The following is a 72,089-nucleotide window of genomic DNA, read 5'->3' as shown; positions in this document are numbered from 1 at the left end:
AGAGTGAAGCTAGCTGTTACCTAGAGAAATTGGGGCTAAAACTATTTGCTTTGGACAAAGACAAAACCTGTGGGGACCTTGATGTAAGCAAAAAAAAGTTTGTCTCCTATCCAGACAAATACACAAAATCTCAAGCAATGGCTGATTTAACAACTCAAAAGATTAGAGGAACTCTGAAACTGAGGGGAAACAGTGACAGAGGCTTTTAGATGCCAGAAAAGTGAAATGGAAATTAGCTTCTCTCACCAGCAGGCAGAACCATCAGAAGCAATATGAATTTCACAAAAAGTCCTAACACTGACAAGGCAATGCATTTCTACCAGCTGAACTGTATTGTCTCTGATTGTCCAGCTCAGGTATGATTTTACCATTACAGGTAAGATTTCAAATATTCTTTGCCTCACCTGGGGAAAAAAATAAGGTTATACATGTGCTACAGAGAAGGCAGTCTGTATACAACAGAGCTATTTCTATGCCCATCAATGTCAAAAATCACCTGTAAAATCTTTATAACCAAAAGGAATTTCTAAGAAAGAATGAATATCATATTTGGTTTCTCACAATCCAGACTGGATTTTTAAGAACTGAAGAAAAAAAACCATCCAATCTAAATAAATAAATTCAGAAATCAGTACATCTAAGAAAAAAACATGGCAACACAGTTCTCCATAATCCAGACAATGAAAACACAAAAAGCTGCTCCAATAATTAATTTTATAAAAATCAATTAATAAAAATTTTTTTCAATGGATTATGATCTTCCTTTTATTTCCAGATTTATTTGCAGTCCACAAATGCTTGTCAACAAGAGTACATAGAGACAAGCTAGGACTGGGCAGAGAAAAGAGGTGGCAGCTCTTGTTTAGATTCATGAAGGTAATGCTCATATGCTGAATCCCATTTGGAAGCCATTCACAAGAATTAAGGTAGAGGATAGATATGCCATATATATATATATTTATAGAACAGCAAGATATAGACATAAAATACATAACAAAAAGGCTGACATCAGGACAGATGGCTGGTTCTTACATTTTTGCCAGGATATGCATCCTCTCTTCAATTACGACTAGATTTGTCAGGTTCTGATTATATATTGACATAAAATTGTTACATCCAATCACATAATCAAAACTGTGCTACTAATAAGAAAAATTACATTAAAATAATTATAAAATATTCTTGCTAAAAATCTTTATGCATTTCTATGTGTGTCTTCTGAAATTTAAACGCAAGTCGGAAGAGCAGGGTGGGAATCTGTATTTCTATATGTGCACAATCTATGCAACAGACACTCAGGTTGATTTTGAAAGAGTCAAATTATGATAGAAAGAAAATACACTCTAAGTGAAATAAAAATACATTGTAAGTAAAAAAGAATATAAAATTATTCCAAAGACGAAATGTAAACAATACGCACCACATAGTTCCAGCAATAAATTGGAAATTACATAACATGAAAAATACCATAATTCCTTGGTCTGCCACTAATTCCACACTGATATTATCTTTATCTAGTGATTATATAGAAGCCTACATAGCAAATACTATTTTCTTTTCTTCATGTTATATAAGAGTAGCAACTAAAGAAGCCCTGAAAAGGGACTTCACCCTCCTCTCAGTTAAATTTTGTATATTCTCAGAAACATATTTAGGGAATAATAAGGCAGTTTTGAAAAATCTGCAAAGAAACACATAATTGGAGCACATTAAACTACTTTGGCGGAGGGGATACCACAGGAGAACTCAAAGGTGGATGTTTTTCTGAAGCTAAGTCACAAAAATGACTAGAAGGCACAAGTATAGTTAACATTAACTCTTTCCAAGTGAATTTTGTCCTATATTGTATCAGGAAAGCAAATGATAGCATTTTTAAATTCTGTGTTATACTGCCCTTCTGTAAGCATTCTTCCTATTCGATTGCACCATCTGGTTGGCAATTTGCCTATGTGTCCTTCCTGCTTTCTTGGAAACTAAGTGTGGATGTGCTTAGGAAAGAAATGGGAAACATTGCTTCTCAAAGAGTTGCCTGCCTGCACCATTTTAATTCTGCTCCCATTCTTGCCCCTTTTCTTCCATGTCCTCACCACGTTCCGTTCTTGATTCCTCTGGCCATGGACTGGGTTACTTCCAGTAGCGGTGATACCAAATGTTTAAATTTCAAATAGCTTTCTAAAGAAATGTTTCCATGTATTCCCTCCACAAATAAAGGCATTTTGGGGTTGGTTTATGTGGCTGTATTTAAGGTGCACAGCACCACTCTATTTTAATATGCCTTGGTGTATCTGGACACATGGTTCTTCCCATCCTCTTTCTCTCCATTTTTGAACAATTTATATTTTGTAACCAGGAACTAATTTTCCACACATTTTTCATTTTTATTTTATCTATAAGGTCTTGTATCAAAATGCTAGCCACTCAATATAAGGACACAATAATGGTAAAGCCCCATAAAAAGCACCTTTTAAAATATTTTTTTTATATCATGAAGCAGTGTCAGCAAATATGTGGCCCCACTTCCTCTACAGCACTCCCTCTAACCATGAGACAGTTGTGCTGGAGGGCTTTGTACTACCAAGGACCTCATACTAGGACTCCACGAAGTGAATGCAGCTCACAGTTCATTGCCCTCTCTCTAACAAACCTTGGAAGAACCCAGTACTGTTTTTTCTTGTCTTAGGCTTGCCATATTAGAGGCAATAACATTATCCAAGTAGAATACAGATAAATGAGAAATATCCAGTACTTGGAGCCTTTTGGAGAGTAAACATAATTGGGAGTGTGAAAGGTATGTTGTGCACGTACCTGTTGCCATCTGCATGGGTCATAAATGGGCCATATATGGGCAAATAAACCTTTCTTCCAGCAGAGGTTAAGAGCTCTAGAAGACTTTGGTCTCAGAAACTACAGATATTAGAGAACTGATTTGATGAGTGCATTAGTGAGGATTCAGATGCAGAGATATTACTGAAATATCTGTGTTTTCTTACCCAGGAATTAACTGCAGATCTGGAAAGAGTTCTGCAGAGTAGCAAGAAGTTGTTTAAAGGCTCAAGGTTAAACCCATAAGCCATTAGAAGTCTTAGATAGGAGACAAGCACTAATACAGAATTCAAATCCTTCCGAATCTCAGCTCAATTAGCACTTAATCCCACAGTTAATGGACCATGGCTGCCAACGTCACAGCCATCAATGGTTCTCTATGGAGAGCTCCTTATGTACCTGAGGTTTACACTTGGGCAAGAACCGGAAGCACTCTCTCTTCTCAGTGTTGATAAATTCAATGCTCTGGTCAGACCTTAATCCCCACTGGATTCATAAGTATTCCTCTGCCTTCAGTGGATGTTCATCACATGTCTAATTAGGTTCCTTACAAAATATGGAGTTGGAAGATCATGGGATGGTAGCACACCTTTGTGTTTTGAACACCTACAAACACCTGTGACATCCCCACCTCAGTGACTAATGAGTGCCAACTGCTCATTCTGTATGCATTGATCAGCATACCATCCTTCTCCCTGTGCCTCCTCTTTCTTCCCACCTTCACTTCAAGTATTACAATAAAAATTGCAATCCACAGTCATACCTAGAACCTACCCATTCCATTTAGAGCACTGGAAGAATTTGGTGCCCTGTGAGGAGAGCAATTTGTGATGCTGACTTTAGTATGAGTAAGGAAATCCCTGGGATTATCCAGTTAATCAGAGCAAGATTTTTCCCCATTCCTCCCAAATGTCATCTTTGACCCTAAACTTTACATATGATACTTTTACATCTCTGTGTGTCTTGAATCTCTGCAGAACAAACTCTAACTGCTCCCTGCCTCAGCAGCAGTCTCTTCTCTTTCCTGAGCTATTTATGACTTAATTTGGTGCCACAATGTTTGCTGACTACTTCTTTAACTGTCTCCTTGATACCTTGACATAAAATAATCATGCAAATTGGAATTTTTTTAATGGGAAATTCCCCTGGATTTCCATTAAAGTGTTTTTGGTTATGCCAAAGCAATGCAATTGGCCAAAACCAATAAGTTGAACATTGTTTTGTTGCAGTTCTGCCTGTGAAAACTCTTAATACTGAAGGCATGTCAGTATTTTAAACCAGATGTAACATCTATATTTACATATACAATAGTCCTTAAAAATCTTCTGAGCACAAACAAGTTTTCAGCATCAAAAACAAGTATTTATCATAGTTAAGATACCCACAGTGTCTTAAATAGAACCATTATTCTGCATTCCAACTACTGAGACATACTTCAGTACCCAATGTGCCAGAGCACTGCAACAGTTAGTAAACAATGACTTTTTAATGGGAAACCTGTACATGTTAAAAAATGATACAGTTCCCAATTTTATGTAACTAAAGATATCTTACACAGATTATGAAGTTTTAGAAACCTCTGAAAAACAGATGTGCCAAGCAATCCACTTAAAGAAAGCATATATTGAATTTATTTATTAATTTATACAGTGCCCATCTCAAAGCAGAGTCTGGAATCTTGTACAAAATAAACAAAAATTAAACCAAACTGGGCTCAGAGCCAAGAGAAATCAACTGTATGAATAAAATGGGGAGGGTGAAAGAAAACTATTGCAAAAAGATATATACATGTCTCCAGATACTGGGCTGTCTTGTGGACATGTCATAATATCAATACTGGAAGTAACAGAAATACAATTTACAGCAAGGATAGAAATATTCAAGAAACAAAAGAGAGCAATTATGACAGAGTTAATTTACAGCTATTGAAAGCCCCAGCACAGAGGCAATTACATCAGAGGAAATACAAACTGTGTAAATTTTGAATGAAGATTGAGTACAAATACTGTCACACAACATCTATAGGATTTCAGCTCCAACTATTGATCATATTGCATTTCATTCTTTGATTGAAATATTTAAACAGTAAGAAAACATTGCAACTGCTGTGGGAGAGCTTTTGAGTGGGTATTCCCTCAAATATATGAACTCCTATTCTATTACTGTCCTCCTTCCCATATTTTATTTATAACACATCAGGGTTTTTAGTCCTTTTTTACAATTTTGATGACTTAGATGAATAATGATGAGGTAGCTGCCTAAATGCAGATCTGCTATGAAGAAATGCCTCTGAGATCTAGGGAGAAAAGAGAAGGAAGCAGCACATTTTATGTTCAAAAGGCACAAGGACCAGGCCACACAATTAAATTGGCTTTTGGCTGTGTATGCTCTCCTGATCACAGAATGGGTCATGTTGGAAGGGACCACACCAGGTCATTTGGTCTGACCTTCCTGCTCAAGCAGGACCAGCCCCAAGCACAAAGCACAGGGCTGTGTCCAGGTGGGGTTTGAATATCTCCAGTGAGGGAGACCACACAAGGTCTCTGAGCAATTTGCTCCTGTCACCCTGAAAGTGAAGTTTTTCCTGATACTCAGGTGGAAGGGATATCCTGTGTTTTAGTTTCTGCCCATTGTGTCTTGTCCTGTTCCTGGGCCCCACAGAGCAGACCTTGGTCCATCTTCTGATGGACACAGATAAGATCCCCTTGAGTCTCCTCCAGGTTAAACAGGCCCAGCTCCCTCAGCCCAGAACTGGACATGGGACTGAGCAGAGGATCAGGTTCCCTCCCCTGACCCGCCATCAGTGCCCTTCCACGAGCACCCCAGGATCCCCTGGCCTTGTCCCCCAGGACACGCTGCTGGCCAGGGGCACTGGGCTGTCCACCCTCCCTGACAGAGCTACTTTCCAGCCTGGACAGTGATGAATTCCCGCTGGAATTCCCTGTTTGCTCCAGCACGGACACCTTGTGGCCTGGATACCCATGCTGAGATCCATTTGGTGGCAAGAAGTCCCCTCAGGCCCAGAGGGCCAGGCCCAGCATTGGCAGGAACACGGAGGCCGCGTGAGGGGAAGAGCCACCACCAGCACCTGCTGGTTTTGACTCTCTTTTCATTATTATGTTATTTTGCCCATACTGGGAGCTCTACAACCATTTTTTTCTGACAGCCCATCTCCTAAGACAGCCCAGCATCAGCCATGCTGGTGACACACAGAATTTCACAAATTTATACACTGAAGACATTTTCAGTGACTCCTGTTCTCTCCAACTCACTTTTTCAGAGTTTCTGTCTAAACAATCCTCTCCTTATAAAACCAATGAAACTTTAGCAACAGGTTCAGATTCCTTTATCAAGGGACAGGATTTCAAAGAGATTCAACAACCAAACCCCAGTCAGAGAAAAAATAGAGTTTTTCTTCTTCACTTAGTGGTTTTGAGTATTTATAACTAGGCAAAGTTTAACTGGAGGTGAGTGGTACAGTAATACATTTGAAAATATCAATGATGCTAAAACCCTGAGAAAATGTAAACATATTTGAGACATGGAAAAAAGTATATCTATAAATAGTTGTAAGGACGGACAGTAATCAATAATGTGTGGCCCTAGCTCAATTAATTCATCTTGTATTGCACATAATACCAATATACTGAGAAACATTATTCTGGAAAAAACAAAATGGCTTAAAATTTTTTTTCAAATATTTTCAATTTCAAAGCCTTTGCACTTCATTTAGCATTTTGAAAATTGTGAACTAAATTATGTAGCAGTAAGACAAAATAATCTCTTACAAATATTACATAAAGAAATGTGACATGTTAATGTTCTTAAAATTCTTATAAAAGTATATTTAAAAATAGTAGATTAAACCAAAATCTTTGACTGTATTACATAAAGCCCTCACAATTAACTTCATCTCCCATTTTAAATATTTCCATCTTTTTCTATATATTTATTTCAAACACTGAGTTTGCTTCCTTAATTGTGTGTTATATTTTCAGGGGAGTGAGCTTCCCCTCATGCATCTCCAAGCAGACACCTGCATATCCATGAGCAAGTGAAGCATTCAAACACCTGGTATGAGAACCTTTTTTCCAGGGAAAGTTTAGCAGAGAATCTCTTTAACACCTATGATTAAAAAACATTTTACCAGGAATCTCTTATTGATTCAGATTCTAGCTGAAGCCCCCAATCAGCTTTATCAGAAATGAAGCTCTTCAGACTTCTAATTATAACACAATTTTCATTTGCCCTTTAAGGAATTACAATACATCAGGATACAATTTTCTCTCCTGAGTGCTTGCCTCCAGATTAGTAATACTTTCTCAAAGTTGCAGCCAAAACAGCTCATTTCAAAAATGCAACAAAGATGCTTTGCCAGGGTTAGCAAAATCTGGCAACTCATTCCTTTAAATGCTTTTGCACTCTCAAACTTGAGGGCAAAGGTATAAGAAACAGGCTCAGGGAGGGGAAGCTGAAATTGTAAAAGAAGGAAAATAATGAAAGAAAGAACCTGAGAGACAGCTCTCTCCAATAAATCAAATTAGCCAAGTCCAAAACTGGAGGGGAAAAAAAAAAGAAAACAAATTCTTTAATACTTAATAACAACTTACAAAGCTATAGCAGAGAGCCCCAGCAATGCGGTCACAGAGCTGTGGCATCACTCAGGTTGGAAGGGACCTTGGTTGGACCTACATTGTTGCTCAAAGCAGGGTCAGTCCAGAACTCAGATCAGATTTCTCACAGCTTTGTCCATTTGGGTCTTGAAAAGCTATATAAACTGGAGAGTGCACAACTCTGGAGGTCCAGAGCTGAATTACCCTCTTAGCAAATTTAGTTTTCCTTGTATCCAGGTAGATCCTCCCCAGTTCCAGTTTGAGCATTACCTTTTTCCTGCCACTGTGAATCTTAGTACGTTCTGAGCCTCCTCCTCTTTTGTCTTCCAAGTTTCAGAAATAAAGCCAAGATCAGGCAAGCTGCTGTGGAGAAAAAGAAAAAAGAAAGGACATTAAAACTGGATTACTATAGAGACTGGGTGAAGGAATTACATGAAATAAAATGCAGCAACACCAATCCAATAAACAGCTAAGGTGAGAACAGAGTAAATAAGCATGAGAACTGGGAGTCCAATTCTATAGCCTGGTGTCTCCAACACAAAACATGGTGCAGCACCGTAAGTACAGACAAAGGAGATGAAGTAAGGCTACTAACTTAATTTTTATCTTAATTAGGTATTACTAACTTTCCAGCTGCAAGGTTTTCTTTTAATGCAGTTTTCTGTAATGATGAACCATATACCTATTTAACTGATTTTGATGTAAGAGAACTGATAAATTAGAAGTACAGTCATGAAAAGCCCATGACATGCATGTTGTGATGACTGCTGTGGCATCTGCTATAGTTTTCAGGTCTGAATTGCTCTTTAGTAACAATAATTTCCCAATGTGAGACCATATTTTCAGGTACTTTCTGAGATTGGCCATTGTATAAGTAGCTAAAACCTTTTTCATGCAGACCCTTTTCAAAATCTCATTACTGAAAATAGGAACAGTTCAACTGATGTGGATTGAAATCCTTGGACTTTACAAGTATATCATATTTCTGAATGCATAAAGCTACAACTCAGCAGGTACTTAGGTATGTGTATACTAATTGCATTCTAATAGTACTTTTGATATCAGTGGAATTGACAATGTTTTTGAAATGAATCATCCACATGCCCATAATGCCAAGTAGGAGATCAGACTAAACTCAGAGGAAAAAGGGACACGAAAGGCCAGAAGTATGATAAGGACATTAACATCTTACAGGCATTACAAACAGAAGTAAGGAGACAGAATGATATTAGTAAGTGGTCACAAAAACACTTCAAAAACACATAATCTAGATGTACATAAAGCTTATAGAAAGCTTTTCATTCTCTTTTTCCCCAAAGATTCAGCAAGAACTTATGTGCTTCTTGAACTGGTAGCTTAGTGGCACATGGGGATCTTGCCTTCAAAACAATTAATTAATTAATTAGAGAACAATTCAGTATCAGATCACGCTCCTGAATGAAGTTGAAAGCAGTGGAAGAGAGGATCTGAGTTCTGCCTGTAAGGAAGAATAGTGCAGGGTTTAACCCATGTTCCTTACTGGATGATCTCATGGGAAAGGGAGTTCCAGTTCACACAGCAAAACCACAGCTGAAATCATTCTGACCAATGATGGAACAAATGCATCAATATAATCCATTACATAAATGTTAGGACTAAGCTGGCTAAACCTCATTCATGTGAATAATCCCATCAATACAGAGTCTAGATTAAAGGATACACATCAAACCCCAGCAGAGGTAAGGTTTTAAGCTTACCATTTTAGACAGAGATAATGTTCATATAAACATCCAAACTTCTGGAACATTCATTAGAATCAAAGTGCAAAGCTCTCAGGGTCTGACCATTAATATGATGGTACACAGCAATCTCTGTGATGCAATCAAGCTCTTTTTCAGAATTATATGATCATCCCTACATATATGCCACTTCTTAAATTTTTCAAAAGCTTTCTTGCTTTTGATTTACTGCTTTTCTTCTGGGGTTTATCAACTGCTTTTAGCTTCCTGGCACACTCCCAGACTCATCTGAGTAGTAGCATGAACCCAGTGATCTTGGCATCTAGAATTCTATCTTTAAAAAACTAAATACCTTTGTTAATGTCACAGTGGGTTCAAGCTTTCAATACAAACTTGCTCTCTCCTGTAGAGCACACACACAGAGGAATAACCACACTCCCAGTGCAGAGCACACACTGGTGACCCAATTGCTTTGTTTGCTGTTCCACACTTAACCTCACTGTTTTAAACCTGTGTTTCCTATATACAATGGTAATTGCAAATGGCCTTCAACAGCATCTCAAGAACACAATTATATTATATAATGATATCTGAGAATTAGCAAGACACCATACCACCCTGTTTATCCATAAGTAACAGGGTATGATGAATGAGTAAACCTGGTCCTAGCTAATGCTTTTCTGACCACCAAAATTCACTAAATGGATGATTCTAATTGCTTCCCAGTGTTTCTAAAATACCACATTTACAAAACTCTCCTTTTATAATCTATATAGATAGTGCTATTTAAAATAAAATCTACCTGTGTATGCTTCAGGCCTTACTTTAATGAAAGTCTACCCTTATTGTAGATATGGCCACACAGAAACCATGGAAGTGACATTACAGACCACAATGTTCACATATGGAAAATGCTATTTTAACGAAAAACCGACATTTTTCTAAAGTAATCAACCTTGAACTTATCAACAGGTAAAACACTAATCCCTCCTTGCCAAACCCTGGGGATTGCACAACTGTGTAATTTTGTCTAAGTTTTCATTGAACTATTTTTTAGATAAGACATTTACAAGCCTTATTTAAAACAGGACACATCTGTACCGTTTCACCTTTCTCTGCTAGATTTTATTTAGGATCCCCCAAAAACCCCAAAAATTAATGCTTTCCCATCCCAAAATCATAGAATGCTTTGTGTTGGAAGAGACTTCAAAGACTATCCAGGTCCAACCCCTGCTATGGGCAGGGACAACTTCCACCACCCCAGGGTGCTCCAAGCCCCCTCCAACCTGACTTTGGACACTTGCAGGGAGAGGGTAACCACAGCTTCTCTGGGAAACCTGTGCCAGTTCCCTCACAGGGAAGAATTTCTTCCAATATCTAATCTAAACCTTCTCTCTTCTCAGTATGCAAATACAACTTGTACCCAAGATCCATGTGAAAAGGCACTATAAACTTGAATTTTTTAATTCCTTTAACTGATAGAGAAACCGAATATCTTGAGGTTTTCCCAGCTCTGATGAGCTCTCCTGTGCCCAGCATTCAGTTCCCAAAAAAACCTCCCCAAAATAGCAGTTGGCACTACTATAGTGGTGCACAGACACAGAAGCATCAGTTTTCATGAAGATCAGCTGTGTTAGTAAATCCACTGCCCCAGTCATTTTGCTATTTAACCTGTTTTTCCTTGCAAGGGTAAAGTCTGCTCCTCCCTGCTGCCTTGAGGACACATGGATCTACAACTCTGCTGCATAATGAACGTGCCTGTTGCTGCCAAGGTTTGGGCACAGGTGTCAGTTCCTTGTCAGCCTTCAGGGCCAATAAACAGAGTCTCTGCAACGTAAAATTAGACAATACATTCACAAAGTCATCATGTTTTCCCAGAACATGTGAAGCTCCAAAACAAATGCATTTCAAACATTATAACACTCCCATATTCAAAAGGTTCATGACTGTTTTTAATTTTGCTTGCTGCTTATTTACTGGTTACTCTCTTGCTTTACTGCCCTGGTGAAATTGCAGTTAATTGATACCCCAAATGGAAAGAGAAAAGGAAAAAAAAGGAACACAATTCCAGAAATGCTTGGTCCCTAACTAATCCTGCCATAGACTTGCTACTGCCAAGATGGCACCGTATAAAAAGGTTAAAAGAACGTCTTGCAAAATTTCTGTATCCTCTCTAATCTCTCTTGTCAATCTTTTAAAGTGGCTTTTTGGCAGTGAAAGACGCCCTCTCCATTCTGTGACAAAACACTTTCAACAGAAGATGACCTTACAAGCAGATGTCTCTCTGATGACTGCAGCTGTCTTAGCAGGATTTTCACAGAAAGAAACTCCCTCTGAAGAATGAGAAATAATACAACATTTCCCTACAAGAAGATTTTATACCCCTCAAAAAGATAGGATTCCCAGCAGACTCTCACACTTTCAGCTGTTCAGGGTGCCCTTCCCACAACAATAATTTTTGAATAGCATTCCCCAGGGACACAGAGCTCACACGGAGCACAGGCACTTCGTTTGGTTTTGTTCTGGTTAATGAATTGTATTCTACTTAGGTGGGAAAATCTGTCTTGTCCCTTGAAAATCCCCCTGACTGTCCCTCAAGCTGCTTGCCTACCCCAGTGCCACCTGTATCTGCCTCCACTGATAATGGTGCCACCTTACATCTAACCAGCTACACAGATGCCAGTTTGCTCTTCAACAAACCCAGTCTGTTCCATGCATAATTTCATGAGGCTGAATGCCTATATCTTATGATGGCTTAAAAACTGCTTATCTAGGCAAATTTATCTGCAAATTCTCAAAGGCTTCTGTGCATCCTGCATTGTGAACATTAAATGTTTGCACTCATTTTAGTTCAGACTCATTCCACTGCACAATATTTGCAAAAACCCCTCTCTGGTAAAATTGTGCAGTAAAACAAGTACAATCAGCTGATAACAATAAAGAATGGTACACGGTTGTTCATTTCCTTAGCAAGAAAACAATCAATTTAGCAAAGCAACAAAATCAATTAAATATCAGCTATTCCCCAAGCTACTGCTTGCTTTGTCCAATCTGAACTTTGGAGCCTTTCTTTCTGTGATGGCATAAATGACAAGAGGAAGATTGGAAACGATGGTCATGGTGCTCCTTCACCTTTCTCTCAGGAGCAAAGCCAGCAGAAAGGATTTCCAGGGGAAATGTCATACAAAAAGCACTCTTGTGTCTGAGGGAAATTTACATTTGAACCTTATTGATGATAAGGAGGAATGATTAATTTCTTCTGTAAATAGCACACAATAGCTTGGGGTTTGGTGCTGCATTTATCCACAGACAGGTGGGAAAAACCTACCACAGTGTGCTCTACCAGGCAGCAATCTGAAACCATCAGAGGAACTCACAACACTTCCTGTTGCAAATGAAACAATAACTGACTGCTGAGTTGTGAGAGCATTTTTAGCTCTATGATTAAAGACAAGAAGTACTAAATTGCAAAACTGGACTTTCTTTTGCCTATCAGGAAAAATGCTCCATGAAGCCCCTAACAGATATTGATTAAAAAGGCATGTGTGAGTACTCACACACAGTCCAGGTGTGTGATGAAATCTACATGCCTACTTCATCTTTCCCACAAACATCCTGCTAGGTTGGGTCTTAAAAGAGAGATACATCTATTGGCAGGTAGCACAAACCATTTATCTGAGATGCAGCAGGATTTTTACACCATGAAACTCCTCAGCTATTTTTCAGTCTGCACTATAATCATACCAAAATTATAAATTGTTATTTTTATTGCTAATTACAGTTACGAATATAGTTGAATACAAAAGTAATTTATACCAACAGCAAATAAATGGAATTTAATCTATTTATCTTTTTCTTAAAATTTTCCTGTTGATGTAAGTTATGATTAAGTCAGTACTTTTTTTTAAGTACACCACTGATATCACTTGTAAATCTTATTTTTGCAGTTCTTTTATAATAATTTTTCTATCCAAAAAAAAAGATGGGAATCTTTTACTAATAATCACCACCAGCTAACAACATTTTGTGAATGCCTTATTTCTAAGTATCGATATTGCATTAATTTTTTTCAATTGGCTTTTAATTCTGCAGTTTTAAGTAAAAGATTTTTCAGGTTAGTTGACAAAAATAGCAACCTTTTACAAGATTAACCCATTTCTTCGGAATGCTTAGATTAGTGAGATTTGTTGTTGAGAAATAAAATGCAAAGCCTTTTACATGAAGAAGACTTGCTATGCAAACTGATTTTTCACAGGGCTCAATCCTCCTCCATTAAAGCTCACAGAAATTATTCCTCAGCTGCAAAGTAACTGTGATATTGGAGCATTTAGAGCAGCTTTCTAAAACATTTTTTTATAAAAAGATTTGAGCATGAAACTTTAAAAAATCCACATCAATGCTTTCTATGAGTCCTTTCAGATTGGCAAAAATCACACACTATGCTGTTAAGAACAGCCTGAACAGCCTGAGAGTGTGAGGCAGCGAATGCAATGCTTTTTAACAACACATTTTCAGTTATTACTATAAAATTGTAATTAGATAGTAAATTACAATGTTAATATTCACTTTGAACAAATAAGTGTTTGTAGTTGTAGAACTGGGCATTATTATGGTAGCACTGGGACCTATTCACAAAGTAAGACATAGAATTTCTTCATAAAAGTTATTCTATTCTGTAGTTTTTCCTTATGAACTTGCATGAAATGCTGGCTTTTTATGTGCACTATTTGCTGAAGTCATCTTTGCCAACATCAAAATCTATATTTCTCTTTGGGGAAGTGCCAAAACAAGCATTTCTCTCATCTGGTTCCACTACTATCCAAAAAATATAAAGACATGAAGGAATCATTCCTCCCTGCACAGAGAAAAATATTATGTAAATGAGTTGAAAAACTCAAATTCTAACCAGTTTTACAGGAACTGTAACATTGCTCTCTCCAGTGTGAGAAAAAAAGTTACTCTTAAAATGTTTGCATGATAATGAAATATCTAAAAACATACATAATATATGAAATTACACACAATGCATAAACAATTATGATACAAATTATAACAATAACATACTATATTATACTTTAATAGATGTGAATATATATAATGTGTAATATATCTGGAATATCAATAATAGTTAAAAATAGAAAATTCCTGCTGTGTTTTAATTATTTTTACTTCATTTTCCCCTTACCTTTTTCTCTTTCAATAGTTTTTTTTTTACAGTTGAGGAAGTTGTTTTGAACATGTACAAAGTTTTTTTTCCCAATTTGCATACAAAGAGAGATTGAAAAAACCCTTTATTTATTATGTCAAATCATTTGCAATATGTTTTGTATAACCACTCACTACAAGTTGAAATTTGGTTTTAGAAAAGTGTTTCTGAAAGCATGTTAGAGCACTGCTCCGTGATAAACTTTTGCAAATTATGTCATAGGCATGTAAAACACAATTTAAACTGTGATCCAGAAGGTTTCATTACATACAGAACTAGCTAGCTCCAGAGAAGGCACACACAGAGATGTCTCATTCCATGTGTACAATAAGTATCTTGCAGGAAAAGTGTGAGAAAGCAAAGTCTGTATTCCTCCTTTGGGAGGTGAGGAACCACCACGTTCCACAGCCAAAAAGCCATTGAGCATACAATGACCACAGAACTGCATGGAAATGTGGCAGGAGTGACACTGGACAAGGCAAATCTCCACCTGGCAAAAAGGGGACAAAGCATTTCCAGGAGAATTTGATTTTAAAATTTCAGTGATTTATTGACTCTGCTCATAGGTTTCTCCATAAGTCCCAGGAGAGATGGATGAGCGAGCAGAGAGGAGGTAAAGCTGCCAAAAGGTGCATGATAAGTACATTTATCACGTGGGTCTGCAATTCATCTTATACGTCTCAAATTTTTCATATAGCCCCCATTTGTAATCACCATGTGAAAAATTAGGGAGGCATGTGATAAATGAAGTTGTGAATTGTGATTTCTAATAAGTTAATCATTTATCCATGCAATTTAAATTTAACTTCTAATCACATCTAGTCTTTCAGGACACAAAAGACCAAACAGAGGAAAACACACAAGAAAGACCAAAATGAGACAAAGACAAAAAATGTACCATCAATGTAAATGCATTTTCATAACCTAGTTTCTGATCCATTATTTCTGAAAACAATAATTTCAGCTTGTCAACTGAAAGGATTACAGAATCTCAGACCACAGGAGGAATTTTGTGACCAAAAGTGAAGTATCTCTTAAACCAAACTGCCTTTAGGTAGTAGTATCACATTACTGGCCCATTAATCCATTTCCTCAGGACTTAACACACTCCAAAATGTCTTAGCCATTTCATTTTAAGATGCCATTCAACAAAAAGTTTCTTTTTTCTTTTATTAACCAAGAGCTATCCTGCAATCATTAAGAATGTATTTATCTATCTCAATTCATCTTGTTCTTAAACTTACACACTGGTACTAATTGCACACTAGCAACCCAGTATTTAGCTGAAAGTACTGTATAAAAAAAAAAATCTGTGTTTAACTAGTTTGGATAAAATCCATTATTTTCATTAATGGATCTCATTTTTATTTTATTGGGGTTTTTTACTATCAGATTAAAAGCACATTTTTTATTGTTTTTCCTAATGCAATTCTGTGTGATGTGCTCAGAATGAATGGAATAGTTATTGGTTTATTTTTTTTTCTCCTTTCTTTTTTATCCTGGTCCTATTCCTATTATTTAATAGTTTTCACATTAGTTTGATACCATTTACTGTGTACACAAATGCACATACACTGAGTATGCATATGTATAAACACATTTACACACACACACACACGCAAATATACAAATTATTTTAGAAATCTCTAGTAACTTACATAATTTCTTTTGTTGGAAAGAGCTAGAATTGCTCTAAACAATAAACTGTTACCAAACTGTGATACAAGCTTCTGCAGTATTTACAAATTTTAAACTATCTTTCCTAACCCTAAATTATTGAGCCAATTTCCAAAATGAAATTAGATAAATTCATATTCCAAATATCAATAAGAATTTGAACTCCATCCGATACTTAAGACTGTAAAATATTACAACCACTTGTTTAAATATTTGAGCCATGTAAAGTCCAGGAGACTTAAGTGTAGAGTTTCCAACATAAATAGTCATGACTGTCATTCTTGTAGGTGAAAGTAAAGTGTGGGATGACAGAGAAAAAAATCCTTAGAGCCAGGGACTGCTGCTCTTGATTCCAAAGTAATTTTTATGTGAGTTTTGCCATTCATTTCTGTGGAAAGATTCAAACATAAGATCTATAAGGTGCAATGGATATTAACATAATTCTTTGCTTAATCAAGTAGTTGTTTGCAGAATATGAGAGTTTCCTATAATCCTTCTCTGCTGCATCTCCAAAAAAGAGTGAGTTTTGTCCCTGAGCCTGATACCCAGGTACAGTTGTGAGTTGCACAGACAAACAGTAGTACATGGAGAAAAAACATCTGTAGGGGAAAATAAAAATCTCAAATTACTGTCTACAAGGGCAAAATCTAAGCTTCAGGAAGGTGGCTGTAATTGCATACAAATTATGGAGCAGGGCCAGTCTATGCCAATTAAACATTTGGTCTGAGTTGCTTACAGTAACTTTCCCATGACTACAGTTTATACTTCTCTCATCATCATAACTAATTGAGAACAATACTTTGCATTCCTCAGAGGTTAAAAAAAAACCCACCTCTTAATGAAAGTAAAAGTTATTATTCACAGCTAATAGAATACTCAGTATCACTAAAGATTAATTACTGCTATTTTGAGGCCTTCTGTAAGACCAAGAAAATTATATGCGCTGGGCACATAGAAGGAAAACCAAGAATTAAAGAGAGAATCAGCATATTTACAGGTATTGTGACTCTTCCAATGAAATATACAAATAATCTCAATTACACCATTGTTTTCTACACAATAGAGTCATAACAATGTTTTTCAGAGTTTAACTCTTGTGTATTGCTGATAGATCTTTACTTACAGTGTGCAAGGAATAAAGGAGCAGGAAAAAGCAAATTGTTAATTGCACTTACAGACTGACCACTTGGATAACATGGTGAATGTACTGTTACTTAAGCAATCAGAAGGTTTTGCCTTTCCCCACACTTTCAGCCTGTATCAGACTGCACACAGCTTCATCACAACATATCATGATTTGACTTCCAGTATCTGAGCTGCCAAAAGAGATGAACTGTGGAGCTGTCTGAACAGTAGCCCTCACCCTGCTAGTTTTGTCACCTCCAGGCACCACTTTTTAAAAAGAGCATGGCTCTGTTTCTCTTAGAGAGAGAAGCCAGGCTAGAAACTGAACCCACCACTTGGCTGGCCACAAGGTATTATCTGGAATTCCTTTCTGAGCTTGATAGCAGGCAACTCGACCTCCAAAGCTGAACAGTTCTACTTACAGGTTCAGCTTACTGCTCATGAAGTTTGATTTATTTTTACCACATCCCAACCTACCAAAACATAGATTGTTTATTTGACAGAAAGAATAAGGCACTTGCTGTCTGTTCCTGTGCTTCTTAGAAGTTGCAAGCAGCACCATCTGGAGCAGACTATTAGCTGGAAGGTTTCCAAAAGGTACTCCATTCGTTTTCTAGGGAAAGAGGTCTTGAGTCAAGCACAAGATGTTTTGGTTGTATGGCAACCAATGAAATAAGATCTTATGAAGCCATGAAGTACTAAAATAAATGACAGTAGGATTAAAAAAAAAAAAAAGTAAAAAAATGCATTATTTACCTCTTTGTCCACTAAAGACAAGGAGACTTTTATGACTGACACTATTTTGGCTAATATTATGTGCATCTTGAAAATCTCACCCAAAAGACTTTATTGTACACTGTTGACAAAACTTAGAATAGAAACAATATTTTGAAGCTCAATCACATTTTCCCTGCTAAAAACTGGCAATGGAAACAGGTTTCTTAATATGCTCTGGCAGTAGGAAATCATGATCAGATTTCAACCCATAAAAGTGGTTTAAGGGAAAAAGGTTTTAAAAGAGGAGAAATCCTAAATCAGCATCATGCTTCTGTGAAAATAGATGCTATAGGAAATGCACAGGTTAAGATGTAGATTCAAGGTTTTCTTGCTAAATGAAAAGAGAAATCATTCTTTCCCCCTAATTTTGGAGATGAAATACAAACACCATGTGGTTTAACCCTTACCTAAAACCCCATGTTTTCTTTAGGGACTATTTGTCTCTCTTTGGAAATCTCATTTCAGACTCTTTGGCAACTTTGGGAGCTGTTTTTTGATAGGATTATACTACACACATAGAGTCAATCCAGACTTACCTACAGAGCTGTCCCACAAAACTCTCCAATTCCAAGGAATGACTCCCCTCAAGCAGCACTGCTTTCCATAGCAGGAGACAAAATACCAGTAACTCTTGGGTTGAAAGTTAACAATTACAGAAATATGAGTTTCTTTATCACTTTTCATGCACCCTTTGAGATGCCATGGAAAATGTTCATCTCTGACAAAGCTGAGAGCTGAGGGAGGTGTGTCACTCTGGCCATGCCTATAAAATGCCAGATATGTATTTTTTTTTCTTGCCTTTGAATCTGGCAGGGGGAAAAAAGGTTCAATGAGAGCTGTTATGTTTCTTTTTACCATTGTCTATGGAGAAAATAAAGGAAACAATTTCCTCAGTCTTTGTAAGAATTAATGACAGAAGAAAACCAATTTGCTTTCTCTTATGAGAAAAGCATAAGTATTATAAATCAGAAGATAGTTTTGCAGATTTATGCAGAAAAAAATGTTATATGAAACAATCCTGGTGAAGGTATGGGTGCTGTAGAAATGCCTGAATATTCTTGCTATGGACTGATCCTCAGTTATGGACTGCCAGATGATTCAAGCCTGGCAGAAGTTTCATCAATTTCCTTGAAAAAAGAAACCAAAATCACCATGTCTGGTGCTTGGCGTGTTGGTCTTCTAGCTTTAGGAACCAGTGGCACCAATCAATTTTACCTCAGTACGTAACTCAGTCAAAATCCCAAATATGAATGATGGCAACATTTTCATTAAAAACCAAAAACTACCATGATGAAAAAAACCAAACCAAAACAAATCCTGAATTCATAGTAAGATAATACTAATGTGGAAAATCCAAATCTTTAGAAGTCAGGAGATACCAGAATTTAGCTTGCATGTCATCTTGCTTCAGTTTGGTGTGTTTGGATACAGCCTTTCATTTTGTGACCTCCTGCTACTCTTCAAATCTGTAGAGTGTCCAGGAGGTTGGTTTTATAGCAAGTTTGTTATGTGCAATGTACACATATTGCATCTTCATGTTCTACATATTTAATAGCAGTTCTCATCTTCTAAGACATACTCATGGCTGAGTTGTTCATTAAGCAATTTTTAAAGAGTTTTATGGTCCTGTGAACAATAATTTTTTGTGGAAGCAGACTAAATTGTATGCTGTGATAATTACACCAAACTAATTGTAGGCAAAATTAGCGAGGGGTCGGACCAATTCAGTTTCACAAGAAAATATATGCTTTGCTTACACCTTAAATGATCTTTAGAAAATTAATCACGTAAAACTGAATCTCCTTAAATCAACATATATAATTTTCTGTACCTTTGCTGTGGAACAGGAAGTTTTAACATTGCTTTGAAAAATGCAACTTGCTAAATGTTTTTTTGATTATCATTTTTGTTTAAATTACCAATTAACTTTACCCTAGAGAATCAAACATGAGTCTTTTATGCTGTACTGGTACATTAAAACCATACCCAAACACAGTGTGTAAAGAAGACACATCAATAATACAAGTGTGTTTTTTAAATCTCTTTTACTGCCAGCTATAACATCAGCCCAATAACTGTCTCTACTATCATGATACTCACATATAATTTCTTTAAATTTCCTGTCTCCAGACCATGAAAAGTCCATTGTGGAGCTCCTGCACAGAAGCCTTTGATGTTTCAAGAGTGTCATTCAGGTGGTGCTGGAGAGTTGTTGCTACCATTGCAGTGGTAGAGCCTGGCTCCCAGGCTCTCCTCCAGAGGCTCAGTTAATCTGTGAGATTCTGACACTGACCTCACATCCAAGCAGGTGGACTGTACTCTCAATGGGCAAATTTCACACATAATGAGCAATATGCTCCTCATTTTCCTTGTTTGAGGCTGTTTCTGGTACTAGCCTTACTGATACACATTTGTACTAATTTGAAAGTTTTATCATGTATAAATGGCATTTTATGACTTTACAGAATAACACTTTGTGCAGTCACCTAATTTATATTAGTGGTTGCTAAAGAGCTGGAAAACTACTCAATAACTGACTATTCAATTATTTCAATAGAAAAAAAGGAACTGCAATTCTTACAAAACAATTTTTTATTTCCTAGTAAAATATTATCCCACAAAAAAAATCATAAAGATATTATTTCTTCAGCAAACTTATTCTGATGCAAATAGGTTTAGATTTTGTAGAATATGAAATATTGAGTAGCACATGTAATACTAGCACTCTCTAATTGCAATACTTAGAATGTGCTGGAATGACTTGAAACAACTTTGCCAAAACAAACTGGTCACAGCCAATCATTATGATGCAGTGTTCCAGCAATGTGTTAACTGAATCTAAGTTTTTCCCTTAACAAAACTATACATTTGAATTTTTCAGTACGGAAATTATTCTGTAAGGTGCTTTTGATCAGCTACAGCAAACACCAGATTTCCCCTAAATTATTTGAAAGGTACTTCCTTTTTACCTCAAGGACTTAAAAGATTAATATAGCAGAGTTGGTATTTTTTTGCTGGCCATAAAGTATTTTTTGCATCTACAGACTGTTTTAACACTGTCTCCAAGTAAAAGTACCAAAAATATTGTATTTACAGTGACCTTGCTGAGCATTAAACGGTTCTTGTCTTTTTCATCACTTTTCAGTGATTTTGGAGCTAAACCTTTTTTACCATTCATAGAGAAGCTGGGTTTTTTCTGCAAAATGTAGCAAAGCCAATCCAATTTACACTGTCTTTCACTGTTTTATGGATGCTTGCATGCCAATTTATAAAGATTCCTGATGAAGAAAATAGCTGGTGTGTAGGATGCTGGAGTAGCAGGCAAGAAAATTTACATGACCTTGAGTCCACTGCCTGCTGAGTGAGTTTTCCTTCCCCATATCCCAAGAAGCCAAAGAATCTCTTAAATTAATAACTGGGAGGTGCTATTTAACATTTGTGACTGTCAATGAGGTGCACTAGAAGCTCAGAACAGCTCTGTCAACAGAACTGTCCTGGTGGAGAAGTCACACAGGTGTGAGACAGCAGAACCCTCAGCACAGCCCCCTCTTACCTGCTGTGACAGAGGAGAAATGGGTGGAATTATTTTGCATTGTGGAAAAAAGCAGGTGCCTCCTCCCTGGAAAGATCTGAGCCCTGAAAAGGATGAAAACTATTTAACACTCCTGCTTATTAAGGTCCACACACTCATAATATGGATAATGCATTACATCAGCTTGAAATAAAAATGAATCACGGGCAAGGAATGTATAGAGACAGATCCTGCACATCAAAACATGCCACTTAAAGTTGAAGGAGCAAAGATGATGCCACAAAGACACAAAGCATTTATAAAATCTTTAAACATTAGCTTCAGCAAAGTAGCTACAAGAAATGCCCTCAGAGATAGAATATCTAAGAAAAATAGTACTGGCATCTAATTACAGCAGTGGAGTTTGCTGCTTTTATCTGTAATTGGACTGTATAGTCTTTCATTCTAATTTACTTTACATCCAAACTGTGATAATCAAGACAAGCAGAACAGAATGGCTTGTAACTGGCTATACCACCGACACCAGTTAATGCCTAATTATAACAACTAAATTAAAGAGGGGACTGTAAGGAGGTTGAGTATCAGTTTGAAGCATTTAATTCTGTGGAAAGAAATAGAGATTTTAAATCCTAAGTAAAAAAATCAATATTATGGCTCATTATATTGGTATTGCTAAACAGATTAATGAAATTAAGTATTTTGTTTTTTAAAGAAAAGTTTTATCATGATGTAAAGATAGCTTTTAATGAAAGACCACACTAGAGAAGGAAATTCACATTCCAGACCAATTTATAAACTAATCTAATCTGGAAAAAAAACAGCAGGTAGAATTGACTTTCCTAGGATATCTCTAAGAGGTGCAGGACATGTTACATGCTGGTGGAATAACTGCAGCATTCTGAAAAAGTGTACACACAGTACAAAAGAGCAAGAAAACCCAGGATCCCAGGAAACCTTTTTACATAAATGTAATTTTTAATTTTTTTTAAATGCTCTAAATACAAATTAATTATCTTTTAACGACAGCTTAACCAAAATTAATATTATTTCCTTCCAGAATCCATGCAAGTAAAGAAAAGGAAACAGAATGCTCAGTACATTGAGCCATAGCTAGCATAAATTCTAAACACACTGTTTTAGGAATTACAACATAAATTGGTCATCTACATGTTGAACTGACTGCATAAGAATTCATCTTCTGGGATTTGAAATAGGAGCAAGGGGAATAAAAATGGTTGCTGTTAACGATCTTGCTAAATTGACCTATAATATTCCAGTGGTAGGTGGACAAAGAACTAGTTGGCATTCATGGGGCATGTAGCATAATTTGGTCCATTCAGTATCTTCGATAGAAAGCAGTAGAAAATATTGAGAAAAATTAAAATATTCACATTGTTAAGCTTATAAACTCAATGGAAGTAGAATCTGCTTTCACATGACACTCCTAATTATCCTGAGTCTTCATCATCTGTAAGTGAACCCAAAGCTGGTGATTCTAAAGTTCTAAAAGACTAAAAGACACTTAAAGACTAAATATGTTCATCAGTTGGTTCATCTGTCCCTTCTCTCTGGCAGAATCCATGGTGAGGAGGGGGTGCAGTGATCACTTTTTTATCAGACGTAAAATAAGAATAATGGAAACTTCTTTCTAAAGTTTTAGAAATATTTCACTACTTCCTAAACTCACCAAGGCAGAAAACTCCCTCCTTAAAAAAGCCAGGCTTCTGCAACTACCTCTGCCCATCTTTGACATGCCACTGACCACTGCCCCTTTTGGCCTCTTCCAACCAAATCTGTAAAGTGGTAGAAGCCCTTTTCACTTCAGCTCCCACAGAGACGAAATTCAGCACGTTTTAAGAGGAAAGTGACTTCTCTGGGTGTCCTCATGTATCTGAGATAATTTTAGCTGGCAAATCAGCCCACATGTCAGACAACAACTTGTGAGCCATTCCAGATTGCTCCCAGCATTGTCTCCTGGAGGTTCCCACAGGGCTGATTGCCAGGACAGGCACAACACACAAATTGTGAACAGGCAGGATACCAGGGGCTCCCATGGCCACTTCTTGGCACAGAGGTGCTATCTGACTGGAGAAGGATATGCACCCCTGAAATAAAATGCTTTATAAAGTAAACAATTTCACAGGCCAGAAAATGAAATGTTCTTCATGTTGTAATTTCTGCTAGGTAGGGAACTGAAGAAAAGTAAGGTGTATGACCTCCAGCTTGCTGAATCTTGCTTTAAACAGAGGAGCAAAAGATGAGGCTTAGATTTCTATTATTTTGATTACTAACAGGCAGATGAGGTCTTTCCATTATCTCCTTTTTTGTTGGATTGTACACAAATCACAGAAGTGAGGCAGAATTCACAGAATTGTACATACTTATGAAATATAAATCACAAAAGCGATGGATACTCTAAAACTGCACATCCCAGTTCTGAACCATGGCCTGTGCTTTCAAGTTTGGAATGATCTCTGTTGCATTTATTTATTATCAACAGAGGAAAAAGAACATTCACATTTGATAAGAACCTGTTGAATGCCTAGTTTTGGTGCTGCAGTAGGAAAAGTGAACATTCAAAGTTATATGTCAGTATGTTAAAAACTAAAGGAAAAAGCCTTCTGCTATGAAGGTAGACATTCTTTTTTCATCCTCTTCCCACCCAATTTCACCTTTGACTGCACCTGCAGAATTCTGTATCAAGCACAGATGAAAAGACTGAATGGAATTCTATCGAAATTTATTAATGAAGATTGTTCCCAGGTGAATGGTAATATTATCCATCTTTTATAGGCAGGCAGATACAACAGTTTAAATTACTCAGAAAGAGTAGTTTAAAGACTCTTCTGGATTAAAGGTTTATTAGATTATGACATGGACCTGGATATAAGTGCCAACCATTTCACACACCTGAAAAAGCACATGTTTAAGTACTTCCATAAATTTGGTAAGCAACTTTCTTTCCTTTGTGTTCAAACAAAACAAAAAGGATTCACCACTGAATTCTGAAGACCCAAGACATTTGCACCAACACTTTCACACTTTAAAGAGCTCATAAACACACCCTCCATTACACTCTTTGAACATAAAGATTTCCTTGAGAGGAACGGAAGCAGACTGAAATAGAGAATTCCTTCCAAATGTCCAGAAATTTATTTGAAACTTAAATAACCCAGAGACAAAAGTGTTTCTAGCAGAAGGTGAAATATCAATGACATTTCCTGAATCATCACACCTGTTCTCCTGCTGTAAGACTGAAACTCCAAATGTCTGAACCTCACAAATCCTCTGCTCATTTTAACCCAGAGACCTAATCCAGAATATTAATGGAAGGGAATAGCTTCTTTTCAGTTGAAAACAAAGTAAAAAATGGCTACATGATCAGCTTTGAAGATTCAACCCTTTAAAATCTACAATGTTGAGAAAGCACATGCTCCACAGCAGAGGAGTGTGGTGGTCAGTGGGCATCCCTTCAAGCATGTGAAAAGGGCTGAAGTCCTGCAAAGGCAGACTTTAAATTAAGAACAATCTGCCTCTTCAGTACCCAAGATAATGAAACATCTAAGGAATTCATACAATTATTACAGAAGGAAAAAAACAGTCAGTCATTTGCTTTCTCATTACTGCTTCAGCATGGAGCAGAAAAGTGTGGAAAGAACAAAGTCACATCACCATTTTTCTCCTCACATGTTGTGAATAAATCTATGTCATTTGGCCCAAATGTTAACACTACCCAAACCCTATTATCAGCCAGATGGTAACTATTCATTTAATACCACTAACAAGTGAAAAAATACAGGTTGAAAGCACTAAAAACTTCATTTGTTTTCAGTTAAACTTCTGACAAACCAATATTTGCTGCTTCAGACTATTTTCCCACACCAGGCACTATGAGGATGAATTGAGATACTCTTGTTATGAGCTTAACAGACCAGTTTGGGACAGTCTGCCACCCAGCTCCTTTGTGACAAGAAAGAGATGGAAACATGCCCTGGAAGTTTTATACAGTGCCTGTCTTGTGTCACTGAGCAATGCACAGACCTTCCAGCACTCAGAAGCTGTGTGACTGCATGTAATGTGTGCAAGCAACAGAAACTATATAAACCAATGCAAATTGTCTGCTGGCATAAATAAAAACTTCCTATTTTCCAGCAGCATTTTACCACAGGCTCTGTTATCTATATACTATCCTTAAAATAATTCATCATCAGATAAACTTTAGAATTAACAGAAATTGATAAATAAACTATTAACTATTTTCAGACCATCATACTTTATTGTTGTGGGCAAGCAGTCCCCAGTTAAACAGAACTGAGCTGCTGTGGGCAGTAAAGCACAAGACCTAATGAAGAAGAAAAATATTTGCTATGTTATATTGCAAAGGATATACCTGCAAACTCAAATGTTAGGTAAAACACACATATATACACAGAGTGTTCTACAAGGAGTCACTTTTTGAGGTATTTTTGCAGATACATTGGTATCCCAAGTGCCAGAGTGATCCTGTTCAGCCCTAGGACTGTCCTGCTCAGCAACCCATCAGCTGAGGCTTTGTTCCTCAGTGGGGAGCACTGTCTAGCCAGGGATGAGAAATACATGGTGCTGGTGGATCTCAACACCTTCCACACAGACACCTGCTATGGCAACATTTAAGGACCAAAGCCTCTGCAAGACCCAGTAATCTCTGCCTATTTCTGCACATGCAGCTCTGAGAGGGGCACTGCTACAGCCAGCTCTGTTTGGGTTCTCCCAGGCTTCCAACAGGCTCCTCAGATCATGTCAGGGCCAGCACAGTCCAACCCCTGAGCCTCTCTGGCTCCTGAAGGAGTCCAAAGCCCACCCTCCCGAGGGCTGGACACAGCTGAACTGGGAGAGATCCCATTCAGGGTTAGAGGTTTCTGCTTCTATTGTAACCTGCAGAGCAATTTCACACTTGGGTGAACATTTAAGGCTACACCAGATATTTCAGCAAGGGTCCCAGATACAAGAGCCAGGGCAGTTTGAAGATACAGCAGCAGGGCACTGCACCTCTGGAACAGCTGGAAAAGGGAACTCTGCTGCGAGGGTGCTTCAGGGCAGCTGCTGCATGTGGAAGAGGCAATATTGGTACAACATGAGTGGACTTTGTAAAGGTGCTTCTGGCACTCACAACACCACAGAGCAGCAAGAGGCTGCAGAAAGAACCTTCCAGAATGCTCACAACTTCACTCACCTTCATCCAGTGCAGAAATTTTTCTGTAGCTGACGAAACACAAATCCACCTGTCTGACATGCCAGACAATGCCACTGTCCAATACCTTTCCCAAGAGTTTTTTTTTATATCAGATGTACCTGTAAAAAGATTTCCCAAGAAGATGCCAGTCTGGATTAACTTTATATTGCAGAGGAAATTCCAGATACTTCTAGGTGTCAGCTTTTTTCTTTTTTGACTTTATTTTCTTTTTCCCCCTTTTTTCACATGTTTGAAGAAAACGAATTGTAATATCTCAGTTTATTAATCAAATGCAGTTGCCAAGATCTTTTGCTATGTCTTTTGAGGTCCTTAGTTCAAATTGAACAACAGGAATGTCAGTACTTTCAAATTTCATGAACCATGCAGCAACTTTTGGGAAAACTACGTCAGTGAAAGTAATGCCAGTAATTTAAACCTGCAATGTCCAAATGGTGGGCTGGAAGTCACTGTATTAGAACCTACCACATCTAACTCTGCTTGCCAAAACACGTCTGGTTTTGACAACCACAAAACTCTGGCTTCTTGGAAATCAGCTGACATTATCATCATCATTTCACTTACCTTCAGCAGGGAAATGTCTTTACTTGAACTGTTGTGATTTCTTCTGTATTCACTAGCAACAAGTAAATATTAAATTGTTGCTCAGACTGACATAATTTCCTGCTATGTATATTTTTATTCACTAAAATTTCTCACACAATCTACTGTACATCAAAAACTCACCAGGAATTTTTGTGTGAAAACACAAAGTAAATTAAATAAATCTAATTGGTTTCAAGAACACACCATTCACATTCCAATAAAATACTTCATTGACTCTAAGTGGGCTCAAAACATCAGCACAGGTTTTAGCAAAGATTCCAACACTTTTTGTGTGTTTCATTTGACCAAACCAGGAATTTTCTGAGATCTTGAGAAATAAAATAATTCTAGGGATTGGTAGCTTGCTAGCTCTTAACAAAAGCAAAACAAAATGTGTCCTATTAGCTTGAAAGGCTTTTTTTTTATTAGAGACTGCCTCTCATTACAGAACTGTAAAGCTGATCAAAATGGGATTTTGTCCCAGTTTTCTGCACGAAAAACAATTTTGCATATGCGTTAAATAGAACTAAGGTGTGGCAGCAGAGGTTGACACTGCTACATAATCCAACCCTAAACCACAGGCTAAGTAAAAAATAAACAAAAACCTTGACAGCTGGCAAGAAAACTTTAAAATCCAGCACAATACAGATCTACACATTCACAGCTAGATAAATTGAACTATATTGTGCCAGATATTTTTGCAAGAAACAACATGTCTTTTGTGTGTATGTTATGTAAAACATGCACAGGTACTATAGAAGAATATAAACCAGTACATACATAAAAGTCACTCACGTAGCTCTAAACTAGGACATTTCAGTTGAGGCAAAAAATCATCAGATTGCAAAGGAGGGGAAAGCCAATGTGAGAAAGAATAAATCACATTTTACTTTCCTACGTAGGTACAATGTTCATACAAAACACACACAGTTCCCTTTGACACTATGGATTGCCACAAGCAAACTGCCTGGCAAACAACAAGCTGTTAACTCCTGTGAAATAACAACACAATCCTCCTGACTGCAAAATTTGCATCAAAAATAATTATAAAAAGGCAGCATACATGTAATCCACTTAAAAGTGTTAAGGTATAGCAGAGTCTTAGTTGTATTTCCAAACCCTGTTTTTAAATGTAACCAGAACATAACAGTAAAAATTAACCTAAAGCTTAACGGCTTATGTAAGAATGCTTTAATAAAAAAATGCTACTGAGGTTATTGAACTGTACAATTAAACCCCTCCCACTAAATACTTTTCAGTGCAATTTCCATCTAAAGCTTACTCAGCAAACCAAAATGCCAATGCATTTCTTCAATTTCCACTTCTTTGAACCTGTTAATGTATGAATAAAAAAAGATTTATTCGTGTTATTTGCCACATATAACCTTCTTGTCTAAAAAGTAGCTTTAAATACAAAATTTCTGAGATACACATGAAACTAAAAAAATATCTAAAGGATCATTTTGATTTTTTTCTGCAAGCTATGTTTGATTTACATCAATTAGATCTTTCACATAAGGTATCATATAACAGGAAGGCTAATAACCCAGAAATAACCTCATTAAAAAAGACAGCATATCGGTCTAAGCAGAATGAACTCTAAGCAGAAAAATTAGTGACCTGGAAAGTAGCAGGAAGAGGTAATAGCAATACAGAGAAAAAATACATTCCCATTAGCTAGTCAAAAGTAGAAATCACCAGCAATAAAGTAAAAATACAATAGGAGCATAAGGAGAACACTTAAAAATATTTTTATCTTTTGAAAATCTGCAACAGAAAACATATTTTCCCAAACTAAGATGCTGTCTAAAATTATTTTATTACTATGAATTAGTCTGTGCTTTCTTTTTTTTTTTCCACATGCTTAAAACAGTCCTTGGCAGAATATTATTAGCAAGTCTAATACATTTATATTAAATTATCAGTGTATGATTCCAGTGTCTGTGGATTCATCTATTTTAAGATAAATGGTTAATAATGGAAACTCAAGTTGGATTTACATAGCCCTTGTCTAATGTTAGCTGCTTAGATTCAAAGTCTAACCAAACCTTTTACAATAATTCTTATTAGTGTATTGACAAAATTTTCAAAAGCAATTTTTTAGTTTTGATAAAATGACACTTTCTTTAATTTTTGTGAAATGTTTGATTAAATATGCAGGTCCTCCTACCTAATCCAGATCAAATTAGCCAGTATAAATGAGAACAAAAACTATTTAAATTACCATTAGATTGCAAAGTTTCTCTTGAATTCATTTGAAAAACCACCTATGGTTTACTTTCATTTCCAAAACAAATTAATTCAAATAAAACTATTGGGTACTGCACATATACAGATTTACATAGATTTCTTTGCTTTTCAGTTTAATAGGTTTAAAGTCTGATGAGAGGAGGAAAAAAAAATCTCAACATACATGAAGAAATTTTAATTATAGGCAAACCTCCATTGTTTATTTTCCTTTACTTCACAATTTTTAATCCAGGAAAATAAACCCTTTTTTAGACACTCATCTCTGGATCAACAATTCAGCTGCACAAAGACTTAATTAAACCATTTGGAATATTTTACTCCCTAAGTCTGTAGATTGTTTTAGGCCATGATTGCTCATTTTTAGCTCATTGCCTACAGAACTACAGCAATTTTATTTCTACTGTGGCCACGTTTCCAGCAGCTGCTGCCATCACCAAGGGTAAAGGATTCAGCTCATGTTGGGGGAGTCATGAAAAACCTGAAACCTCTGAGATTGCAGAGCTGGGTTTGAGCATGAGGGAATCTGGCCTGGTGATTTTCCATCCTTCCTCTGCAACAGAATGACACAAAATACACCAGGAGACAGTGATGTAAACAGACATGGGAATGTGGGGCAGAAAATTCAGCAGTGGAGGAGAGGAACAAAACATTCATGATTTTTATAGGTTTTTTTTGCTTTATTTCCTAAAGCAACCAGATAACTCCCCCGAACATTTATAACTGGGATGGCCTTTCCAGTTTTAGACACCTGGGAGAAACCAGGTGATTAATTAATGACTTAGGTTGACATCACTTTTTGCCATTACACAGGGTCCCATCTTCTACTGTAGACTTGCCCAAAACTCTTCCCCCTCTCTTTTTGACAACACTGCTGGCTCCACTACAAACCAGGTAAGAAACTGGGAATTCATGGCATGCAAGAAACACTCCAAGCACCACCCTACCCAGACCTTTCCTTTTCCCAAGGCTGATTTCTCCACCTCACTCTGGCAGGAGAGGCTGGGCCATGGAATATGTAGCTAAATGTGAAAACACACCAGGAAGCAATAATAGCTGTATCATGATCTAAAGCAAGCATATTTACAGTCAAAGCAAATAAAATCACTAATTTGGGGGCAATGGATATTTCTTCAAAGGCACACCAGACAAGCAGAAAGGTTCCTCTCTCTACAGCCACCTCCAAGGGCAAAGCCAGCACTGGGAAAGGGAAAGTGCCCACAGGTTTTGAATGCCAACATGAAAAAACACCACAGTGTCAGGCATGGGCACATCACCAAATAAAGATCCTCTCTGAGACAAAAAGCAGAGTGTAACAGAGAAAAATTCTTGCTCCTAAAATCAAAATACACTCTCAACTACCAGTTTTGTGAGAAATCTTCTGGCAGACTTTCTCAGGCATCATCAAAAGTTAATAGGAGCTGGGCACTTAATTCCCCTTTATGACTTTCAAAAAAGATGTGGCCAGCTACTTTTAATTTATTAGGGAGCAGATTTGTAAAGACTTTTATTACAGAAGCAGTAAGGGGAGCTATTTTTCCATAAAATATATGTAAATATGATTTATGAAAGACACAAATATTACTGAAATGAGGGATAAATTGTTTCAAAACTTCATGTTCATAAAAACTAGGTAAAGGATATATTTCTTCAACATTTTTTCCCTCATACACATTTGGTATCTCTCCCAGGTAACTCAAAGGTGTGTTCTCAGTATTCTGCTCACCTTACACTTGTAAGTACATCTTTATTGAAGGCACCTGCTATGAAATTACAAAAGGAAACGAGGCTGAAGCACATACTATTGCACAGTTACTGATCAGGCTGCTGCTTCAAGATTAAAAGAAAAAAAATTACCAGTGGAAATAAGACTTGCAAACCTTAAAGAAGAACTTACTCCAGAAACCACCAAATTGGCGTACAACTATCATATGTGACTTCTGAAAGATTTATTAATTTGCTAAATAAAATGCTTCCTAGGAATAGCATTGCAGAAATAAATGTAATTTGGGATCTGTTAAGTGTAAAACAATTTACTTGAAATAGTCCTTTTCCAGTTCTTTCCTTTTTTTCCTCTAGACTGACATGACAGGAAACAGATGAAATTTTACTATTAAGATCAAAGAGTCTGCACAAAGAGAAGTTTGAAAAAGGGACGAATGTCTTTCTGTCCCTGCACATTATGGTCAAAATGCCCTCTGGCAAAATGCTCTCTGGCAGCTCCTGGTATCACCAAAATCCAGCAAGAGACAAGACTGAGCATCTCAGCTCAGATATTCCAAGAGATTTCAGGCAAGTACTGAATCCCTTTGAATGTCTCCATTTAATAGCTTGGTCAAAGATTATCATGAAATCCCCTTGAACGCCTCCCAGGTTCCTTCAGTTGAATCCAACATTTACACTTTTAATTACACTGATTAGGAAGAAGGCAGATAAATCTCTGAGATGGTTCATGCCTACTGGGCTTTGTTCTATGGTTCCTATAGTACAAGATCCAAGAAACAACCAAGCCAGTTCATATGAATTCGAACTCAACACCCATTTTATCTCAAAAAGGCTCTGCTAAACTGCACTGGTCTTGGGAGTCAGATTTTGACTTGAGAGTTTAATACATACTGTCCACCCTTGGGCCCTTACATTCACTCTGTACAAACTCTGAAATAATTAAATTGTGATGAACCCTTTTGAAAAGCCACTTGAAAATTCACAGTAGAACGTTTTCAATTGTCCAGTAAAGCAAACAAGAACATGGCCATTACTTTTGCAGCCAGCACTTTGCTTTCAGGAGGATTTATTTTGCAGAAGACTGTGAGAGACTGTTCTCTGCACTTGCCATGCAGACGAGCTGCTGGATGTTTACACAGAAGGAATGGGGTCTCTCTAATAAAAAGCACTATGTGCTGCAGTAGCTCCATTAATCTCCCATCACAGCCTCCATAAAGCTGTAAAATCTGAGTCCTAACAGTGCTCAGTGGAGGCAGAGCCTTTCCTCCTCCCAGGGAGCTCAGCCTGGGAGGGACCAAGCTGAGCCTGCCTGGGCACTGGGATTGGGCAGAGGCTGCAGGACTGGGGGCACAGGGATGGACAACTCCCCTGGCTGAGAGGCTGTGCACACAGATCTGAGGGCAGCACCTGAGCTGCTGTCCCCAGAGTACTTTCCACATCTATTCTCTTGTGCAAAACAAGGCTTGATCACCAGCCTGAGGTGTTCACGTCTGCAGTTTTTGCAGCAAAGCAGTTCCCTCAAACACAAGCAGAGTTGTATTAATAAAAAGGCAAAAGAAAATAAAAGGCTTTGGTGACTGATGACAGCAGAAGATGGAGCACTTTCTAGCTATGACCTGGTACGTCTAAAGAAGATTTAAGAATATTTTTTCTCACAATTGCTCAATGAGATATTTGGAACAGAGAGGAGGGGAAGGAGAAGGGGTGAAATGGCAACTGTCTAACATGTCAGACATGACAGTCAAATGTTACCAGAACTCAATCCTGGAGAAATATGGACTTCACAGTAAAGGTTGCTTAAAACAAAAGCCCATTTATCTGAATACTGAAGACATTTAATCAATTTACATGACGGATTTCAAAATTAGTCAGACTGTAATGAACTATGAAATACTGATTAATGAATTTTTGCAATGTTTGATTAGAAACTTAACATGTATGCTAGCACATTTTGCCATCACTGCATTTATAAGATAATATTTGTTTCTTGAAATTACCAGAGTATAAACAGTCCCTGATTTGTGGGCCTGAGCATGTTTACTATTTACCAGGCTTTTTATTTCCAAAGTTATTTGTGAGAATTTTTAACTTCCTAAAATCTCTTCCTAAATTCAATAAATAACAAAAGTGTACTTTTGTATTTGCCTCTCCTTTCTCTTTCTTGTGCTATACTGTTTACTACAACCTCTCAGATCTTCCTGATAGCACTTTAAGCAATCTCTCATCAGCCATTTAGGATCCCTTTCCTCATCTCCTACTCAGAGTGAGCAAAAGGTCAAATTATATTTAATAAATAACACTAAATATAATTTTTACAGAGTATATCTAATACTTGTATGAAGCATATAGTGTCTAAAGTTCTGCAGAAATTGAGGCCATTGGCCAGAAATCTTACTGCCTATAAAGCAACCAAGGAAAAATGGGCCAGTGTCTAGTGCCACAGTCAGTGGGAATTGTACTACTGATTTCATAGAGAATCAAGAACAACCAAGAAGTAACAAAATTAATGTACCTCGGGACCATTCAATTCTATGGCCAAACAGAGCTTCAAGAGGGTATTATTAAAACACCCCGCTTTCATATCTGCAGTGACAAGGCTCACAAATGTAGGAATCATGTTTAGACGCTTATAAGTGCATATGAAGAAATTAGTTGTATGCAAAACAGCCCCTTGTATGAAAATTAAAAAGTTGCTTCTGCATATTTGTCTTTACCATTGTCATTATCTCTTGTCTGATACCAATTAATGAGTTAGGCTGACATCACTTTTTGCCATCACACAGCAAGTCCCCATTAAGGAGGAGACCCAGAGTCCCTGCCTCACTGTCATTTTTTGGCTAATTAGCCAAAGTGGTCAGCTCTGGGACTCCTAAATGCTAACAAGTGAGACATTGGAGTAAGTTCTACATATTGTCTCAGCCCCTATTTTTTTAAACCACAGATACTTCTGAAGACATCAATCACTCACTCCCCAGTTGTTATTTTTTGAAGGACATTTTTATATCACATTAAATTTTACTCTCAAAATACATTTCTTTTACTTGAATCACACGTACTAGCCACCAGGTAAATTATGTTCTGAGTCCTTCTTAATATTATTTTTTCTTATACTTTCTTAGAATAGCCATAATCTCATTAATTAGAGTCTCATAATCTGAGCAAGATAACAAAAAAGAAAAAAGCCTTCCTTTCCTGACAATATTATTCTAACTAAAAATTATAATTGGTAACAAAGTTAACAAACCTAGAATTAGATCATATACATCAGGAGGTCATCAAGTGTAACAGAATGCCAGTGAATGATTTTTAAAAAGTATTAGTATAACAATCTGGTTTCATAATTGGTGAGCTGTAGCTTCTTTTTATTACATGTAAAATGAAGAGATTCCTTCATCCACAGTGAAAAATGGAAAATCATTCAGTTTGGGGTTTTTGGTTGCTAGTAGCAACAAATACTGGAATATTGCCATCTGGCCTCTTGTTTTAAATGAGATTTGAATAATCAATTTAATAATGGATAGAGTACATACTTAAAGAAATAATCACTTGTCATATCTTAAGAAAACTTTGGTATAAAAAAAATCCATTGTATGAATTAATGCAGAGCACATAACAATCAAAAGAGATGAGGTAATTTTTATTTTCCTTACTGTTGCCTCAAAACCTCAAGCTTACAAGGTTCTAAGTCATCCCATCAAACATCTAATAATGAGGGGAAACAACCAACAGCCATTGGTTTGTTACAGGCACTCAAACCAGCAACCATCAGAGGGATTAAACCATATAGAATGGCATTTTGAACTCACTTGGAAGTCCTCTGGTGTCCACAATAAAAGGAACAAAATTAAACACAGCAGAGAAAAAAAGACTAAATAAGTAGAATATTCATCTTACTATTGCTGCTTCAGACATGATGAAATAAGAGTTCAGAACATGAGAGCACTGAAGTTACAAGTGTTTTCTTCATTTAAAGGATGTTTATATAGCTGGGAAAGTGTTCCCACACACTGCGCTGAGACCAGGAACAGGCTCTGGGTGTTGATCCTGTGCTGGAAATCCTGGACCCACAAAGATACTTCTTTCTGAATTTGCATATCAAACTGCCATCACAGGAGAAATAAATAGGATTCAGATGCCTGACCATAGCAAATTAGGAAAAGATACCACTCTGGAATAAATAAGATAAACCTTAATCACAGATTTAACCAATGTTGATTTTGACTGGAAATCAAAGTACCTGTTTTCAACTAACTTTGTATGAGTTAAGCTCATCCCTTTAATGAGAAATTATTCTCTTGGAAAGCCTCACCCTTGAACTGTGCCTTTATTGTAATAACTGCAATTTGTACCTAGAATCACTTCTTAAACAGAGACTGGCTCCATTTATGCCTCTTTAGGAGAGAAAGTGCCTCAAGCCAGACTGGCATCGCTTTCCCTTCCCAAGTACCACAGACTTCCAGGTACCAACACAAAAAATGCCTGGTATGATGTTCAGTCTGGGATTTGGTCAATTTTATAGAGTTTGGGACTTATAATGAAACAGGCTTTGCATGACACAATGGTGGCACCAAGATCACCACTGCAGCTCTGCCCTCCCTGGTGACCTGCCAGCACTGCCACTCCAGGGACAGTGACAGCCAGCAGGGCTCCACTGACTGGAGGGGGCATTTACCACTTCCATGACCTGGGCACTGATTGTGACTTTCTCCCACAAATGGAGAGTACATGTTGATAATGAGTGATGCCAACATTATAATGTATAAATGCATTGGTATCATCTGAACCACTGTCCAGTGACAGATATTTTTAATTAGTGAGAATATAGAAGTGTGAGCTGGTCAGAAAATAATACAAACTCTACAGATCAGCTCTTTAGCCTGGTCAGGTAGGTCCACAAGTTGCAGTTTCACAGGGAGTGAATCTGGGAAAGGGGAAAACTGGGAGAAATTTTTAAGCCTTTATTTCAACACTTATTACTGTTTACAGCAGTTCCTTGTGACCATTTATCTCTGACATTTATGAAACACTAATCACCATGGAAATGCCTAGTATATATCCCCATCAAGAAAGACAGAAAGTCACTGTCTCCTTTATTGTATCTTTTACCAGAGAACTAATATCTGTAGGTGGCTTTTCCATGCAATATTCTATTTTAATATAAACTTCTTCCAGGAGCTAAACATATTTTAAAACCCTTTAAATATGGAAAAGGACAGACTGTTAATTAACTTCCCCTAACTCGCTTTTAAATCATGGGAGGAAAAAAAGAGCTGATAATGGTCCTTCAACAATCAAAAGGAGAAGGAATTTTCAACCAGGAAACATAGGAGAAACCACTCTGCCAAGGAACTTGACCACAAAGCCTTACTCACCCAGAGAAGTTTACAACATATAAATCCATAAGCTCCTAAGGAAAAGAGACACTAAATTTCAAACTTAACACATCTCATACTACTGAACTGAATAAAATTTTCCAACAGAGGGAAATACAGTGTCTTGACAATTCTCAAAAATCTTGACAAGAATAACACAGTTTATTAAAGAAAGAAAAATTAGAAGGTATCCAAGAAAAGAGCATATGATTTCTGTGTTCTATCTGGGCTAGGAATTGAATGAAAGCTCACAAAGTGGGCTGCTGCAGAGCCAGAGATCCAGGACTACCTCACTCCAAGGTTTATCATCCCTCAGCCAGCTGGGTCTTGCTCTCCAGGCCTGTAACCCTGCCATACAGATTGTCTTGTGCTCCAAGAGAAGGCACATCACAGGAAGGAATTCTCTAGAAGACCAGGTAGCATTTTCCCCTCATCAGATGGGACAGATATCAATCAGGATAACACCAAACACTACAGATAAACCCTCAAAGAATAAGAAAGATCTCTGTCTGTGTGACTGCAGTGCTGTAAGCCAGGCTGGGTGCAGCAGAGAGCACGGGGTTCTGGGCTGAGCTTTGCCAGGCACAGCAGCTGCTCCAGCTGCTGATCATTGCCAAGCCTTCTTTTGAAAAATGCCACCCTCAATCTCCATTAGAGAAAAGCATTCAAATAAAATTAAATGCTATCCATTTCTTAAGAAAATAGATTTTATTCCTATTGCTGAAGTTTGTATCTTTGGGTTACTAGCATTTTAGAAGGTACTCATAAATAATTTCTATAAGGGCATATCCTCATACAGCCCTTTTGTAGACAAAGTACGTCAAAGAAAATACTTTTTTTTTCTTTTTCTTCATTTTAGCAAGACAAGAGGCGTAACATTACAATCAGAGAGAAAAGCTGTCCTTATTCTCTGACAATCACAACATTAGCAAGCCAGATGTTGCTTTCACCTGCACCTAGAGCAATATCTTTCTTCGTCATTTAATAAAACCACAATTGGAATTGTGGCTCAAAAAGTGCTGGGAAAATGCAAAAATACAAAACAGATGTGCAAGGACAGTTACAGGTATATGGACACTGTAAAACTCTTGATTTCATAAGTCTTCTTGTGATCTGTAAGCTTATCATGCTATTTAAAGCCATGCACCATTCTCAATAATGTTTTGTTCCCAAAATTCATACACACAGAGTCCACCAGAAACATATTCTTACTAAGTGTTCTGAAATTCTTTCTCTAAAGTTAACAAAATTAATTCTTTTTCACTAGAGAGAACTTCACTGAAATCTTCAGAGAATTAATGGAACATGAGATTATCAACACTGAAATCATCATTCATGGGAAAGTATTTGCATGGTAAACTGTAGTAAGGAGAGAAGAGTCAAAAAAAAGTAAACCTCAGGATATTTCTTGCAATATAACTCCTCAAAGATGAGGGCCTGAGGGCTGACCCTGCATGCCTGAACAACACCAGTGATGCCTCTGCATAGAAATTCAAAAGAAAAGGAAAGTGCATAGAAAGAAAGGGATCCTCAAAACTCATCCTGCATAATGGAGAGATGCTCAACACAGCAAATACAAAGCATTGCAGAAAAGTTGTAGTGATACCAAAATTCTGACCAATTAGGAATGCTCTGAAACTCTCCACTAGCTTGATTTCATTTGTCACTCTTTCAAAGGAGCAGGTTTATGAAACACTCAAATCACCAGTGCTGGTCCACACGATGCCATCACACAGGGCAGGGCTGGGCATGTTCCATGAAGCAAAAATGCAAGGCTGCTTTCCAAAGTGGGTACAAACACAGACCTTACTTTTACAACTTCTTTTTCTTTTGGCACCCTTATCACTTTGTTAACTTGAATGACAAACCTTACTAAAAATTTGCTATTCAATCTAGTAATTTGCTCAGCATGTTTCCTGGTGCACATTCAAATGGTCCAGAGACGTTGTTACAGAGTAAAGGACTCTGCATGGTGAACGCTGAGTGACTCAGATTTTTAAAAAGGAACCTGGAAAACATCCCATACAATGCATCTGCTCATCTACCATAAAATTCTGAGGCTAAGGTTTCCTAAGTAGGAGGGAAATATGATTATGTACTTGGCATCAATATGAACTATACCACATTCAATTTCTTCTGTGGAAAAACAGAGGGAGATGTGACCCTTCTGATTCTCCCACATAACTCTATAAACTACAAAATATATGGCTTGTTCTAACAGGACAAGATCTGTAAAACTCCATGTGAGCTGTTGCTGATCCAGAGGCCATGCTGCCTGTGTCTGAAACATGGGACATAAGTACATGGAATAAAAATTCATGGGAAACAGGCCTGAACAAATGGTATGCAAGAAGGAATGCAGAGTGTGAGTGCAAGCAGAGAACACAGGCTGCAAGCTGAAGGGAAGGTGGAGTGGGAGTTTCAAAAAAAATAAAACAGGCAAGGAAGGCCCCCCTTTTTTTCTGAAGTTCCATCTTTGGATTAATCATTGACAAGTCTGTGGAAGTCTGAGGTGTTTCCAGATGTTTTCATTATGGCTTTTTGTAACAGCCCCATGGGCTTATCTTGGCACACCTTGATAGCACATGTTCTAAGTCTGCAGAAAAACAGAAATGTACCCTCATGGACTTCTCCCAGCAAGCATGCTCCATAACTTCTTTCTGGAATATAAGGAGGAAACCTCCAGGAAGCATTTTTACTCTCTTCAGTGAAGATTTTGGACAAAATTTTGGGCCATGAAGGCCATTTTCTCACGTTCTCATTTGTTCAACATTCTCCCGCATTACATTACTTAAAATATTAAATTTTAATGTTATTAACCTCCTGTGCCCTCTTTTTGAGACACAAGGCAGACCAAGATGCTGTACCCTTCCTGAAAGTTGACAGTTTGTGACAAAGGGAAGGATCTGATGTGTTTCCTCTCAGTTTACCATCCAAGGACTGCAAACAGCTGGTTTGGGATGTTCTGTGGGTGGGTAGCAAAGGAAAGCTGTGTGATTGCCCTGTTCCAAAGCTTTATGTGCTCAGACTGTGCAGAAGCAGGACAGGAAGCTTGTCCTGCCCTTGGAGAGCTGAGCTCCAGCCCTGCCAGCCCCAGGAGTGACAGCCACAGCAGGACACTGGGGACAGATTACAGCAGAAGCCAGACTGGAAATTTCCAGAAAAAAAGGAAGTGTCTGGCAACATCATGGATCCAACCTGATGACCTGAGTAAAAAAAGAAATTTTCTAGAAATCAGAGAGACTCTGAAGTTTGGTTTACTCCAGAAGCCACTAAGCCAATGGACTGAAAAGCAATATAGGAGGACCATCTCTTCACCAGCCTCTGGCAGGCAGGAGTAATTAATTTTAATCCCATTTTGTGGAGGATTTCCCTCATTCAGCAATTCTGTTTGTGCCTTGTTATAGAGTTACTTTGCTTTACATTGTTATTAGTGTATTTTGATTAATATATCTTTAAAAACGGGAAGCATTTTGGCTTGCAGATTTTAAAGGAAAGAGCAGGGGCAGATCCACCTCTGGTAGTCCCATATTCCAGCTCACACTGGTTCTGCTGATAAAACCCAGTGATAAATACAGCAGCTGGGTCAAACAGAACTGCTGAATGAGGGAAATATATACTATATATACTACAGTAACAGTGGAAGTATAGATTCAACACCTGACAGGAAGGAGCAGTGTTTAAAGTCTGTCATGAACCAAAGTGCACAAAACAGGTCCTGAATTTTCCATAACCAAAAATACTGTTTGGGACCTCAGAACAGAAGCATAAATTCAGAAGCACTGAGACAGAACTGTACATGCCCAGATAATCCCTGGTCCATGCCAGCAGTCTTTTCTTGAGTTATGTTTTCATAGAAATAGCAATGTATGTTTGGGAAGCACTAATAAGCTAACAAAATAGCCTTTCTTCCAATTATTTACTCATTAAATGTGTCAGTCAGCAAACAGGACACAAGATGATGAAAGAAAATCCACTACACTGCAGGTGCAAGTCTTTTTTAGGATAATAGAATAACTAGAAGTCTCTGGCAAACTAATACTGTCTCTCTACAATAGTCACTATCCAAAATGATGGATTATGATTTCCAAGAAACAGCAAACATTAGGGCTTAATTCCTTTAGAAGCAGCAGAAGTTGAGGGCACATGAGAGATGGCTGAATTTGAGTAGTGAGGGTCAGGCAGTCTATTAATAAAGAGTAGAAGTAGGAGAAGCTTTAATGTTTCATGTGTGCACATATGTGCTTCTAGAGACAGGACAGGTCGATACACTCACAGGAGCCACAATGGGGAAATGAGGAATAGACTGCAGATAGAATTAGTACCTATTTGTATCCTAAATGCAATATGCAGAATACTTTTATAAGAAAAGTATAATGACACAGTAATTTGGCCAATAGAAGGTAATTGACTTAAGGTATTCTGATAAAGATCGATTGCTGGGGTTTGGAGTTATGACACCAACAAAGTTACAATGACATTAGCACAAAGAGAGAGACACAAATCCATTATAAAGATACAATCAAATATTCAAAAAAGCCTGGCATGCTCATTACTTATTCATGCTAATACAAGTATATTAAGAAATCTAAACAGTGTTAGCATTCAATCACTCACAAACCAAATGAGGTTTTGCATTTATCAGCCACCAGTCATCAAGAATGTAACATTAGCTGTACAAAGGTGGTAATATGACATAACTGGAGATATTTATATCAGCCTACACAGACTGAGAGATACAGTAGGATTTATTAAAGTGAGTAATGCCTTCACATTCAGCACAGCAATAAAAGAAATAGCTGTGCAGAAGTAATTTCCCCAGACAATAAGATTTACCTTTGCAATCACTTAAAGAAGTTGTATATGCTTTCAAGGGTCTGAAACAATCTTCTCACCATTAATAAACAATTTGGAGCTTAAGTTTGCAAATACAGAACTGAGTGCTGAAATTTTTAGAACATACCCCAAAAACCAAGTGAGCAGTCAGGGTGTCTGTCCAGCTGGGGTTTAGCAGTTTTTCTCCTTAGGCTGGTTGAAAGAACACCAAGGTTAATTTGTGCTCAAATATATGTATAGGTTTAATAAAACTCCCTCCACTTTGCACTTGAATGTCAAATGGTTTCATCACCTGCTGGCCCCAACACCTACAACTTTTCCAGTTGTCTATTTCAACACATTCCACTGCATATTTCTACACATTGCATCAAATGCCTTTGCTTTCCTCATCAAGAGTTCAACCATTAACATTTTTAGGTTGGCTGAGAAGGAGAAATCAAACTCTGATCACCAACACAACATCCAAGCAATTCCAGAGCTAAGCAAAAAGCTAAAGGTTGCAATGTGGTGCATGACACAGCTCCTAGTGTGAGGACACAGTGCATGTGCAGGGGATGTTTACACTTGCTTTACAGCAGCACTCGAGCAAGGCATTGCTCTGGTTTGATGCTGATGACATGCCATTTATAAACTGTGACTGATAAACCTAATGCCTCTGAAATCAGATAAAACTTTGATAAATGACTTCTTAGTGAGCAGGCTGCAATAGCCACTTCTGTCCACGTCCAGCCACCCTGCTGCAATCAGCACCATTTTGTTTAATCAAGGGTTCAGACAACAACACATTTGAAAGCTATCACACTATTAAGGGATGTGGAGATACTCTTTTCCTGAAGGATACATTAAGACAGAAAACTACAAAAACTAAACTCTTTCTGTAACAGTTTTATAGCACAAGTACTTGCTAGGAAAACCCACCGAATTTAAAGAAGACTTTTATTAGGAGGGCTTTTCCCACATTCTGTGGTGACAAGACTTGAGAGAGACCCTGCAACAGAATCCAAAATGGTAACATTTTCTTCTTCACAGGTAAATAAAAAGACCACTGATGCTTTAACAAAAAGAACATATTATGTGAGAGTGCCTTAAATACCAAAATGATAAAAGGAGCCCCAGAACTACAGCAGTGTAGGAAAAAAATATAATATTATAGTCAATGCAAAATAAAATTGTGCCAAGGCTGCCAAAGCTGTGCCACTTCTTTACTACAGCTTCCATAAAAATACAATATGAATTTATGGTGATGTCAAATAGCACGAGGTGCAGAGGATCAAGTGGAGACTGATCTGTTTATACCCTGAGCACATCAGCCTGCTCAGCAGAATAAGCTAACAATTCATAGATCCTAAACACTGTCTATTTACACCTTCCCTCTGGATTGTGTACACAGGGCACGTGTGGCTGAGTGCAGAAGGATAATATTGTTCATATGATCTTCACCCAGTGGGACCAAATTTCCAGATTAGCATGTGATTTTTGAAATAGAAGGGTAGCATTGTGTTGGTTACTTTCTGTAGCTGGTGAGCAGCCATGTGAGGTAAAGTATTTCATTTTAAGCAGAAAGATTATTCATATGTCAGGTTTTTTAATTCAACTCTGATCCTGAATGAGAAAGCAGAACAGAGTTACAAGGCTTCCAGAGCTGACAAAGGCAGAAGACAAATCAACAATTAGGAAGGGGGTGGGTCAGCAGTTAGTTATCAAACATATAGCTCTCAATTATTTGAGGAAACCAGTTTATATCTCCAAGCACAGAGCAGATGTATGCTCACCACATTTTGGAAGGAAATAGCTTGACCATCCCCAGTGAAGGAGGAGGCTGCTAAGCTAAGAAGTAGCAGTATCCAGTAGCACTATGAATGAAATAACCTAGGGCAGGCACTGCTTTAGTAGTGATTTTCTTACAACCAGGAGACTTAAGGGAAAGAATGTTTTTAAAGAAGCTGAAGGATAGAAGAAGGATTTTAATGAATGGCGACAAAATCCCATTTTTCAACCCTTAACATCCTCTGTGAGAAGAGGGCAGAAGGACTAACAGTGAACTGTGAAGCAACTGGACTGTGCAGCAAATAGCCACAATTAAAATCAAAATCATGATAATCAGAGCTCCCAAGTAAGGCAAGTTAATGAAGCCAACATCTACACACCCCTACCCTGGCTTTCTCTTCACCTATGGTAAAAACCAGAATAATGCAAAATCACCAGGTACAACTAATATCATCCTCAAAGACAACCTCTGCTTTGTCTTTGGAAATTAAATAGGAAGCAGAATTATACAGATAAAGAAGATTGGGTTCCAAGATCTAAATGAGCAACTTTCACCTCGTCACACCAAATGATAAATTGAAAACTTCTCCAAAATGCAGGTATATAACTAAACCCTGCTATTGAGTGAAATAATTGGGACCAAGGTAACACATGCACCATCACTCCAATCACTGCCTCCCTGCCTGGTGACCATTAATCTTTCTTTGCCCAGTTTCCACTTTCTCTTGGAAAGAGAACAAAATGATAAAGAGATAAATCTACCCAGTACAGCACATAAAATAATACACTGTTTCCTAATTTAACCCTTCACTTATTGTTTTATGCTTTTCAGTATTTCCAGAGTACTGCCAATATAAATGGTTAAGATATTAAGTGATTCAACAGCTGGTTCAGAGTGGTAACTCTAAGCAGGCATTTCACCTTATTCTGATATTTACTCTCAGAGAGCCATTAAGATCTACCCTGAAAACACTGGGACAGCCCCATCACTATCTCCACAGATGCAGTGATAATGATTTGACATTAGGGCTCCATGAGTTTCTGAGGAAAGAGTTCAGGCTACTACCTCCCAGCAAGAGCTTTGCTTACTGAGTGGCTATGTACATGAGAATTTGGCAACTGAGCCAGACATGCTTGAGTTGCTCCTAAAACTCAGTCTGACTTTTGTTTCACACTTGTCAAAGAAAGAATAGGAAAGAGTAGAAGGCAATGGAAGCAATAAAATCAGCTAGAGAGCAATATTTAATGCCAATTTTTTTCCCCTAAGAAACTGTAGAGTGAAATATGAGATTTCTTCTCTCCTAAAGACTTTCTGACCTAAGATTTCAGCCTCAGCTAAACAGATCTGCTTTAGTACAGCACACATTGTCCTGGATGTACATCCAAGGGAAGCATTTTGCACAGCAAAGTGTGAGCCAGCAGTGCTGGGAGCAAAGAGAGAGGAGCCATGAGCTACTGTTCTGTCTGGTTCAAGAAATCCAGGCCTGAATCACCCTGGTAAGGGAAGTCAGGGACAGGATAAACTCTCCTCCAGCTTTGACTTCATTATGTGATCGCTTATAAAAGAGTGGTTTAACTTGAAACTTTTTGAATTCTCCAGACATATTCAGGATGGAAGGGAGGGTAGGTGGGGATGGGGGATGCTAAAGTTCTGCTTTGTATCAGAGCTCCATAAACCTTTCTGGTTTGGATTCATGAGGCATCTCAATATTGACAGCCGCAAGTCATCACAGCTTTGCTTTGAATTCTGAAAAACTCTATAAATCATGGGAAAGCCATGATCTCCACCCAAAGAAATTCATCTTTCTTATCTTTCTATCTGCTTTTTCTCTGTAATCTGCAAACTTCCCTTTTAAAATTCTCCTCCTCTATTCATCTCTCTCATGAATCCTACCTGACACCTCTCTTTCTCAAGTCTGCTTATAAAAGGACAGTTCTCCTTCATGCAGTTGCTCTGATGACCTTATACTAGTACTTAAAACTTAGTAGTTCTTATTTCAACACAAAATAAACTTCTGGTTGGACTCTTTCATCCCAAATGAGTATTTCTCACCAGAATCTGTAGGCTTAATGCAACATGATCAGGAGAATAAAGTCACTAAAACTAATGTGTTTTCTATGCAAAGAAAATACTATTAAAAGGAAATAAAGGTATTAAAAGGCAACTGGATATTTCTGAGTATTTTCTTTGCTTTTATCCTATCTCCTGACAGTACAGAAAATTTGGGTAAACTATCCAGATTTATTATAAATCAACTCATCAAGAAGCCAGAGTGCAAAAGGTCTGTTCTGTGCAGAACTGGCTTTTCCTGGAGAGGAAAGACAAGATGAAACTGGCAAAAGTTTAACATGATATATTCTGTCAACTGTTTATTTGATTTCATAATTCAAAAGGGGATTAAGCCCTTTTTAAAGGCACAGGACCATTTTAGCCAAATGTCAGATGTGCTCCATCTAGAGTTACAGAAAAGATGCCCATCAGTGCTAGTGATACTGTGATACTCCAAGGTGCATTCTGGCTGTCCATGGCAGCTGAGAAAACTGGGAGCAATACAATATTGCTTGGTAATACAAGCAGCATAGAGGAGCACACAAATTCAGAAACATGCTAATATTCCAACTAATGTTAATGAAATCCTTAGACAGACCAGGGAAGCTTAAGATGTAGAACATGCATTACCCAAGTTCAAAAGAATAAACACTAAAATGTCTGGAATTTGGGGAAGCAAATTTTCTGCCTAAAGGAATCAGCTTTTGCTTAAGCAATTGACTTTTGTAGTAAATAACATTAAAATAAAGCACTTGAATTTCACCAATATTATAAAATTAAAGTACAAAAACCACTAACTGCCATGGACAAATGTTTGCCATTATATTTAAAGAGACTAAGGGGTGGGTTCTGTGGGAATTTGACATTCATCATTCAAGTGAGGAGAGATCCTGTGAATCTCAAATAACACAGCTAAGAGCAAGTTAAGTGACTTTTTTTCTCTCACAGATGGAATAATGCTACATTGTCCTACAGCCCATCCTGTATTCTGTTTCAGCTGTGTAATGACATGCAGAGGTTTCAGGAGAAATGTGGAAAGCAGAAAACCTGCTGTCCTCCTGAAATCCTCATAGCAGACACCCAGTAAACCTGCAGAGTGGAGTGTCACTTACTCCCAGCTGACTCACACATCTCATGGCCAAAATAAAGGAGTTTTTCCATCTTCTGCACACAGACACACAGGCTCCCAATGTTTTATCATGCAATGCTGCCTGTCTCGAGTTCAGATTTCAATATTTTCATAAAATATGACTTAAGTGCTCTCATATTTCCTGAATAACTTCCAACTGAAACTCACCTATGGTTGTCAAAATAAGTAAATGAAGTATCCTTTTTTAGTAATACAATAAACATTTCACTAGAGGTCTTCTGGTTCTTAATTTACAAAGTTATTCAGCCTCTAGATAATCCAGCTGAATGCACGTACCTTCTACTCTTTAACCATAGTACCCCCATTATTTCAACCTCTGAAAACACTTTTACACCTACCTACAGCAAGTGCTGTGCTTATGCTATACAAGAGTGCAACAGAATAAAAGTGTCTCCTACTCCAAGCAATGAAAGAACACAAATATATTTTAAATTTTCCTTCATACTTCTTAACTGTAAAGACATAGGATTGATCCAAATGGTTCTGAGCCTTGTTACTTCAAGGTTTCTAGCTCAGTAGTCATTTTTTCCTTGACATTTTTCATTCATACCATCATACAACCTGACCTCAGCCTTGTATCAATATTCATACAGGGGATTATTAAAGATACTTTAATAAAGAACTGCCATTTTTCAGGATTCTGTACTTTGACAGAAACTTATCCCCCTTGATTCCTGAAGACACAAAAATTCCTTCATATCACATGTATGCAAAGAAAATCAATTAAAAGTTAGTAAACAGAAAATTAGATGATTGCTCAGAGATTACTTATGTTTGCTTGTTGGGAATTTTTGTTCTCAGGTCTGACCATACCCAAGAGAGTCACTGCAAAGGAGCAGTGTTGTGAAAACTGAAAATCATAACACAAGACTGGCAGAAAATCCAAGTTCTGGAGTCAATAGAGCTGTTCTAAAGATTCCTATCAAGACTGAGTAGAAATAAGTGGGTTTTGTGTGTTGGAGCTATGACTGAAAACAGAAACCAAAGGCAACTGAAAAAGATAAGGGGGTTTTAATAGCTTAAGGAAAATAATATCCTCTTCCACTTTGCTTTGAATTATTTCCTCATTTGGGTGTTAATTTTCATAGGTTTAGAAAGAAACACCTTTTTCATAATGCAAAAGTGCATCCATCCCCTGGCAGCACCAGGCCCTTCTTCCTGTGTGGAGCACTCGGGAGAGAACCACTCTTGACGAGAGCCAACCACTGCATCTACACACAGAGATCCATCTGCCACTCAAAACATTTAAAAAAACTAGATAGGATGATTAAAAGGAAGAGATAAGATGAAACTGTACAAAGACTTCTGCCAAGTTCTAGCCCCAGCTAAGGAAAAAAATAAACAAAAAGCATTCAAAAGTCAAAGCGTTCCAAAGTGACCTTTTCTAGTCAGCTGAGTGTATTCAAAATATTCATGTCTTGTAAAATGCTGGCTTTAAATTTTCCTCTTTTTTTAAAAAAAAAATTCAAGCAATTGGAAAGGATTTTAAATAAAAATCTATGCTTGTATTTGCCAAAAAATTGAATATCAAATACATGAAGAACACTGCATACCTCAGTAATACCTCAACTAGTACAGCTTCCTGCAAATCATTAATCAACGAAGTTGGCACAATTAGTTGGTCTGCTATTCAACATAATCTGTAAAAATTTCTTATTTAATGGTGAAAAACAGATTAGAATTGAAACCAAGCCTTTTTATTTATGGAAAATCCAAGGTACAAACTTTTAACAGGTTTATTTAAAAAACAATTTAATAGCTAAATGATCTATGTTTTACCTGAACATGCATTCTCATTAAAAGCAAAGTAAATATCTCTGAATACAGACACATTCTATGCCATTCTCTTTATTATTTAATTTCCCAGGTATCTCTGCATGATCTGAATAAATTATACTGACAATACAACAATATAAATGATAAATCAACAGCACAATTTTAGTGATATATAGCATGAAAAGTAAATAATAACCAGCACTGCTAATTGGCTGGCTACCTGGCAACAAATCAGTGAGCAAGCAACTCCACTGGTAATGCTTCAGCTGTTTGCACCACCCTAATCACTAAACATTTCTAGCTATTCTAAGTTTTTTCTGCTGGCTTTTATACAGAACTGTACTGTAGAATAAAAAATGCCAGAAAATCTCATTGAAAAATTAAAAAAAAAAAAAAACAACAAGCTTCCACATTGACAATATCTGGATGTTATGAACTCACTCCTACTACATTGTGTGGCACAAGCATTCATCAAATCAGAATGTGTTTTACTTGAAAAGCTGAAATAGGACATTTAGAGACTGAAGTTATCTACCAGAAGAGTCTGTAGTCTTTCCTTTGGGGCATTATTTATTGTCCCAAGACAAAAGACAAATATGTTAGTGTGAATCCTACTTTCCATCAAAAGCTAAAGATTCCCTGAGCTCTGCTGGGGAGAAGAGGATCCCCCTTCAGCACAAGACTTCCCCAGAGCTCCTCAGCTCTGCAGAGCAGGGGGGCAGAGCCATCCTGTGACACTGGGGGACTCTGAGCTGCCTGGATCCCTCCTCCCTAAACTGCACCCCATGACAGCCCCAGGTGCTGGAGGGAGAAGTTACACAAATCACAGGAGCGTGTGGCCTAATTCAGCATCCGACCCCATTGCCTGTAGCAAACAGGTTCCAGGATTTGTGGGAAAAAAACCCCAAAAAATCAACAAAATCATCACTATCCCAAAGGGAGACCAAGTGCTGTCAAATGATAAGTATTAGCTTGTGCTTTCCTACTTTATTTCACTGCATCTCTGAGACCTGCCTTATAAACATGGATGTCCACTTTTGTTTTCTAATCCTGCCACACTTTTCACTCCAAAGACTCCCTTCAGCTCAAAGTCCTATCCTGCATACCATCAAAACCTCCTCCTTATCAATTTCCAATTTGTTGGCACACTTCTCTGTTTGCAGTGTGGGACAAAGCCAAGAAAGAAATCAGATTTACCTTGTGTAAATCATTCCTTTCCTGCAAAACCTTATCTTCTCAAAACTTTGCTTATCTTCTCATTCACTTAACATAATCCCCCCCATTTATACTCTTTGCACATAAAATTCTCTATGCTTATGGACACTTTTTCATTACTATTGCTTTACTCTTTCTGCTTCTGATGTAAATTTTCAAGCAGAAAGGTATGAATTCAGCAGTGTATTCAAGGCAAGAGGATATCACTGATAGGTATCATAATATTTGCAGTATTATTTTCCAAGCCATTCTTTATTCACCCAACCATTTTGCTGGCTGCTCAGACCACCGCTGTGAACTGAGCAGCCTTTTCTATTGAGCTGTCTGCAGTAATGATGATCATGGGGAAACTCAATCCCCTCTGAAAGAAAAGGCAAAACTCCCAGAGACTTCAGTAGGATCTGAATCTCACTAAAGTTCTTTCTGTCAAGTGGTTGTAGCTAATTTAGAATTCAATCAATGGTTATGAATACTGCAAATAATTCTATAAAATTTGCATTGCAGGAAATTTGTCAAAACTGAGTATATTTGTATTTCTATTCCCTAATTGCCTAAATCAGTTACATCTCCAGAATTCCTCAGAGGCTGCTATGGACTTGACTAAGCAAAAATTGTTGTCATGTATATTTTTTGACTTTTATTTTGCATTCCATACACACCTTCACTTGAGTCTTTACAATGCAAATAAATCAAATAAATATACTGACTATATCACTGTTAATCCTGGGTCTCTGGGAGTCCTGTTAACTTGTACCTGTGCTGAACACTGGCCAGTTCTCCATTCTTTGGTAGCTTTCCAAGGGTCCACATGCATTTCATTAAGCTGTTTTTTTTTTCTCTAACTGCCCTTTCCTCAGCAAATACAAATATTTCTAGTAGCCTGAAATCATCATACTATTTATGATGATTTCTTAATTCTTACTATATGTGCCCTCTTATAAATATTTTTAAGCTGTTATTATTGTTGCTCGTGTTTTAAATCCAGGTATCTTCCCCCCCCATTTCTGGTGAACCTAAATTCACAAACTGATGAAGATTTTCTGTTCCAGAATGGAAGAGAGAACAAAAGCTAAACTGACAGCTGGAGAAGTGGAAGTTGCAGTCCTCACTACTTGCATATCTACAAGTGCATAGCTACAGTTTACAGTGCTGCTCTGTGGCTCAGTCCCATACAGTGGATTTAAGCTAACTTGAAAACACCATGCATTTGCAGAAGTCTCTACTATCTGCTGCATCCAACCATCAGTTTCAGAATTAAGCAATGTAGGAGCAGAACACAATCTCTGTTCCAAACCCTTAATAACAATTGCAAATTTTGACTGCAGCACCATTTCTTGGTGCCCGATGGTGAAGGTTTACACTGAGACAGCCCCATTAGTGTGGGCCTCATTCAGGGCAGTAATTGGTTTTGGATGGTTCTGCACAGTATCACATCAAAGGTACCAACTTGGTAGCAAATAATCTGGGATTTTCCCCATGCACTAGGCAGGAAATCTGCATGTTGGTGTGTGCCTAAGTAAACAGGGAGCTGAGAACCCTTAGGGGAGCTAGCTCAGATATTCAGTGTGGATCTTCCTCAGTCCTATCATCCTATGGGGGCTCTTCATTTCTTGAGTCTTCAATTTAATAAATCCACTAAAATTAACAAATCAGCAGTTAATAAGGAATTAATATGGTTCAGGCATGTTTAAAGTTAAATAAGCACTTAAGTGTTTTACTAAACAGGAGTTTGACAAAATGTACAACTTTATTTCCTCTAGGTCATGTTCTTAGTTTCAAACTGCTGAGGTGGCACTGGTACCCAAACTCAAACTCTGACCAGCCACAAATTCAGGATGAAACAGGTCTTTGGTGTTTAAGATATCTTTTGCTGTGACAGTAACTCAGCAAGACAGCTGGGTCCCTGGAAGTGATAAGATCCTATCTAGTGAGGCAGCAATAATACAGATATAGTAAAACATGATGCAGTTTTTTTCTAAAAGACAAAAAACAAATCAAATTAATAATAATAATAATAAATCCCTAATCAAGGAAAGAAAATCACACACAAAGTAAAAAATTTTTTCATCATGCACCTAATATACTGTGGCTATGGTATCATATTTTTCCCTATAAAACACAAAATAGAGATGCAGCGCTATTTCTTTCACTTCCTTTTCCAGAGGAGAATGCAATGTGTATCTGAGACCAGAGAGAAGTTGTGTCACTGTAAGTGGGGGAATGCAGAAGCAGCTGTTGCCTTCTCCTCTGCAGAGTGGTGAAGTTCTCACACACCTCTGCTGTCCCAGAGACATCTCCTTGCCTGAAGACATGCAAATATTCAGGAATGCACACAATACTTAGAAGCATATATGTTCTATGGTTTCAACAACAACAGCTTTAATCTTGTTTAAAATTTTTAATTGAAGCAAAAATGTTTTCATTTGGCATATGCTGGCAGCAAATAAAATGATCCTGATGAATGGCATAAAACTATTAATTATGCTTTGTTCACTCTATTCTTACTACATTGCTTGTGTGGTTAAAAATTAACTCTATGATCTTATTTAAAACAATACATGTGTCATTTCAGACATTCCTAAAAAGGATGCTTAGTAATAATAAATAGGTGTGCTTGTCAAGAGAAATTTGCTAACAAAGTGAATTCAAGCATCTTAAACAGATAAAAGAAAGCAACTACAAATTATGGCAGGCTAATATTTTGGTTTATTTTTTGAAAGATTCTCCTGTTTTTATTCATTGATGAATTTTAGATATACAGATAAAGAAAATAAATGTTTCATGATTATTATGAGCATTCCAGAATTCCCAGGCAACCCTAAATATTTCAATGTCTGGCAGAAGTGTCAGATTCTATCATACCATCTCCATTATAAATACTAATAATATTGATAAGAAGAACTTAAATTATTTTAAAGTAAAACTGTCAAAGTTATTCTTGACACAGTTAAGCACACATCAGCATTTACTTTGAGGCTGACAGAGCACTGGAACAGCTGCTCAGGGAGTTTGGGGAGTCCCCTTCTCTGGAGACATCCCAAGTCCACCTGGACATGGTCCTGTGTCACCTGCTCCAGGTGACCCTGCCTGGGGCTCAGAGATCCCTTCCAGCCACAACCATCCTCTGATTCTCATCCCCAGGTGCAAAAGAAACAAACAGGACTTGGAAAGTCAAATTTGTAGCACCTCTGCATTTTTCATGCATATTTATCTTTACCCAAATAAACGTGCACATAACTTAGCCAAATGTACAGTCACTGTAAGTGATACAAATGCAAATTTCTATGGTTTCAAGTAAAAAATTTGTCTTCACAGCCTCAAAAAGCTGTTTTTAATATCTGGCCTTTTGAACTCACCTCTCTGCAGCAATGTCAATGAGGTTCTCCATGAGTGCACATATTTTCCTGGGGACAATGTATCTTATTAATCCCATGATCTAAAGAGATAATACATTTGTCAAAAAAATATGTGTGCTTTATCAGGATGAATTTGCTCTAACTGAACATCTACTATCTTTTCCCAAGCCAAATGAAATAACCTACACAAACCCACAAAAGTACTCCTTTCTTTATTATGGGGGCTTTTTGTGTGATTGTGTTGGTTTCTAGGAGTTTAAAAAATTTACCTAAGTTTCATTTTCATCAAGTATTATTTTCCTGCCCCACGATTTTTGTATTTTTCTTCTTCTTTAGAAACAAATCTACACTGAAAAAATTCAGAACCACTTTGTATTCCCCAAAAGCCACGTGGGAGAAACCAGAACAGAAAAATCCAAGCCCAATCCCACAGAAACCAAAGCAACACCCTACTCACAGCTGGTGACAAGGCCTGGAACTGGGAGGTGGCTGTGGCCAGTGGCTGCCCAGAGGAGATTGCCAACATCCAACATGCTCCAAAAGTCTGTGGGTGCTGCACATCCCAGATCCCCTGCAGAACATCTGTGCCCCCGCACGAAGATTTGCCACAGCAGCCACGAGCAGCAAAGCTCTCCCAGGCAGGGTCTGGGCTGACGCTGCATCTACAGGAAAATGTAAAATCTGCCCAGGCACTGCCAGGAAAGCTGTCATTGAACTGAGCAGTGGGGGTGTTTGGGAGAAACATTATGGGCAGAAAATTGGTGATGCTTTTGTCAGGGAAGATTCCACGTGGAAAGGCTTGACTAGAAATGAATTGCCCTTTGGAAGTTACAACCATTTATACTTTGCATGTGATCCTAAAATTCTTAACGACATCCCTTTTAACTATTACAATTTTCAGCCTACATTTGCCTGCTGATTGCTTGCTATACTCTTTTAATACAAGCAAATAACTGCCTACCAAGAATTCACCACGAGCCTGTGCAGGGACAACAAAAAGGAAACAAAGCTTTGTGCCCAGGGGGCAATCAATTATCTTTTCTAAGATTTTGCACCAGCATAAAGACTGCTGCCCAAATTTCTGATGTGATGTGGCAAGTGGGCAAAAACATTGGCAAAAGGCAAAACACTCAGTGAGACAGGCTGGCAATACCAGAAACACCTTTTCCAGGCCTCAGTGCCCACAGGAGCTTTTACAGAACAGTGCCTTTCATGTGAAGAATATATAGATGCCTTCAGAAATTGCAGGGAAAGCCTGGAGTTTTCACTTTTTTCTTTTTGAACAGCACAACTACTTTCATCACCTTTTTGTAAATCCTTAATAGTGTGTTATCATACTGTTTATGTGGGAAGACAGTGCTGTGGCAAAACTTGTTACTGATCTGGTTTAAATTGTCTGAGGAATTCTAAGACTTAAGAAAAATCTTTTGTGCATAATATCCTTTTATTTTCCCAGTTCATTTATTTTAGTAACTGAAATGTGTGTTTACATCTAACTGCATAATGTTCTAGCACCTTTGAGCTATTTCTAACAATCTTTTTCATCCATATATAGACATAGGAATGCTGGGAATGTAATATATGTGTGTATATATATATATATAATTTTAGACAACAACCATCAGCCTAGTAAGTTAAATGTCTTGTATGCCCTAGAAAGTCAGATTTGAATGAGAAACTCTATTGAAGAACCTCTGATCTACCCAATAATTCCTTGAAGTATAAACATGTCATTTTACATATCCAAACTGAAGTACACACCAGTAAATATGAGTAGAAAGCTTGGGGAATGTGATGGCTTACCTCAGAAACTCCTAACTTAAAAAAACTAAACAAAAAAGCACCACATAAAGAAAGAACAAGCTGGTTAAATTTAAAAACCAGATATTTTTACTGCATTTTTTCTTTAGCATTCTTGATCCTAGTGAAATTATGTCACCCTTCAAAGATTCAAGAGCAGATTTTGCTTTAGTTTTGAAGTCATACTTACAGCTGTGTTGGTATTCAGGCATAGGTCTGAAGAACTGGCTGAAAAATCACCTCCTGCTTCTCTCTGGTTTGAAAACACAACTGCATTATCTCTTCTGGATATGGTGATGAGTTTGATCTACACTAACTACCACAATGGCATTGTGCACATCAACAAAGAAATGTGATAATCCTCTAGCAAAAATTAATTTATTAATGAAATGAATAATTAAATCTGCTGAAAAAGACATTTGCAGGAAGTTAAGCAAAGGTGTTTTGAATAAGAATGGGGCTTTTTCTTAAATCTATAAGTACAATAGACTTGCTAGAGTAAATAACCCTGTGAGTTACTTACCTCATAATGTATTTAGTTATAATATTAAATGGATAAAGTACTTGATCATCTCCCAGGATAATAAAGCTGGTGGTATGGAGAAAAGCCTCCATGGGATTAAGAGAGAGTTAAAACATTTCAAATATGCAATTAAAGGCATTCTAGCATGCCTGTGATCTCTGCTCTGGTTTCTTATTTACAGAGAAGGAAAACTGGCTCAGACCTCCTAGACTAAGACAAGGAAGTATGCAAAATCGAGCAGTCTCTGTGCCAGCTCTTGCTAATCCTTTTCAGTATGGTTTGCTGCTAATTTGTCATGGCACATATTTGCCTTATGTCTAATTAGCATCAAATTGCAAACTGCTATTTGCTAACAATTTGTTGCATCAATCTGCTTGAAAATCTATAGTTTAGAACTGGATTGCAGCTTATTCTGTCTATCAAAATTCTATTTCATACACATCACAGTAAACTATTTGCCTCTAAAAAAAAATTGCAGTGCTCTTCCCTACAAAGAAAAGTACATTTTAAAAGAATGCCTCTGCAAAGTGGTAGTTTTTGTTCCTTTGTTTCACCCTCCATTTATATTTTGCTATAACATGTTTATAACTGGAGTTAAATAAAGAACATCTTGCTCTTTGTTTAGAGTTAGATCTAGCTACAACTGCCTCACCCCCAAAATAGAATAGATACATACAAAATTATTATCTGTACTTTAGAGAATATAGGCAAGACCTTTACAACAAGAATTTGTGCTGGAATTGGCTCTCAAAATACAGGAAAAATTCCAGCCAAGGAATTTGCCAGGTTTAGGAACTGGCTAATCTCTTCTGTTTGACACCCACAGGTATTAAAATAAACAAATAGCTAAAAATCTTTGTCACAAACAAATAGTGTTGCAGAGATGTTCTTCAATGGAATCATAAGTGATGTGGGAGATGTTTATGCACAAGATTTCCTCCCCCGCTATGCCTCATTAGAAACAGATGGAATACTGCTGCCACATGCATTGCAGGGGATGGATGGAAATGTGTCAGAGCAGGGCCTGGCTGTGCAATTCGCTCCAGAGTGGCACTAAATGTTCTAAGCAGTCTCCTGCACTGTATTCCAGGGATGGCACGAGGGCATCAAACCAGCACAGCCACATGCTGCTTCTCTGGAAGCAGGACTTCAGCCCACGAAAGATGGAAATGATGAGGTTTTTTTTTTTTTTCTTCCAAGCCACAAAGAATTTGACATTTCAAAAGTATTACACCTGGAGAAAGCATGATTCATAGGGCTGAGAGAGAGATGGCGGGAGTAAACAATAAAACAAGATGAGAAATCCAAATAGGCAGCATCCATATAAATACTCTGGGTCTCAAACTGCAGTTGCTTCTGCATTTTCCTTTGTCTTTTTGATCCAAAATTCCATACTGGGCACCAGACATGTTTTCTTCAAGTTTGAACAAAATCAGTATAATGTTTGCCTTTCTGTGAGTTGGTGTTTGCTATAGCAAACAAGTGTAGCCAAATTTTCTGCCCACTTTTATGTAAAGTTTGCATACTTTATCCTTGTGAGAGAATGAGCCAAGCTCAGTACAAATGTTGTCAAACAAAACGAAAGCTTTCAGAGCTGAGTGAGAAGACAAGTCTGTCTTTGCTGTATCTATAACCAAAAAGCTCTTCTAAAGGTTACAGGGAATTGAATGCAACCTTCACAGGCAGATTGGACAGACATTTAAGAAGTGCTAACTATGAAGATGAACCCAAGCTCCCCACAGCTTCAGTGAATGTAGAGTCAGAAGCAGATTCATAATTTTAGAGTGCTGAAATAAGAACAGCCATAAACACTGACAGAGCAGCTTGAGCTGGAGACTGACTGAAGTGACCTCCTGAGGTCCCTCTCCACCTGAATTATCCTAAGAACTGGCACCTTATTTGATAAATTTTTTCCTAATTCAGGTGTTTTTTGCTGTAATCTTCATTTCTCTCCAATCAAAGTCCAACACAGATGGGTACTGGTAGTCGCTGCTGCCTGCAAATGCACACTGGAGGGCTGGAGGAGAAAACTGCTACAAGTGGTTGAAACAGAGTTAAGAGAATTCCCTGTTTCCATTAAGATCACAGGACATCTCCCTTATTTGTACCACAAGCAATAATAACATATTAATTACAGCTAAGGGGAAGCTTTGCCTTTCCTTTAAAAGCTGGCACTGTGTAAAGGGGCTCACATTTCCCTGAAACCAGAAAAAAAAAACACCACAGAAACATGACAGGCCTTTGTGAGAAGACACCACTTTAAGAAATGAACATAATCCATGTCACAAATATGGACTTTCTCACTATGCAGAAGCGTTCCTGCTTTTTATGGATTGTACCAAAATAGTGCCCATATGAGCTGGACATGAATGGCAAAGTGAGAATACTCACTGAAGGAACACAGCTTTTCCTGAATTTGTTTTATGATTATTAACATGTCATACTCGTTTCCAAATGTGTTAATTTCACAAATTTAATAGAATTTCTCTTCAATTGTATCCCTAACGGACAATATTTTAGAGACTGCACTAATTTCTCTCTGTTTCAAAATTATATAAATATAGCAAGGGCCAATTTTGTGCATAGAAGTGGGGATGCAATCTGGGTAGCTAAGCACCTCTTAATCTTCCAATCTGGAGAAATGAATTCAGGCTTTTTCATCTTGGCTGAAGGGAAACCAGTCTGTGTGCCCTGAATTCTCTCCAGATTTTCTGGAATCAGCAGTATGCCCCATCAGTAGCCAAAAGAGCTCGGTATCATTCTGCAAGTTGCTACAGCTTCAGTGGGAAGTTTGGGAATAGTTTTTCACAGCTTCCTAAACTGAGAGTGATTTGAGGTCAGCAGAGCTCACATTCTACAAACATGCAGGAAAAAGGGATTCATTCATTGTTTTCTGTATAACAGTGCTGGTTTTCTTGAAGAACTGAAGACCTGTTTTTCCATTTATACATAAATTGCTCATAGTTTCTGTAAAGTAAAAACCAATATTTTCCTATATTAGAAGAGATCAGACACTTAACAACCCTATAAAAACAAAGGAAAACATGGCTAAATCCCTTTTTCTGCCCTGGTTAATTAAAAAGAAATAGAATAAATGTATTGGCAAAAAAAAAAAAGTCATTTAAAAGGGTGCAGCCCTGACATAATTAGATCCACCACATCTAGGTCAGCTGAGGATGCAGGATTCACACACCAATTATTTATTCAAAACTTTAGAACAGTGCATTACAAGTGACAGCTCCTAGCTGTGAATCCTCCAAGAACTAGTAGAGCCACCATGCTACATACACACCTTAGAGAGCTCTGGAAAACACATCCCCACCTCATCTGAAAAACTCCAAAGGCACTGGATATAAAGCAGGGAATGGCATAACCCCACTTATTAGTGGCAGGTCTCTAGATGAAATCAGTCCTGGGATGTCATGGCCTGTGGCAACAGAGAAGAGGACTATCCATGAACAGATTGAAAAAGCTAGGTCTAAACTCACAAGGGAAGGAAGGAGTGGCATTGTGTGTGTAAAACCAAAAGGTTGTTTTTTTTAGTGACAACCTCCAGGGACTGCACAAATGACAGGTGCCTTCACCAGCCTCCCAAAACACCCCCCCTGCCATAAACTGCTTGAGGGGGGGTGTTTTGGGAGGCACCTAACCAACCCATAAGGGGTTTTAAACCCCCTAGAATTTAGAACAACATGGAAATGGAGCCCAAAGGTGAGGGACTGACATATTGTTAAGTGTATTCATATCAGTACTCTTGGAAATGTCTGGCACGTACCATATGCATATTTCATCTTATGCTTTTTGTATAATGCCTGTAAAATATGTTGTGCAGCACATGAAAGGGCTAATCCAAGAGCAGGGTAAAAGTCAGTGCTGCCAGATAGCAGACTTCCTCCCTTGGCACTGAAGAGTTGTGTTTAGGCTCCCAAATTCAAACCATACTGATGCCTCAATGATAGACATGTTCTACCCTTCCTATTTCCTTCTTGGAGTAAACACAATTGCACATCTAGCTGAGTAGCTTGAAAAAACTATTGGAAATGCTAAGAAAATGTTCAAAGTCAGAACTAGGATTTGGGAGCTAATAATGGAAATAAATTTGCTTAGAAAAAGAAATCAAACCCTACCGTTTTTGACACTGTACAACACTCAAAATGTCACTGTAAATACATTTTAATCCTGATCCAATGACAGACTGTATTCAGCATACAAGGGGACCTATGTGGCTCTTTCCTAGTCTTCTAGAATGCTTAACAACAATATACTTAAACATAAAACATGTTGCTCTTGGTTACATACCATAAATTGCCATATATCCCCGTCTCTCTTCTCATTCAGATTCTAATGAATGCTGCTCCACTGGTCAACTATAACAGAAGACAAAAAGTACTTTTCTCCTTGTCAAATAGCACTCTGTAAAAAAATACCATTGTCCTTCAGATTTAGGTTACGTGGCTAGTAAGGAAAACACAGTAGAGTTTGGCAAATAAAGTCTCGAGTGGGAATTTTCTCCCACGACTACCAGAGAAGAGAAATGAAGGCACAGCCCTTTCAAACTCCACAATAGAGCATGTGTGGGGTTTGGATACAATAAAAGGAGGAACCTGAGAGGAAAGTTGTTTTTGCAACCTCAATAATGAGAGCGAGCCTTGAAATGCTGGCAGTGGAGGAAGCATTTTCATTAGGTGTGTTTCACTTTCTTCCTCGGTGCAGCAATCCACTTACAGAAGCTGTGTGTTGTTACATGACACATTTCCACTTTCCTACAGAAGTGCCTGTGATTTTTTGAATGCTGTTTGTTGTTACTGCCTTTCTTCTCCGACACAATGCACCAATTTTTAACCTTTTCAGTAACCTAGTGACACCTCTGGGATATTACAGTATTCCTGTCAAAATGTCTGGTCTACAACAATAAACTTTACATTGATGTCTTGCTTTTTGGGAATAATTACACTGTTCCTTAAATGTTACCCTATTTACTATTTGTGCAAAAAGATGACAATAAAATCAATGCAACACAATTCCCAAATGTGCATCAAAGTCTTTTGCAATGTTAATGGATTAGTGTGTCCATAGAGGTGTAAGATCATTTTGTCCTGATTCCTGGACTTGCACGTTATATGCACTCACTCAAAGATAAACTTATTAATCCTTATCTGCTGAGCTCATCCCTTCACAAAGTTAGTTTAATCTCGCTGCATTTGTCAGGATTCCTTTTTTCTTTCTCTTCCTCCTTTTTTTTTTTTTCCCTCCATTTTTTTTTTCCCCTCTCCCTTCCTTTAGAGCCAAGCCTGGGAATGCTGCCCATCGATCAATAGGTGTATGATGAAGGAACTCCGTGCTGCTCTCCCTGACCAGCGGCGATGTTTTCCCAATGATTCCGCAGGAGTCAGAAACTCAACAAAGCGAATCGCGGCCGCTGTAAGGGGAGCATGCTGCTCATGTCTGTGACCACTGTATGCAAAGCTTGGCATTAGTCACCGCCAGGCCGCCTCTGACAGCCCTGAAGTGAGGGAGATTAATGTGAGGCAGGGGCACTTTATTATTGTCATTCTGTTCTTTCACACTCTGCCTCTGACTTTCAATTTTGCTCCAGAATTAATTGTCTGCTCCCTACAGTATGACTGATGTAGAAGGATACAAGTAACATAGGCACCTGGTTCTGGCCTTGACAATCTGACTCGTTGGCGCAGGATGTATTGTGTACAGTCAAATTCAGGGACAGACGGGCATCTTTCAAAGAAATCAGCCAATGTTTCTTTTGACTTCAATCAGATTTGACTGTAGATTATCCTTCTCTAAGAACAATTTTTTTCTTGTAGAGATGCTAACAAAATGCCAGCGCTGTTATTAAGTACCACTACATGATACTATTGCTCTGCTTTATGCAACCTCATATGAGGCCTTTCTCTCCAAGCTTTGCTTTTTATGTCGTAAGGCAGTAAATTAGTCATGTAGCAGTGTTTAATCCCTACCCTCTCAGAGTTAAGCATTGTTGTGAGAACATTATATATGGTATCTTAGACAATAAAAATACAAGACTGTGCAAGTCAGTATCATTTACTATTTATTGGGCTAAGAGTTCCAAAGCAAATTACACACAAAGTAAGACAAATAGTTAAAGATCTTGGATCTAATAGAATATCTGACTGTATATCAGACTTAAAATGAACTGCTGTACTAAGAGATCAAAGAACATCTTTACTAGAGCATAGACGATGAGAAAAAAAAAATCACTTTTCGGATGGAAAAAAATCATACGGAATCAGTCTTTGCACATGCACCCTATCTATCAGTCTGCTTTTTCTCAGTTCAACATCTGATGGTGACAAATGTAAAGGCACTCTACACTGCAGTGAAACAAGTTTTACCTTTAGACAATAAGCATTTGCTGGTAGTCACAGACATTGCCACAGACTTACAGGCAATAATATCAACATTCCCTGCTCCTGTAAGTATGGGGAACTGTGGTATACTTGCTCAAGGCTTAGATTTTGGGCCAAATATGCTGAAGTGCCTGTTAATACCTTCAGCTGGATTTCATCACTTTTGATCAGACTTTGATCAAATAAACTTTTCAGAGCTATACAACTGAGAAATTATCAGATGTCTATAACATTTATAGAAATAAGCAACACTAATGTTTCACTGTTTAATGTTTTCTCCTCACTACATAGGTGAGATTCATCAAGAGGATCTCAGGAATTTTTTCCCAAATACCATCTCTGAATAGAACATGCAATAAATTATACTGAATTTAATTTATATTCTCCTCCAATGTGACCATGATATTATTTAAAGGGTACTGAAATATGCTGAATTGTCTTTATCCTGGATACAAGAAGGAAAATTACCACAATTCAGGGAGGACGATCCCACCTCATTACATTAATAATTCACCACAATGGTTAAAACACAAAAATTATCTACCTGCATTTATGAAGGAAGAAGCTTTTCCCACTTGCTCCAGTTTTCCCACACCTCTGGGCAAGGTAAATTTCAGGATGCATTTCAACTTCCTTGAAAGACACAAAAAGCAATGAGAAACTCTGCCTCTTTAAAAAGGTGTGCAACTAAATGTTGTAATATCCTTCAAACCTGACATTAAGTATTCAAATGTTACTTAAGCAAAGTGTGAGCAATTAAATTAATCAATCTTCCCAGCCATGTACTGAACAGATGTTCAATAAATCCTCTCTGCTTACAGTGTGGGAGGAAGAAAGTCCACTTTTAGCTGTCCTTCAGTGATGACATCCCTCAGCCCGTCCTTTCTCTGGGCCTCATGGGCCACTGCCAGGCAGTTCTGCTGTGTTGTTTCTTTATTATAAATAACAACAGACCACCTGGACTACCTGCAGTACCTGGAAGCTGAGGTTTAATGATCCTTCAGGCTACATCCTCAGCTCTCTCCTGATCCCAGATAATGGGACTGATGGGAATGGCAGAGGAGTGACGGATGGCAGTGACGAATGGCTCCAGACAAACATGTGCTGACAACTAGTGAATATGGGGCAGCCTTGCAGAAAGGTCAAGATAAAAGTATTTGCTTGACTTTCAAAGTTTCTCTGTGAAAAAACACCGGGAATCCTCAGATTTCTCACCACCAGATAACTTTGCCTGGCAGATGTGTACAGCAAGATACCAGAGTGCCACAAATCTGGCAAACAGCACTGCAGGTGGGAACAACTACAACCTTTTAGTGAAGGGGAAAAAAACAAACAACTAGAACAAAGCTAGAACAGCTAAATTCCATAGACATGCAAGAACCTGGGTATTTGCAATTTTCAGTGTAAGGCTGCTATCAGCTGCAGACATTACCTCTTGTGTTTTAACGTGTCTGTTCTGACCAGGTTCCCACTCCAGCCACAATCCAGCTCTCCCATTGCCCCTCTGGCACCAGGAAAGGCCACTCCATCTTTCTGCCCAATTAAACAGTGAAGTCTTTTCTTAACAGGACTTATAAAGTTTGCCTGGCAGTCCTGTGATGAGAAATTTGATTGCTACAAGATGCTCACATTGTCATCTCTATTTTAGAACCTCAGATTTCAAAAATGAAGGGACAAGTTTTTACATCCTGCTCCCCAAACCTTAAGTGACAAATCCCATAAGACGCATATGATGCATCCCATAATCTCAACTTGTTACACATTAATATCAACTCTGATCAAATGAGTCGACTGACATTCAAATCTAATGGTTAAAACCTCTGCACCACAGATATACAACTTCAACCTTTTGAATGCTGCCATTCCATATATGGACTTTACCCACATTTTAATGAGGCTCTAAAATCCCTGAGATTAAGATAGTATTTTATATAGAACTGCCTGCTTTTTATGATATCCTGACATGTTGTACAACATTTGTGACTATATTGATCCTTATAAATTCAGCATCTATATATATTCCTGAAAAGCATCCCCTGCTCACTCTGCAGCACAAACAGCAGGGCAGGACACACACAGGGGGCAGTTCTTGAGCCTTTTGCTCAGCAGGAAATAGACAGGTAAGGAATATTATGATAACAGAAAACATTTTAGTTGCATAACACAGCCATACTTTAAAAAAATTTGAAATACCATCCTCAAATTGAACAACAAAGAAAAGCCAGGGTTTTTTCTCAATTTTCCCCTATTTCATTCTCCTTCAGACAAACCTGATTCAAATCCTGAGGGAGTGAACTGTACTCTTCTCCCACCTGGGACAGTTATACATCTTCATGCCCTCACCTTTGCCTGTCTGCAGAGACAAGCCTTCTTGTGTTTCCCCATGCAGTTTCACACTTTTAATCTGAAACAAATGATTGCAGAAAAAAAAAAAAAGAAGAGCATTATCACCTTGGCGAGGCATCAGGAGTATACAGAAAAAAAAAAGAGACAGGGTCTATGGGCAAATTCATCTTCCATTGCTACAATCAATCTCTCACCTAAAGAAATACACAATAACTAGGCAGGAAAGGGCCAAGATTTATGGCCCAGAAACATCTCCACTGACCAGCATGCACCAAGCCTTCCTGGCTCCCTCCTTGCCAGAATGGCTCTTTCTAACAGTTACAATGATATACTGTCTCTCCCTACTGTTTTACAAGTACATTAGCTTTATTTAATGAGATCTCTGAGTAATTTAACAGATGTATATAGGACATAAGACTAGAAAAACTCTTGCTACTTGAACACTTTTGCCAAGGTATTCTAGGGCCAGCTAATCTCCACTACCATGTTATATTCCATGAAATACTGTTATTGGAATTTTGGGAAGGTTTTTAAAAATCATTTTAATAGTAATGTTATATTATAATCTAATAGAATAGTGCCATATTCAACACTTGCTTGTATCATGCCTATTAAAATAAGGTTAAAAGTGGTTACTTTAGTTCTTCAAAATTATTTATATATTAGAAGACAGAGATGAAAATACTGGTTAAATCTCGCAACCTGTTCTTTCCTGTGACTTCAACTTCATGTCCCAAGAGAAAAAAGACAGATTCTTCCCTTTTAAAAACATATATTCACATTTAAAGTTCACAATGATTGGATCACTCAGTAAGAAAGCATTTCAAAGTACTATATCCTGAGGTTTTGTTTAATATATGAAGTATAACCAGTCATTAAACACAATAGCTCTGCTTTCCATTATTTTATTATTTCTGTTTCTGAGCAACAGACAATGTCTTGGATGGCTGCTGTTATCCAGCTAAGTAATTTTAAATAATAGTGATATACAATAAAATATTAAGTGAAAGAAGCTGCAATAATAACTTTTTAAATAACTCTAATAAGCGACCAATCAACAATACTGGGGGTGGCAATAAGGAATTACCTGTTTAAAGTAACATTCAAACAATTTTTCTCAGTAAAAAAAAGATGGGCATAAACTCTATGCATTTGTCTGTGTATCTTTTGCAGCAGCAAATCTACAAAAATCCATACAGTGTGTTGTTGTTTTCTCATACATTATATTTTTTAAATTGATTAAAAATAGAATATTGCCCCAGATTCAGTAATGACTTCAATGAACTACATTTAAAAAAATTCAACAACTTCAATTCTACCCAGTGGTAGACCAGTACTAATTGAGTTTAGTGGCATTTTTCTGTAAATAATATATAGTCTCATTAAAGAAGGTTTATTTTAGTTTGAAAACATATTTCTTTTTAAAATTGTTTTAAGCTGAAGGGGCAAAAATGGGGGAAAAAAGGATGAGAGTAATATTTACTATGCTGGCAAAGTGTTCAACATCCCTCTGGCTTCCAGTCTATTGTGTTAACCTTGAATTAGAGCATAAAACACAGGTTGAACACATTTATATATAATTATTCATAGAAGCCTATGGAATTTACAGCAAACATGCTGCAACATGTCTAATGTTTAGAGAAAATCCCCATAGGTATCTGACCAAAGTAAATATTCTGACCAACTCCTGAATGTACCACACCTTGGCCAGAGGCAAGGATTCCATATTTAGAAAGCAGAAAACACCAAGTTGTGAGCAGAAAACATGGATATTTCTTTAAATATCAGAAAACACTGACAAATCTCGGGGTGCAAAATTATGGAGGGTCACTGTGTAAAATTATGCTTGAAATCAAGAACAAATAAAATGACTCCTGGAGCAGAAAAGGATGGGGGAGAGAGAGGGAGAACATGAGCTGATATAGAGCAAATTCATGGCATGAAATTTCATTTCTTGAGAGCTATACATCAAGGTGCATTTGTTTAATGAGGTTGGCACCAGAAAGATGTATAGAACATGTCAGACACCCAGTACCAGAGCGTTCTGGGAAAAAGATAACATCTGAGGATCTGACCACTCACTTCGTCTTCGAGCCAGACTTCTCTATCTACTGGTTCTTCAGGGGATTATAAATGAGAGGGCAGGAGGAACAAGGAGCAAAATAATGAAAAACAACACGAAAAAAGAAAAATTATAACATTGTAGAGCCAAGTAAAGCCAAATTTATTGACCTCACAACTACATAATCAAGAGAAAGTTATCACTGTGGAAACTTTTACCAAAGCAGAATGATCTTAAATAACAAGGGAGTGCTATGAAATTTACAGCACTTTTAAGATATGCAAATTGAATGCAAGGTATAGACATAAGGGTAATTAATTGTAAATCTAAGAATAATGTTTCTTTGTCAGGGCTGTCTCCATGTTGTGGAATACATTCTAATGTGCCTTAACTCTGAATATTTCTTAAAGGCTAGTCTAATTATGAGATGTTCAGAATTTCAAAATAGTAGTTATTCTTATCGTTTAATATAGCTGCTGTAAAGTTTCATAACAAAATTTACTGATTACATGAAAATATTTTATTTTAATTTTCAAGGATAAAGCACTTGTTTAAAAGTCTAGGCACTGAGTCTTTACCTTGGAAAAAAATAATATGATGGAAACAGCTTTTGCCTAAAGCAGTGTTTTGTGGTGCTTTTTGTTTGGGTTTTTTTAAGGAGGAGAAAGGAAAGCAGCAAAGAATCAAAATAAGTATAAATGTAAATATCTTTATCTGCTGCATTTGTGAAGTTATGATGCTAGTTTTCTAAGGACTTCATAGAATAATATAGATTCTTATAATTCCATTATGTACTTATTTTTTCATTTAGTTGAAGTCATTCAAGTGACAAACTCAGGTCAACCTTTCTATTGCAACAGGACCATAAAAATTCACTTTCTCATTTTAAAACCTGGCAAGGTTGGAAAGGAAATTTTCCAAGTTTGAAAGGAAATTTATATAAACATACAGAACATGTAAAACCTTTTACAGCAGTAATTCAAGTCCCTGTCAGCTTCAGTAGCAGGCCTATATATGTGGCTGTGCTTCCTGACAGAAAACGCAATATTTGAGCTGCTTTTAGCATTTAATTCGGACAAATTAAAATGAAGCTTCTTTAGGGGGCAGCATAGTAAACAGTCTTCAACAATAATGCCATAATTGCCAGGGTGCCTTGGGTTTTTAGGGAAAAGACAATTATTAATCCTTGTGTTTTAGCAGAACTTGCTATAGACCCAAGGAAGAGTCTTAAAACAGTGAGTCTTAAACATGAAAGAGTCCTAAAACTTAAACAGTGTGGGAGGGAAGGGCGTGAGCAGCCAAAGCTCTCTGTGAGCCAGAGGAGTGACCACCAAACACCAAGAGAAGCAGGTAAACCACCTTGGTTAAACCAATCCACAGGGTTTGGGGAAATTATTCCTAAGTCCCAACAAAAATTCCAATCACAGATATTACCTCACAAAAGAAACCACAGTTGGAAGTATGTGATTTAGATACACGTGTAGTACCACTACAAGAAAAATGTCCCTATTTTCACCAGTCATCTGTTACACTCCTACCTGTGCAGGCATCATCCATAAGCTCCACATCAAGGATTTGCTTTTCAAAGCCACCTATTTTAGAAGAGATGCAAGTGGGGGTAGCTGGTCATGGGGGAGTGTCCATCTGGGAGGATTACAGCCCTTTGGGAAAACCATCATCTGGCACAGACTGGTTTTTTGGGAGCAGAGGGGGAGAAAAAGGAGAAATAGAGCCCCAGTTCCTCATGCAGTTGGCATTAACAGCAAAAAAACTCAAATCAAAGCTTAAAATTTTAGTCAGCAGAATCAGTGTCTGTTATCTGCATGAGATGAAATGCATTTCAGAATCACATCAGAAAAAATGTTTTGGAGATAGGGAACCAAGAGAGAGGTTGATCATCAGCCTAGAATACAAAAGTAAATGCTAACACGACTTTGGAAAATGTGCGCATCATCACTTTGTGTCTGCTTTACCTAAACAATTAAAATATTCTGTTAATATTTTCTACCTAAGTATAACATACCATAACTTTAGCTCCCCTTCAGTGACAGTTTGTGCTTGGAAGTTCTGTTATAGTTTAAACAGAGAACTCAGGAAATTTTGAAATCATTGCCAGATATAGAGGCAGATTTCATAACATGAGTTAAATGCATCATATGCTTACATGAGAGGGTCTCTCCTATATAACACTTGCAGAAATTATAAATTCTCCATATGCCAGCAGAGCTAATAGCTTCCTTAAAGGAACTTTCAAAAATTATGCTTGCACAGGGGTAAGTTTCCAAAACTTTCTATAGGGAAACATTAAACCAAGGCACTTCTTAATGCTGGATTGTGACTGGAGCAAACTGAAATTTTCATCTTTCATTTCATGACAGCTTTCCTACACAAGGTTTAAGCTTTTAGGTACCTGAAGAAAGTGTCAGTGGGAATTCTTACTGACAGCTGCTTCTCTAACTTCTTGAGTAGGCAGAAAACTTAGTCTGAAGTAAAGAAGGTAATGAGAGAACAGTTTGGATAGAAGATGTGCCAAGGTTATGCAAAAATTTCAAAAGGCCACTCAAGGAGGAATCCTAGGAGACAAACTCCATGGTTTTGATGGAGATAAATGATATGAAGACTGATTTTTCCTTTTCTGCACAGTGCAATGGAAATGTATCACAGCACTGATAAAAGATCTGATCTGGAAGCTCTTGCTTTCCCCAGCTCCTTTTCTATGATGTGACAAATAAAGGCTAGTCTCCTTTTGGATACATTTTTGTACATTATAGTTTAAATTGGATTTCAAGTGCAGATTACAATTTCTTTCAATCAATTAGTAAAAGACTGTATATCTTAGGTGTGTTGCAGAGGTTAACCACAGCTATGTTTGACCCACATTAATTTTTCTCATTAGTCTATGATATCTACCAGCAATTTTACAGGCTGTTTTTGCAGGTTCAGTGAACTTTTCAAATTGTTTTAATTTTGCCAAAATGTCTGATAATCAAACTTGTGACTGAGTGCCCAGAAAATGTAAAATGGCAGAAAAGACAAACTCAGCTTACACAGTAACCCTGACTGAAGTGTTAGATCCAGCAAGTTATGCTAAGCCAGTTATTTCTGAAGCCATTAATCACAAAAAAATTCATTTATTTTCTGTTTCTTGTCACTCCAAACCTGCTCCTCCAAGTCAATTACTGCCAAATTAAAGTGTTGTGAAAACAAACAGTGGCTAGCACTGAAATGTGGCACAACTTCTACTCTTGAATCTCTTCTACTCTCCAGTCATCCACCAGCTTTCTCCTAGCTTAGCAATTGTACAGGGTGAGCATCCTCCTCACCTGGAAACAACAACAGGAGGATCAGTGAATTAGACACCAATTACACGTTGCATTGGGTTTTTTCCCTTTCCATTGAAATTATTCTTGTTTTCACTGAATTAATCAGAAGTGAGGTGAACTTCCAGCATTTGGAGGGACAAACAGCAGAACTAATAAAGGAGCAGCTCAGGAGGAGCCATTCACAAAGTCCACTCCCACATGATGAAGCACCAGGAGCTAAACCAGTCCCTCCCCTTTCAGTGGCATTCACTGACCAGTGAACATGCACAAGGCATGGGGTGGGACAGCCAAACAGGCAAATGCAGCACCAGGCCTCACACCCTCCTTGTTAAACAGACTTAGTTCTAATTACTGGAAGATGGATGGCCTTACAAAATACTCTTTATTCCCAAGGTCGTTAATAAAAGTGGAATTCTTCACCTTGTCCTTAAACTCAGTGGAAACTGCTCAGTTCACCTCTTTCACTTGGTGTGTTTAATTATTTGCACAGCTTGAATTAATACTAGGTCTGTGTCTGAATGTCTCTGCTTGTCTTACTTGCTGCCAGTCACTCCACAATACCCAGAATTTGAGGCTTTCTTGCTGCAGGAGTCATCAGGGAGCAAAATCAGATGAAAAACTCTTAAGTGAGATGGGGGATATTCCCAAAGAACCCTTACCTCAGTTTCCCTTTTTCCTGGCATAAGAAGTCATTGCTAGACCATTAGAAGATAGAAAGAAATATCAAGAAAAATGATGACTCCTCATTTTACAATGGCTAGTTGGATCTTTGGTGATTCAAATCAAATATAGAGAAACCACGTTTACACTGCCTGTCTCCCCAGTGCCTAGGACTTTACATGCAGACTAGCTCCTAAATCAGAGCAACATGGACTGCAAAAAGGTCACTGAGAAGAGACAATCCAGATGCACCAGAAAAAAAAAAACAAAACCAAAATAACTGGCACACACCAATTAAAGACTTACCAATTTAAGACTTACCAATTTAAAGAAACAATACATTATTGTGCAATATTTTCAAGTTTGAAGTTCGAGATTTCAAATGTGATCCAATATAAACCAGAGTTTTGGTAGACAAGCTCTCTTTTTTTTTTAATAAGATTTTCATGTAACATTTGAGATGCCAAGCAAGAGAGGGTGAAATGCTGCTATCCACAAACCAGCAATACACAGTCACAAGGTTCCTCTGCAGGAGGATCGAACCACACATGAAAAAAAACAGAACCAAGTTAAATAAAAATAATAAAACAAAAGCTACAGATTACATCCTTTCCTTCCTCATATCCTTTAGAGGCAGCACGAAGAGAGTGCTTTTGCACAGGATGTAAGTCAGGGCACAAATTGGCCCTTCAGCTCTGAGATTCCTCCAAGCTTTCCCAACAGCTTGCTGAGTGTAATTTGGGCTGGGTTATTTAAAGCTACACAGGATAATACAGTACAAAGACTGGTGTGAACAATAACTCTTGCACAATTTATCACGCAGAGAAGAGCTACTAATCTTTTTAGAAAACAAGGTATTCAAAATTATTTAATGCTAATATTTATGCATCAGAAAGCATTCTAAGCACAAAACAGCCCTCCTCCCCCTCCCCATCATGCATTTGTGAACATCTTCAGCTACAATGCACCATATTTTCAGAGAGTCTTGAAATTATCGTACTGGATGTTGGCATTTATGAAACTCTGTTATTAATGCCACTCTCATACAAAGATAAGCTGTGTTTACAATACTAATACCTTCCACAAATAATTAGGTATGTATAGCTACACGTATAGTGTTCTATACCAGTGATGGCTCCAAACTGTAAATTTAAAGTATATTATTGTAATAAACAGTAATAATAGCGATGATTATAAAAATCAGTTTGGCATGCTTCTGCCTAGCAGAATTCTGTACCACACTGTCAGTTAAAATCAGAAAACCAAGACAAGAAATAACATCCTCTGAGCAGCTATTATTTTCTCAGCTCTTCTTTACCTTTTTTTTCCTATTGCATACTATTATTTTTAAAAATAAAAAAACCTGGAATTATACCAAACTAAAGGTAATGATGTAATTAGTCTAAAGTAGCAACTCTTCCTAACCAAGCAGATGGGTATCAATCCATCACTGTATTTACATGATTACTGCTACATTCTTTCAAAATTATAAGTTTATAAAAGTATTATAAAAAAACTTATAATTTTGAATAATTTCCCAAGTATCTCGTAAAAACAAGGTTTTCTTTACATGTCAACTCAACAGTCTAAAAGCAAAAATCATAAATTTTCATAGATCAGGGTTTTTTAAGGCATTAAACATATTTTTTTTCAAATCTTAGCATAATTTTATTTCTTCCTAGGAGAGCTAGATGCTTTCTTTGCCTCAGTTAGCATAGGTACAATAAATTATAAAAATCCCTTTCCTTTTTCTCTTGCATGCAATACAAGGTCCATATGCAACTCAATATAGTATTTACTAGGCCAGTGAACTCCCTATCTGAACTTTTTTGCAGCATTTCTGCTGCAAGACACTAAAGGCTGTGTTTGTTTTTGCAATACTATGGCACAACAGAGAATTAAGCACCTTCTATGTGATCTTCAGCTACAATATTGCAGAAGGATAAGAATGTTACTTATAACCAAGCAAAATGATTTTTTCAAATGTTTCCAAATTTCATTTAAAGCAAAACATCAAACCCCCACAGTCTCCCAGGTCACACATAGCAGGGGGAAAGTGAGCACTTGATTATCATTTACCTGGATCAAGGGGTGCAGGAAATTGCCCAATTATTTGTTAGATTTAGCAAGAAGGAAAAGGACTTGATATCCCTATCACTGAGAACATTTAAACACTTAAAACTGCATTCAAAATTGATATAAATTAGAT

Source organism: Molothrus aeneus, chromosome 11, assembly GCF_037042795.1.
Source record: "Molothrus aeneus isolate 106 chromosome 11, BPBGC_Maene_1.0, whole genome shotgun sequence".
Lineage (NCBI taxonomy): Eukaryota > Metazoa > Chordata > Aves > Passeriformes > Icteridae > Molothrus > Molothrus aeneus.
The sequence above is the reverse complement of the archived record's forward strand: the minus strand, read 5'-3'. Positions refer to the sequence as shown.